Source organism: Schistocerca americana, chromosome 7, assembly GCF_021461395.2.
Source record: "Schistocerca americana isolate TAMUIC-IGC-003095 chromosome 7, iqSchAmer2.1, whole genome shotgun sequence".
NCBI classification, from domain to species: domain Eukaryota; kingdom Metazoa; phylum Arthropoda; class Insecta; order Orthoptera; family Acrididae; genus Schistocerca; species Schistocerca americana.
The window spans coordinates 195,458,902-195,530,990 of record NC_060125.1 but is presented as its reverse complement, the minus strand read 5'-3'; the positions used below and the strand labels follow the sequence as shown (position 1 = coordinate 195,530,990).

Here is a 72,089-nt window from a genome sequence, read left to right as displayed (position 1 = left end):
TCATATCTCCTATTTCATCTTCATCTACAATGTCTTCCATTTCTATAATCCTGCCCTCAAGTACATCGCCCTTGTATATGCCCTCTATATACTCCTTCCACCTTTCTGCTTTCCTTTCTTTGCTTAGAACTGGGTTTCCATCTGAGCCTGTCGATCTCATTTTTGAGACGGTTGTATTTTTGCCTACTTCATCTACTACATTTTTATATCTTCTTCTTTCATCAATTAAATTCAATATCTCTTCTGTTACCCAAGGATTTCTATTAGCCCTCGTCTTTTTACCTACTTGATCCTCTGCTACCTTCACTATTTCGTAACTCAAAGTTACCCATTCTTCTTCTACTGTATTCCTTTCCCCCATTCTTGTCAATCGTTCCCTAATGCTCTCCCTGAAGCTCTCTATAACCTCTGGTTCTTTCAGTCTCACTATAGCTATCCATATTGCAGAGTACACGTCGCGCAGGTTCAATGCAACTGAATGCATGAATTACCTTGACGGACGCATATTTTGTTCTCCCACTGCTCCATATGCATGTGGAACAGCAGAAGGGATCAAACCATTAGTGGTATGGCAGAGGGGGTATGGCCTCACTCTGAACTGTTGCCAGATTTATTTAAGATGGTATATTCAAAATGGCGGCCATAGATGTGGCAATGTCGCAGTGACGTAATGGCAGGAAGTTCCAATTTTGGCAGGAAAATAGGTCAACTGGGCTACCTCCACTAACCTAACCCCCTCACCCGTCCCCACCCTCTCCTCTCTCCATCTGTAAATTGGCAGGAAAAGGACTCAGTCTGTGCTGGGCTCCTGGACAGGATGGAGATAAGCCTTTATTTTGCAAGCATTGTTTGTTTAAACAACTTGAGTTGTCCTAGGCAGTATCTCTATCCACTGTGTTCACCATGAGGTCCGGAGTCCAACTGACCTATTCCAAACACCGTCACCAGAGGGCATTGTCGTCCTTTCTCCTCTCCCCTCCTATGATGCAATCCAAGATGGCGGTCTGGGGAATAATGGTTGGAAATGGCCTCAGTCTGTGTCTAGCTTCTGGACTGGGAGAATGGACATAATTGTTTACTGTATTAAATGGATGAGATATCTGTGCTGGAGGAGGAGGAGTATATTAGCATCTGAGGACTGTGTCGATAGCAATGATATTTGGTGAAGAGAAATATGTTTATAAAATAATGAAGATGCTTCTAAGTTGCACTTTGCAACTCATACTGGAAATTGCTTGTGCTGTAACCCTAGATCACTCGATAAAAGTCCATTGAGTCAGTCTACTGAAGCACAAGAGGCAAGATGTGCACCCCAGAATCTCCACACCCCGCTGGAAGAGATGTAACATGCCAGCTTACAGTATGTCCAGGGAGTGCCTTGGCTTACAGTATGGGCACCGTGGTCTAGGGAGAGCGTCTTTGATTCATAATCAAAACGTCTTCGGCCCCGGGTTCGATCCACGCCACTGCCTAAATTTTGATAATTAATCAGCATTGGTGGCCGAAGACTTCCGGCATAAGAAGTCAGCCTCATTCTGCCAACGGCCTTCTCAAAGAGGGCGGAGGAGCGGATAGAGGTTCAGGGCACTCTCTTGTCCTAGGGGAGGGAAATTGCCCCTAAAGGCGGAAGAATCAGCAATGATCAACGACATGAGGATGCAGAAGGCAATGGAAACCACTGCATTAAAGACACGTAACGTGTATCCACAGGACATGTGGCCTGTAATTGAAGAAGTGTCATGATGATCTCTCCATTGGCAAAAGATTCCGGAATAGTCCCCCATTCGGAACTCCGGGAGGGGACTGCCAAGGGGGAGGTTACCATGAGAAAAAGATTGAATAATCAACGAAAGAACAACGTTCTACGAGTCGGGGCGTGGAATGTCAGAAGCTTGAACGTGGTAGGGAAACTTGAAAATCTGAAAAGGGAAATGCAAAGGCTCAATCTAGATATAGTAGGAGTCAGTGAAGTGAAGTGGAAGGAAGACAAGGATTTCTGGTCAGATGAGTATCGGGTAATATCAACAGCAGCAGAAAATGGTATAACAGGTGTACGATTCGTTATGAATAGGAAGGTAGGGCAGAGGGTGTGTTACTATGAACAGTTCAGTGACTGAGTTGTTCTAATCAGAATCGACAGCAGACCAACACCGACAACGATAGTTCAGGTATACATGCCGACGTCGCAAGCTGAAGATGAACAGATAGAGAAAGTGTATGAGGGTATTGAAAGGGTAATGCAGTATGTAAACGGGACGAAAATCTAATAGTCATGGGCGACTGGAATGCAGTTGTAGGGGAAGGAGTAGAAGAAAAGGTTACAGGAGAATATGGGCTCGGGACAAGGAATGAAAGAGGAGAAAGACTAATTGAGTTCTGTAACAAGTTTCAGCTAGTAATAGCGAATACCCTGTTCAAGAATCACAAGAGGAGGAGGTATACTTGGAAAAGGCCAGGAGATACGGGAAGATTTCAATTAGATTACATCATGGTCAGACAGAGATTCCGAAATCAGATACTGGATTGTAAGGCGTACCCAGGAGCAGATATAGACTCAGATCACAATATAGTTGTGATGAAGAGTAGGCTGAAGTTCAAGACATTAGTCAGGAAGAATCAATACGCAAAGAAGTGGGATACGGAAGTACTAAGGAATGACGAGATACGTTTGAAGTTCTCTAACGCTATAGATACAACAATAAGGAATAGCGCAGTAGGCAGTACAGTTGAAGAGGAAAGGACATCTCTAAAAAGGGCCATCACAGAAGTTGGGAAGGAAAACATAGGTACAAAGAAGGTAGCTGCGAAGAAACCATGGGTAACAGAAGAAGTACTTCAGTTGATCAATGAAAGGAGGAAGTACAAACATGTTCCGGGAAAATCAGGAATACAGAAATACAAGTCGCTGAGGAATGAAATAAATAGGAAGTGCGGGGAAGCTAAGACGAAATGGCTGCAGGAAAAATGTGAAGACACCGAAAAAGATATGATTGTCGGAAGAACAGACTCAGCATACAGGAAAGTCAAAACAACCTTTGGTGACATTAAAAGCAACGGTGGCAACATTAAGAGTGAAACGGGAATTCCACTGTTAAATGCAGAGGAGAGAGCAGATAGGTGGAAAGAATACATTGAAAGCCTCTATGAGGGTGAAGATTTGTCTGATGTGATAGAAGAAGAAACAGGAGTCGATTTAGAAGAGATAGGGGATCCAGTATTAGAATCGGAATTTAAAAGAGCTTTGGAGGACTTACGGTCAAATAAGGCAGAAGGGATAGATAATACTCCATCAGAATTTCTAAAATCATTGGGGGAAGTGGCAACAAAACGACTATTCACGTTGGTGTGTAGAATATATGAGTCTGGCGACATACCATCTGACATTCGGAAAAGCATCATCCACACAATTCCGAAGACGGCAAGAGCTGACAAGTGCGAGAATTATCGCACAATCAGCTTAACAGCTCATGCATCGAAGCTGCTTACAAGAATAATATACAGAAGAATGGAAAAGAAAATTGAGAATGCGCTAGGTGACGATCAGTTTGGCTTTAGGAAAAGTAAAGTGACGAGAGAGGCAATTCTGACGTTACGGCTAATAATGGAAGCAAGGCTAAAGAAAAATCAAGACACTTTCATAGGATTTGTCGACCTGGAAAAAGCGTTCGACAATATAAAATGGTGCAAGCTATTCGAGATTCTGAAAAAAATAGGGGTAAGCTATAGGGAGAGACGGGTCATATACAATATGTACAACAACCAAGAGGGAATAATAAGAGTGGACGATCAAGAACGAAGTGCTCGTATTAAGAAGGGTGTAAGACAAGGCTGTAGCCTTTCGCCCCAACTCTTCAATCTGAACATCGAGGAAGCAATGATGGAAATAAAAGAAAGGTTCAGGAGTGAAATTAAAATACAAGGTGAAAGGACATCAATGATACGATTCGCTGATGACATTGCTGTCCTGAGTGAAAGTGAAGAAGAATTAAATGATCTGCTGAACGGAATGAACAGTCTAGTGAATACACAGTATGGTTGAGAGTAAATCGGAGAAAGATGCAGGTAATGAGAAGTAGTAGAAATGAGAACAGCGAGAAACTTAACATCAGGATTGATGGTCACGAAGTCAATGAAGTTAAGGAATTCTGCTACCTAGGCAGTAAAATAACCAATGACAGACGGAGCAAGGAGGACATCAAAAGCAGACTCGCTATGGCAAAAAAGGTATTTCTGGCCAAGAGAAGTCTACTAATATCAAATACCGGCCTTAATTTGAGGAAGAAATTTCTGAGGATGTACGTCCGGAGTACAGCATTGTATAGTAGTGAAACATGGACTGTGGGAAAACCGGAACAGAAGAGAATCGAAGCATTTGAGATGTGGTGCTATAGACGAATGTTGAAAATTAGGTGGACTGATAAGGTAAGGAATGAGGAGGTTCTACACAGAATCGGAGAGGAAAGGAATATGTGGAAAACACTGATAAGGAGAAGGGACAGGATGATAGGACATCTGCTAAGACATGAGGGAATGACTTCCATGGTACTAGAGGGAGCTGTAGAGGGCAAAAACTGTAGAGGAAGACAGAGATTGGAATACGTCAAGCAAATAATTGAGGACGTAGGTTGCAAGTGCTGCTCTGAGATGAAGAGGTTAGCACAGGAAAGGAATTCGTGGCAGGCAGCATCAAACCAGTCAGTAGACTGATGACCGAAAAAAAAAATGGGCACATGGTAGCTGCTAAGCACTTTTGCGCATAGGAAATACCCGCGGCCTTCCTCCTTCCCACCTCTGCCGCATGGATACCCTTTGACGTTGAACACTAACTGCTTCTGCTGCTATTACATCTAGTGTTGAGGAATATTGTCACATACATAACTTGAAGATATCACACGAACTAAATGTACCACTGCACAAAGAGAGAGAGAGCTTTGCAGATGATGCGAGAGTATTAAAACAAACACGCGTTTTGTTCCGAGGAATACCGCCCCTGCCATACTTGAACACGGACTCTAAAAGAAAAAGATCGCGACACACTTTTGAAACCATCCCAGAGACACTTTGAGCACTTTTTTGCTTTCGTGGGCAATACCCTTGTTCCTGAGCACGAGCTGCTTCAGGAGTTACTAAATCCAATTGAATATGTTTCTAAGCGCACTTTCAAAAAGATCTATGTACAGTAGTTTGCTTCAGTTTTGCGATGTATACTGCCATACTTGAACATAGACTCTAAAATGATCGCTACAGCCAATGAGACACTTCACATGCTTTTGTGGGAAACTGATCCTGGAACCAATATCAGCTGCAACATCTGATTTAATACACCAAGACAATGATATTTGAAAGTCAAAATAAATATCTCTGTAACTCTATACAGGACACTCATCATTTTTTGAGTTTGAGCTGCTTGTTTGAAGGCAGCGCCAGATAGAGTGGAATATTTCTGAGTCCTACAGCTGCTGTAGTGTCCATCACTTTTCAGGAACGGTGCATGGCTTTTCTTGTATATTTGCTGCTACTGTAGTCATGGACGTTATTTTCCTCACTTCTTGATGCACTTTCTAAGCACAGACGGGAAAATCAGAACAATTCGAAGCACTGTCCTACAAACGAGAAAAACGGCTGGAATTTTCGGTGACTTTTCGCAGAAGCAGTTAGTGTTCAACGTCAAAGGGTATCCATGCGGCAGAGGTGGGAAGGAGGAAGGCCGCGGGTATTTCCGATGCGCAAAAGTGCTTAGCAGCTACCATGTGCCCATTTTGTTTTTGTTTTTTTTTGTCATCAGTCTACTGACTGGTTTGATGCGGCCAGCCACGAATTCCTTTCCTGTGCTAACCTCTTCATCTGCTGGTGTGGAGATGCTCTAAGGCCACAATGGCGCATGAGGGACAGCATCACACCGGAGGTTCATGGTCTGCTTGAAAGTGTCTCTGAACACTTGAAGAAACAAGACATCACGGTACTCTCAGACGTCACAGAACTTTCCATAGATAATCTGCCTCTGTCTTGTTCAAGCCAATCCGTAGAGGCTCCTAAGTATTGGGACAAGGCGCAAAGTACCGTTATCCAAGATGGTGCCGATTATGTCATCCAAAATGGCGGCGATGACGTCATCCAATATGGTGGATTTTGTTGGGAAGTTTGAATTTTGGCGGGGAAGTTTCACACCCCCCTCCCCTCCTCCAGAAAAATGGCGCGAAGTTCGAATCCCAACATGATAGTATGCCACACCCCTTTTATTTCAACTAAGCAAAGAAAATTGTGGGAAAAAAGGACTTGTCTTTATTATTTAACCAATTTCAAGCATGTGTGTTCTCCACTGGGTCTGGACTCCAACTGGCTTAGTTCATATCAGTGCCACCAGAGGGTGCTCTCCTGACATAAGCTGATGACACAAGTACCGTCATTCAAGACGGCTGCACCTAGTGTGTTCACCGCGACCTCCATAGCCCAACTGACTTAGTTCATATTGTGCCTACCATAGGGCACTACCATGAAGCCGCATGGTGACACAAGATGTCTGCTCTCTCTTGCGCATGCGTGTTATAACCGGACACGCACCACGCCACCGGCCCGCAGGCATCCGACTGCGTACTGCTCAATCACCTACCGATGTTCACAATGATACTCCAAACGTGGAGAGGGCATGGTTTAGCTATGATACTGAAGTTGGGGAAATGTGCTGTCATGTCATTGGCCGGTGCTGAACTTAGTGTAAAATTCTTTGCTCTGTCAAGTCTGTTGCTTAATATTACAGTACATCGACGGTGTCTTTTCCATTACATCCGCGTATTGGTTACTACATAATGATTGAGTGACATCGCTTGTTTGAGTTGGGGAAGAAGTATTGTGGATGGGTGACAGCTTCCGGGGGTTGCTAGCAGCTAAACAGCGATCCCGTACGTGAGTGCAAAATTAGGAATAACTCGAAATGGAACACGGAGCCATCATCTATTCCGTCACTGTGACATATGAGTTTAAATTTAGAGGTCATGAATCACTTTCGGACGGTATATTGGAAACTCTCCTCAACGCTGTCAAACTCTTTTAGTTTCCTTATGATGTGTTTTATTTAAAAATCATCCAGTGTTATGCTATCCACCTTAAGAATATGATTTACACCGTGCCATGTCTAGTTTTCTGTGAGAGGTCTTAATGTCAGTTTAGAATCTGACACAGACCTCGAAGTCATGGCAGAAAACGAAATATTTGGCAATGTACAAAAGCGTGTTAGAAAACAGTGTTTGAATCAGTACCAGAGGGAGCGTCTCATACGATAATTCGCTTAGAGTATAGTGATGAAAGTTTAAAGTGGTCTCTGCGGTGTTTTTATATTTAGTGTGATCGTCTCCACATAGGCAGCTTCGGGTTGAGGTGTCGAGACTTGGTGAATCGTTAGGAATGCCTGGATGGCTGCACGCTACGCAATTCTGGGCAAGTATTGTCAAATGTCTTTCTTCGCGCTGGAGGCCCACCGTAGCTATACGTCATTGCACCTCTATTGGCGCCTAGGTGACTTGTAAATAGGATGAGCCTTTGTAGTTCGTAATTTTTCTATGTTGGGGTGGGTATAGAATAACGAAGATAACATGTTGCGGACCTGTAGTATTTGTATCTAGTTTGGGTATGCACCACATTGCGTGCATTTCCACCGAATGCTCAAAACACGGTCCTGTTGCAGTAACTCATCTCGATCTGTTTATACACAGGTTGCAGAAGATGTTGGATATGTCTTTCTCTGACTTAAATTGGAACTGGCACTTGTGGAAAGCTGTAGAATGGGTGCGACTGCAAGATGTGATTAAAAGGAGGTTGCAATTTTACTGTAGCAGACAGATTCGTGGAAGGTGACTCGTTTAGAGATATGACAGTGCATGAAATATGATTGACTTGTGGGTGTGAGCCTATGAAAGTATGTGTTTGAATGGACATAGTTTCTAATATATAGCATAAGACTATAGATCTGACAAGTTAGCGTATATTTTTCTTCTTAGGACCTCAATCAGCACATCATCTACTACTACTGTCTGTCAACGCCTATCACTCAGCAGATATATCGCGGAACATCTGATATGGTCTCGAGACAGAATGGGTTGCAAATACTAATGAATTATGTAGTTCCATGCGGTGTGACGGAGTCGAAAAACAGCGCATGCATACCACGTTCCTTAAGCAAATGACTTTCAAAGTTCGTTGAGTTTATCGCGAGGTTGCATCGTTCGTTCGTAGAACACACATTTCTATGATCACCGTCACAGTATTTGTCCGGAAAACACCACCTCGTTCAGAGGTAATGTCGTACCTCGATTCATAACGCGGTTATAGGTTTTAGCATGGATACTTGGGTGCACCCGTAGAACGAAGAGCGCTTGTGAGAGTAACTTGCAGTAGTTGCTGGGATCGGGATTTTTTCTTTAACAACTGCTCGATTACGTCTATGACACGGTGGTATGTCTCACAGGAAGAACGTAAGAGATATGCACACCCATCGTTGATTTTCAGTCTGTATTATTTGGTGTCGTATGCGTCCAGTTATTGAGGAGGTAATATTATCCTTAGTATTAGTGCTGGGTGTGTGATATGTCCGCCTTTGAGCATCAGGTTTATAAAGTATATCTGTTTGCGTAAAGGAAATGTCTATGTGCTGTTGTAGGGAGGGTATGGATTTGACTTGGAGTACTGTGATAGCGATGGGAAGAGTATGTCTAGTGGTAAGGAAGGAACAGGTATTTGCAGAGCCACAGCGGTCAACAGAGTGTATTTCCGATACTTCGCTTATTGCCGAATTCCATTCAGTTGAGTCCGCGATCGTAAGTTTTAATTGTAAAAATAATGACAGAAGTTACATGTGAGGGGTTTTCTAGAAGGTGTTCGTGTATGCAAAGTCTGTGCAGGTATTGATTCGCGTTCCCATGTTAATGGTAGCAGTCTTCTGAATGCAGAGGCCTGTTGGAGTGTAGGAATGTATCATAGTTAACTTTACCACCTTCTAGACTACTGAATAGCGAACTAATACTTAGTATGTGCTGGGCGGCTTTCGTGATCAAGTGTAACTTTGAGAAGATATGGTGGAGCATTATTCCCTCCCATGTAAATTGTTCAGTCGACTGCTTCTGCACATTTGGTGTCTTTATTTAGTTGCCTATTCTGTAGACGTGGGAAAGACCCAAGTTGGTTTGTAGACAATATTGATCATCTGGAATCTGTTACACCGCCGACTTCGGTATTCGAGAGTGCAAATATCAGTTTATTATATTTGTTTCTAGTTAGCCAATGGTTTCCAGCACACTGCACCTCGCTAAAGTTTGGTGTTTGTGGAGAAATAATTTACAGTCTATATCTTATGCATTATGTTGCATTAGCGATCGGGAGGCTACTGCTGTGTGCTTGATATCGAGAAGTACGGCGAAAATAGTATAATATTATGGCGAAAATGTGGTTGTTCTTTTAATCGACGAGTCTGGAGATGTCTGTAGAAATTCGGGCAAGAAAGCGTTTGTGCCACGGGGGTGGGTTTGTGGGGAGGGGGGGGGGCGAAACGAGCCTGTCTTTGTACATCAGTTCTGAGAGAGTGGCTTTGGTTTTCTGATGTAAATGGGATGATTTGGTATGGCGGGAGATATGAGTTGCATGTTTACTGTATCGAGACAGTACCTGGTGAGAAAGAAAGCACAGGTTGGGGGTCAGTGCAATTTAGCAATCTTTGCAAAATAATAACAGAAAGCCCCAGAAAGAAAATGCTCGATTGATTGTGGTGGGATATAGGAGTGGTGAGAACATTTGCGTACGTTGAGAGCAGGATGGCTATCACGTTATGGCTGGGAGCAAGACTGGATCTAGCGATATTTTGGTAAACAGGTTCTGTTAGGGCAAGAATTTTTGCGCATACAAGCTGAGACAACAAGAAAGCGAGAGTTAACTATTTCTGGGGCACTATAAAATTACGGAGAGCTGGACTTGGCTGATTTTTTTTTTTTCACAAATCCAAGTGACGTAAGAATAACGTTAAGAATGTTTTAGATGGCGATGTGTCAGTCAATCTGGGGCAGGTACAAGCAGTTGAACGCGTGTGTCAATACTTCTCTGTGCTATTCTGCCTTCAGTGGTAAAGACAAGTGGCGCCTGGAGATGCCTCGAATATGAGACTGGCGTGAACGCGCTTTGGAATGCTATGACAGTATAACGGTGACTGTATACAGGCATGCAACTTCCATCGGTGTTCGACGAAGCCAGCTCGGAGACTGTGACGGAGCACACGGGACCCGATCTGCGGCTGCCTCACTTTGTGGGGGTTGTGGCACGTGGCACTAAATGAAGGTCTATGAGTGCTTTGACAGCTGTCGGCTGCGTTGAACGTACGTGCGATCTCGTCACCATCGGTGTCTAGCAGATGGGAATTTCTCAGGTGTTATGTATGAATTTGGGTGCCGCCGCCTAATGCTTGCGGAAGCTGAGCAGGGGCCTGTGCGTGGTTTGACATCTGACTGATGCGCCACTTATCGCTACCTCCTGTGCACTCTACTGGACAGTGGGCGGTGGACTATGCTTGTGCGCATTGATTGCATTATTTTACGAGTGGCTCTGTAGGCCGTGCTATGTGCTATTTGGACAGTTTACGAGTACTGAGCGTATCTACACATCAGTATGAAGAATTATTTAGGAGCAGTTTGCTATTGGGGTCTGGAGCTCGTGGTTAACCAACTAGGTGGCGTCATCTTAGATTATGGTACTTGCGCCATCACCTGACGTCACTACAGCGTCCTCTAGTGGCACTGATATGAACTAAGTCAGTTGGGCTATGGACTCAGTGGCGAATACACTTGGTGTTGGTGCTCGCTCTAATTGTTTTAATAAAGACTGGTGCATGATTTCGACAGCTGACGATTAGCAAGCAGAGTGTTTTAGATGGATTATTATTTTGACAATTTAGGAGTTGTTTGGCTATCTAGACGTAAATGTATTGTATTATTTATGAGTGGTTCGCATGTCTGTAGGTTGTGCAATGTGTTATTTTTGACAGTTTACAATCAGCAAGAGTGTGTGTAGCGCCTTATACATGAGTTATGTAGGAGTAGTTGCAGGTCTGTATGCTGTGGGGCATGTCAGAGCGTGTGTTCTGTGATACATATGCTCCGTCGCTGAATAAACTGCTCTCAGATAAATAAAGTACACTGCTTCCTCTATCCATCAGCCTAGTGCGGGCTGAGCCCTTTTAGTTGGTTGTTTGGGGGAAGAGACCAAACAGCGAGGTTATCAGCCTCACAGGAGTAGGGAAGGATGGGGAAGGAAGTCGGCCGTGCCCTTTCAAAGGACCCATCCCGGCATTTGCCTGGAGCGATTTAGGGAAATCACGGAAAACCTAAATCAGGATGGCCGGACGCGGGATTGAACCGTCATCCTTCCGAATGCGAGTCCAGTGTGCTAACCACTGCGCCACCTCGCTCGGTCTGTGTCCTTTTACCAGCAACCCCTAGGAAGAGGTTGCACCCTGGAGGCTTGGGTTAGTGGCGGTCAGCTTTGTTTGCAACAGTTTTCTTAGGTTGGTAGTGAAAGCCCAAGTGACCTTTCTTTACTGCCAGAATTCAAACTCGGCGCCGGTTCCTAGGACCTTGAAAAGTAGTTGAGAGTAGGTAGTTGAAAGTATAGTGAACACCTTTTCCTACCTATTGTTGTTGTTGTTGTTGTTGTGGTCTTCAGTCGTGAGACTGGTTTGATGCAGCTCTCCATGCTACTCTATCCTGTGCAACCTTCTTCATCTCCCAGTACCTACTGCAACCTACATCCTTCTGAATCTGCTTGGTGTATTCATCTCTTGGTCTCCCTCTACGATTCTTACCCTCCACGCTGCCCTCCAATACTAAATTGGTGATTCCTTGATGCCTCAGAACATGTCCTACCAACCGATCCCTTCTTCTAGTCAAGTTGTGCCACAAACTTCTCTTCTCCCCAATCCTATTCAACACCTCCTCATTAGTTATGTGATCTATCCATCTAATCTTCAGCATTCTTCTGTAGCACCACATTTCGAAAGCTTCTATTCTCTTCTTGTCTAAACTATTTATCGTCCATGTTTCACTTACATACACGGCTACACTCCATACAAATACTGTCAGAAACGACTTCCTGACACTTAAATCTATACTCGATGTTAACAAATTTCTCTTCTTCAGAAACGCTTTCCTGGCCATTGCCAGTCTATGTTTTATATCCTCTCTACTTCGACCATCATCAGTTATTTTGCTCCCCAAACAGCAAAACTCCTTTACTACTTTAAGTGTCTCATTTCCTAATCTAATACCCTCAGCATCACCTCACTTAATTCGACTACATTTTATTATCCTCGTTTTGCTTTTGTTGATGTTCATCTTATACCCTCCTTTCAAGACACTATCCATTCCGTTCAACTGCTCTTCCAAGTCGTTTGCTGTGTCTGACAGAATTACAATGTCATCGGCGAACCTCAAAGTTTTTATTTCTTCTCCATGGATTTTAATACCTACCCCGAATTTTTCTTTTGTTTCCTTCACTGCTTGCTCAATATACAGATTGAATAACATCGGGGAGAGGCTACAATCCTGTCTCACTCCCTCCCCAACCACTGCTTCCCTTTCATGACCCTCAACTCTTATAACTGCCATTTGATTTCCATACAAATTGTAAATAGCCTTTCGCTCCCTATATTTTACCCCTGCCACCTTCAGAATTTGAAAGAGAATATTCCAGTCAACATTGTCAAAAGCTTTCTCTAAGTCTACAAATTCTAGAAACGTGGGTTTGCCTTTCCTTAACCTAGCTTCTAAGATAAGTCGTAGGGTCAGTATTGCCTCACGTGTTCCAATATTTCTATGGAATCCAAACTGATCTTCCCTGAGGTCGGCTTCTACTAGTTTTTCCATTCGTCTGTAAAGAATTCGCGTTAGTATTTTGCATCCGTGACTCATTAAACTGACAGTTCAGTAATTTTCACATCTGTCAACACCTGCTTTCATTGGGATTGGAACTATTATATTCTTCTTGAAGTCTGAGGGTATTTCGCCTGTCTCATACATCTTGCTTACCAGATGGTAGAGTTTTGTGAGGACTGGCTCTCCCAAGGCCGTCAGTAGTTCTAATGGAATGTTGTCTTCTCCCGGGGCCTTGTTTCGACTCAGGTCTTTCAGTGCTCTGTCAAACTCTTCACGCGGTATCATATCTCCCATTTCATCTTCATCTACGTCCTCTTCCATTTCCATAACATTGTCCTCAAGTACATCGCCCTTGTATAGACCCTCTATATACTCCTTCCACCTTTCTGCTTTCCCTTCTTTGCTTAGAACTGGGTTTCCATTTGAGCTCTTAATATACATACAAGTGGTTCTCTTTTCTCCAAAGGTCTCTCCTACCTATATGAAGACGAATCACTTGACTAATGCAGTAGCCAATAGGAGTGCAACATTCTAGGGGTGGGGGCGCTAGGTCATGAATGAACACCGCGCTGATAGTGGGAAAATGTGGAACTTCTCATTTGATCATTGAATATTGAAATTGTAAATTGAATTATTGAATATGATTGAAATCGAAATGGCATTAAGTACTTAGGTAATGGATAGGTTAGATGGGCGATGTGGGTGTTACTTTAGTTAGCATATTTACAAAAGACTATGTCCGGTGCGTGTGTCGAGGTTGTGGCCGTGGGTGTGATGTAGGCGGTCGGATGCCCGCGGACCAGTGGTGTGGCGCATGTGCGGTTATAGCACGCGTGCGGGAGAGAGAGGAGACGATCTTGTTTCGTCATGTGACTTCATGGTAGCGCCCTCTGGTGGCCATGGTATGAACTAAGTCAAATGGGCTATGGAGCTTGCAGTGAACACAGTGGGTGCAGTCATCTTGAATACCGGTACTTGCATCATGATCTGACATCAGGAGTGTGCCCTCTGGTTGCACTGATATGAACTAAGCCAGTTGGAGTCCAGACCCAGTGGAGAAAACACATGCTTGAAATTGGTTAAATAATAAAGACAAGTCCTTTTTTCCTGCGATTTTCTTTGCTTAGTAGAGATAACTGGAGTGTGTTGCATTATCATGTTGGAATTTGAACTTTGCGCCATTTTTCTGGGGGAGGGGGGCGTGAAACTTCCCCGCCAAAATTCAAGCTTCCCGACAAATTCCGTCATCTTGGATGACGTAATCGCCGCCATCTTGGACAATGGTAGATAGTGCCAGAATACGCCTTGTCTCAATACTCTCCTACACCCTCCACAAAGGATTTCTTGTGAATGGAGCATTCTGATTGTTTCTTACTGAATTTACCCACCAAACTGCTGCTGCTGCAGGTGTGGGAGCACTGTCTGCCATTTTCTGCAGATGAGACTTTCAGTGGAAAAACTCTTTTGTACAGATCATAAAGAAAAATCACACAGCAGTCATAGGCCACTGACAATTAAACCCCGCAAAAGTTGTCTACAGACCATGAAATATGGAAAGACGCTTCCTCAATCACACTACTCTGCAACTGTCGAGGATAGCTTGAATATTTCAGCAGGAAACCGATCTTTGACCAGGCTGTGTCACCCCATATCGATGAGGTAAACACACAGTTCATATACTGCACTGTACAAAATCATCACTTCTGCAACAATAACGAGAACTCAACTCAATTCCTAGTAAACTTTCTGATATACAGCAACAATTACAGGGCAACAGTGCGCCTCGTAATTTTGTCCCAGAACAGCAGGAAAATTCGTTTGCATACCAGCAACAACAGCCCTCATTCTTATCTTCACAGGCTCCATTTGCACGAGATTACCCTGTACAAAGTAGTACCTTGCCAGGCAATTTCCTTTGCCCCATGATGCTCTTTCTTTTCCACACCAGGACAATGTAGATTATAAACACTTCCTGTCAATTAAGAAATTTAAAGCGTTTTGGAATAACCCAAATGATTTACATCCTCTTGCTTGGATTCAGCAATTCACATTCGCTTTTCCTCCAAACTTGCCAGTGGCACATCAATTAGAACTTGTCTGCAGTTTCTTGGAGGGTGAACCTGCAATGCGAATGAGATACATTGCACGGCAATGTTTGTCTTTACAGTTATTCCAACAACAGTTTCTTGATGCTTACTGGAATCCCGCCTCACAGTGTGCTGTGAAAGACTAGTTGCTGAATATGACACCTTTTTATAACTCACAATATTTTGACCACATGGTTCAACAGAATCAACATTTAACTGGACCTTACAGCCCTTCTGATCTCATTCAGCTTTGTATTTCAAAATTACCTAGATCATTGAGAGTTCCGTTGCTGACAGGGAGTCGCACAGAAAACTTGAACACTTTTCGTGATGTTTTACAGCTTCTTGAACTGGATGAAACACACAATCCATGATCTAGTCAACACTCTTTCCCGAAAACACAAAAGAATAGTGACAACCGTTTCTGTAATAACAGCAGGCAGTTTCCGAATAATATACTTCAATATGGAAATGCAAGATGCTTTCTTCCACAACCCCAATATCAGCAGAATGTTGTGAATGTCTACACATCCAGGAATCAAAATTATCATCCCGGCGGTACGGTAACAACCAGAGAAACTGGGAGACTCAGCGGAATAATTCCAACACTTCTTTTGTACAAAGAAACCACATGTGGTACCAGAACCGCCATCAACCATATGGAACCAATGATGACAAACCTTTGATCGCCCACCCACTCATCAGGACAGTCAACAAAATTTTTCAAATCGTAATGATAATTATCCAAGTCATAATCAGAGACAAACAAATGACAGTCGACAGAATTATGGCAATGACAGACGAGTACCATTTCATCAACCTGATTCCCATTGCCACCTCAGACATGATTTCAAGAATTCATCAGGTAGAACAGTACAGTTAGTAGAAGTTCGTCCACCAAATCCCTGAAACAATGGAGAGCATCAGCATGAAACAGAACACCAACAATAGCAATTAATTGCTCTGCCTACCGCATGCTCGCTGCAGTGTGAGCGGTGCCATGATTCTTCTGAAAATTTTACATCACATGTCATCCGTTGTGACGATGTACGAGAGGACGTTCTGCTGGAAAAAATTGAACTACAACCAATTGTTCATCATCCCCTCATTAATATTTCAATAGGCACACACAAATTCTCTGCAGTACTTGATTCGGGTTCTCCCATTTTTGTTATTAATGCAGCCGCTTTTCAAAAATTCACCGCTGTTGCTACCATTCCAACACTTCCACCTTAGCATGCTGAGGTCAGAGGTGCTGTTCCTGGCAAAAGTGTAGATATTAAACAGCAATGTTATCTGCAATTTCAAGTCAATACACATTTTTTATATGCAACATTCTTAATAGTTCCGCTTCTCATTACAGACGTCATTCTGGGGATCGATTTTTTGAACAAATACAAAGTAATTCTAAATTTTGAAGATTATTGGATTCATCTCTGTGATGATGGAGTTTGTTTCTTTTTGGACTTTGACAAACATTTGTTGAAAGCAGAACAAACCTTAACAAAATTAATTTCATTCAGTCTCAGCTCCCATCGGATGTAACACTGACGTCAATTCTGTTCCTTCACCAAACATTGACAAAGACGATACAACACCAGACATTAGTGACATTATTCAGGATAAAATCAAGGAAGTTGATTCAGCTTCAGTTCAAGAATAGGAATATTTATATGTCATTTTACCTGAGTTTTCCCATGTTTTTGACGCAGCTCCAGGCACAATCTCAGATTTTTATATAAACTTCAAGTAAAACCCCATACCCCTTTTGCTATTCCACCTTACCTGATACCATTAGTTCAGTGTGACAAAGTCAAACAGGAAACCCAATCTATGTTAGCTCACAATATTATTGAACCTGCTACCAGTCAATACAATTCCCCAATACATGCTGTGCCTAAACAGGATGGTTTAATTCGTCTTGTTTCGGATTCAAGACAGATCAATATGATCATTGTACCAGAGACAGATAGGCCATAGTTCCATTTGCGCACTTGGCGATGTACTCATCAGACTCACAAAATTTCCCCCATTTTTGTCTCCAAATCCCGCACAGAGGTTAATGAAGGGATTGGTGAAATTATTTAAGATCTTTTGTCATGCAAAACATAATGATTGGGACAAATACCTTCACATGATTCGGGATGTAATAAATTCATTACTAAATACTTCCACACAGTTGTCTCCACATCTCGTTTTAAAGAATCAACATTCGCTTGACAAGATTAAAGAGATCATATGTTTCCTGCAGTCTTGCTGCCTACAGCATCACGAGATTATTCAAATTGCATTACAAAGTTTTAAGTGAGCTGCTGACCTACGACTGCACCAATTGAAGTCACCAAAGAGGAATATTTCTTTTCAAGTAGGAGACAATGTTCTGGTCCGCTCCCACAGGCTATCCAATAAAGCCTGCCATGTATGTCAAAAATTCTTTCTGTTATATAATGGTCCATATCGAGTAGTCTGTACAACACATCCTAATGCCCTTGAAATCCAAACCATACATACAAAAAAATCATGTGGTGTACATCATATCACAAACTCCAAACACTTCATTGAATAGACAGTACTGTTTCCTTTGGGAACATTTTGGGTTTCACTACTTCGGTTTATTACAGTAAATCCCAGCTATGTATGTCCAGCTATTTTATTTATATTATTTCTCCCTGTCCCAGGCATTGTTTGCAGACGTGTAGCGCCTCTGCAGCAGTAGCTTGGAACCCAATTATGGCCTGTGTCGCACAAATTCCTGTCACAGCTGGCGGTAGGCCACTGATTGTTTCTCTAACAGTGGATACAACACGCACCACTGGCGGGACAGACCTTTTTCATGTCGTTAGGCCTGTGCCATATGAATTCTACTCACAGGTGGCAGTCAGCCATCCAGGTATATTTCCACTCGTAGCCCCAACAAGCACATGAGCAGAACAGAATTTTTTTCACATCGTTAGGCCTGTGTCAAGCGCATTTCTTTTCCAGTGTGCAAGCGTTCAGAATATTTCCCTGTGTAAAAGCTCCAACTAACACCACGTGTGTTCTGTTCTTGCGTTATGATAAAGACATGAGTTCGGAGACATCTTTTTCTGGAGGCAGCTTAGTAGTGTTACCTGTTTTCTTTCCTGCACCTTATAGGTTTCTCACTTATTGTAATAACCTGGGATTATTTCAGTACATTACTGATGAATTACATTTCTGTGAAACTCTTTTCATACTGGCGTTTGAATTTGACATTACAGTTGAGAATTTCGGTCATCAAATTGATGTTGATACTTTCTACATGATACCTTTGCTCCTGTTTTTTTTCTTGGTTGATCACCTCTGTTACTTTGCGATGCCTACATTGAACTATATTTATATTATATAATGAGACTAACTGTAACAAGATTTTGTCGTAATGAAGGCCACTTTGTACGTTGATGTTAAGCTAGTCGTACCAATTTTCCTGAAGTTTACTTAAGGTTTTCGTGCTAAAGGAGGTAATATGAGTATTGACAATGTATATAAGAAAATGAGATGTGGTTCATGCTACAAAAATGTTGGAAATGGCAGTTTTTGTATAGACTTAAATTTTTAATTATATATATATATATATATATATATATATATATATATATATATATATAGAGAGAGAGAGAGAGAGAGAGAGAGAGAGGGGGGGGGGGGGGAGGGAGAGAGAGAGAGAGAGATCAACATTGTGTTTAAATCTAACAGCCTGAACCATAATCCACATCCTTTGCTTGTACTGATTATGAAAATGAGTAGTAAAGTAAAATTACACACCAAATGAAAGAATGTAAAGAAAATGAGGCCTCTATGCAATATATATGTGGTGTTCATGATTTGAATCGATTCTGGTATAACTTAAGTTATCAGAGTGAAGTTATTTCAAATAACTAATTTTATGCCATTGCCCAACTGGCATTATTCAAATCAAGATATAATTTCGTTAGGTAAACATCAGGGGCAAATTTAATTTTTCAGTACCATCTTAATGCCGTTGCACAAACAGCATTATTCTCTTAAACTTGATTGCTGAGTGAAATACATATTTCATTATTGGCAAAAATGGAGGAGTGCACGAAACAAATTTGCAGACGCAGTCAGATGCAGGTTTGTTGAATAATTATTTTGGAACAATTTTATCTTTGATACTTTTACTAATTAAAAAGGAAACAATTTTGGGTTAGATACTTTCATTTTCCATCCCAATGAACCATGGACCTTGCCGTTGGTGGGGAGGCTTGTGTGCCTCATGTATACAGATAGCTGTAGCGTCGGTACAACCACAATGGAGGGTTAACTGTTGAGAGGCCAGACAAATGTGTGGTTCGTGAAGAGGGGCAGCAATGATCTGGCCTTGTAACACTAACCAAAACGGCCTTGCTATGCTGGTACTGTGAACAGCTGAAAGCAAGGGGAAACTACAGCCGTAATTTTTCATGAGGGCATGCAGCTTTGATGGAGTAGCATGGAGAGCTGCATCAAACCAGTCTCTGGACTGAAGACCTTAACAACAACAACAACAACAACAACAACAACTTCCACTTTTAAAGATAATTTTGAACATGATACTTTCAGTAGAACAGTTAGAAAATGCAACAGATCTACTAAAGAGACAACTTGCACTATGTTTCTCCGCCCTCTTCTGGAGTACTGCTGTCAGGAGTGGGATCCACAACAGGTAGAATAGATCAAAAAAGTTTAAAGAAGGCCAGTCGTTTTGTATTTTCACGAAATAGGAGAGACTGCCACAGATATGATAGGCGAATTGGGGTGTCAATCATCAAAACAAAGGCATTTTTCGTTGTGGTAGGATTTTCTCATGAAATTTCAGTCGCCAACTTTCTCCTCATAGTGTGAAAAATACTTTGTTGGCGCCCACCTACATAGGGAGGAATGTTCATCACAGTAAAATATGAGAAATTAGAGCTCTTAAGAAAAGGTAAACGCGTTTGTGTTTCCTGAGCGCTGTTCGAGAGGAGAACAGTAGAGATATAGCTTGAAGGTGATCCTGTGAACACTCTGCCAGGCACTTAACTGCCAATTGCAGAGTCATCATGTAGATGAGGATGGTTTACAAGCAGTCGAGGTGGTTTATGTCCCGCATTTATAACTTCTTCAAATGTGAATCTGAAAGCGATACTTCTTTTTTTGACATTTCGAAAACTCAACAACGAACTACAGAGGCATATGTCGGCATGAGAACTGTACAGAGAACACTAAACAAAAGTGTTGAAGCTGTAGAAACCTCAGGATAATTTGATTTCGTGTCCCCTGAAAATCATCTAAATTGTAATAAACCTGTAACACAAATAGATGGTTTTGAAAACGATATTTTAAAGCACTCCGTCTTTGAAATGTGTATAAGAAGGGAATACCCAACATTACAAAAACTTGTTACACTTATGCCTGAGCAAATTGGCTTCAAAGGTATGGCTTCGTCAATGTAAAGAATTTTAAAATACATTGGTTTTCAACATGTTAAGAAGAGAGTTTTTAATTAAAAGAAGTGACATAGAAGCTGCACGAAGCACGTCCGTTATAAAGATACAAGAGGAGGAGGTAGGTCTACAGTGTATTACCTTGATGAAACTTGGGTGAATCAGAATCATTCCATGAATACCTGTTTGAGAGTGAGTGATGGTACTGGCGGTTTTATAGATCCCTTAGGGAAAAGGTTCTCGGATACTTATTCAACATGCTGGCTCTTCTTCTGATTTGGTTCCTAAGAGTAAACTTGTATTTAGGTGTAAGAAAATCAGTAGTGACCACCATTCAGAAATGAACGTTGTCACTTTCAAGAAGTGATTCACTGAACAATTATTGCCATACCTAGCTTCGAAGTCAGTCACTGTAATTACCGTGCCACTTATCATTCAGCTGTTACAGAGAAATGACCAATTACAACCACCAGGAAAGGGGATATTGTGCTCTGGCTGAAAAATAAAAGTATTCCCAGACAATGTAAGCCAGACTCGTGCTGAACTCCTGCTGCTCGTTAATTTATAAAAGTAGATGACAGAATGTACAAATTTGAATTCTTGCATGTGGATGTGGCCACACAGTTTTGCGTTTACCCACATATTACTGTCAGTATATCCAATATAATTAATTTGCGCACAGGCTACAAGCTATGTGGGGAAAAAACAAAACACTCAAGATAACAGAGAATGAAAGGCCTGTGCATAAAGTAATAGACAACATCCCTTCAGGGTGGGCACATTGTGTGTGTCACGCTGAAAAGTTTCAAAAATAAGACTTTCACAGAGAAGTGAAGATGAATAAAGGCATTGAACGCTTCATACTAAATTTACAATCAGATGGTTCGGACATGGACTCAGATAGAAGATTATATTACGAGAAGAAGTAAAGTAATGATCTTTCTTAGTTTTATACACTCATGGTTTAAAAACGTTTTTGTCAATATATCAATTTCATATACTGTACATGAGAACTTCGTAGCTTTTATCTATTAGGAATATGTAGTCGGTAAAATATTCAGCCTATAATGTTCAACACATTGCCCATGGAGAAGTTAAGCTTTTCCCAGCTTGCGATATTACTTGCGAGAACGCGACTGGATAAATTCGTCAAAAACTGCAGTATACCGACAAATAAACCCTTGTCATTTTCACAGCACGAATTGGGAAATGCCTTAAAATGGAAAGGATGGTTACCTGTTGAGATATCGGTGGTTTTAGACGTTATTGGTCAGCATTCCGTCGATTGGTTCAAAGAAGATGGTTAATTGTTAGCTTGTTCAGTGGATCATAAATGCGTTCTCCCCCTGTAATGTCAAAAGAATTAGTTTAAACTCATAATGCCTGTTGACACCGGAAAATATGATAACATACTGACAATTTTTACTATAGTCTTTAGCACTAATGTTTGCAACCGGTAATTCTTTTTTACATAGAGTGATTTACATGGAACAGCAGTGAAACACACCCACATACATACATTATACACATTTAAAAAAAAGTGTATGGAGTAGAAGCAGTTGTCAAACGAATGTAATGATTTTTGCTTGAGTTTGAATTTTATTTTGATATGTATTAAGTTTTTACTTATAATACAGTCCAAATCGCAATAAATGGCAATTGTTCTAACTGTTTTCAATTATCTTGTCATTAGACAATCGTCGTTTTGAGAAAAATTGGTCTTGACATCTTCAAAAAGCTATATCAGCTGCTCTCGCCTTCCCACGTCACACAGACAATCGCTGTGGAGTATTGGACACAACCTCAAGATTTACAAGTGAAATTTCTCTCATGTAGGCGAATGATCGAAATCGGATTTAAAATGTATAATTTTCCTCATAGATTTGAATACGATGAACCAAAGGCAAATGAACATGATTGTTGTCCACAATAACACAGTTTGGCTATATGGATAAACGTGTAATTGTTTAAATATTCTCGCATCATGTGAAAAGTTCTTTCTTTCTCTCTCTCTCTCTCTCTGTCCCTCTCTCTCTCTCTCTTTGTGCAGTGGTACATTTATTACTGTGATACCTTCAAGTTTTGTACGTGACAATATTCTGGAACACCAGATGAAGCAGTTTGTGTTCAACGACAAAGGGGATCCATACACCAGGGATGGCAAGGAGGAATGCCACAGGTAAAGGCCGCAGGTATTTCCAGCATGACAGGAAGTGCTTAGTGGCTACTGCATGACCATGCCATAAGCCGGGAAGGAGGAAGGCTGCAGGTAAAGGCCACAGGTATTTCCAATGCGACAGGAAGTGCTTAGTGGGTACTGCATAAGTATGCCATAAGCCAGTGCACTCCTTGGCTGTGCCATATGCAGGTGCATTATCTGTCTTCCAGCGGGCCGTGGAGACTATTATGGGATGCACATCTTGCCTCTTGTGCTTCAGAAGACAAACTGTCTGGACTTTTATCGAATGATCTATAGCTACAGCATACGCATTTATCAGCATGAGTTGTGAACCATAACTTAGCCCCATCTTCATTATTTCATGAAGCATATTCGTCTTTACCAAATATCTTTGCTATTAACATAGTCCTCATATTCAGACCGCCATCTTGGAATACATCATGGGAGGGGAAAGGGGGAGGGATGGTAGCACCCTCTGGCGATGGTGTTGTGAACTAGGTCAGTTGGACTCCAGACCTCAATGTGAACACACTGGATGGAGCTACTGTCTGTGACAACTCAAACTGTTTAAATAAACAATGCATGAAAATAGAGACTTTTGTCCCTCCTATCTGGCAGCCCAGTACTGACTGAGTCCTTTTCCCGTCAATTTCCGAACTGGGGAGGGGATGGGAGGGGAGGGGGGAGGACAGGGGTGTGGAGGGGGTTAGGTTAATGAAGATAGCCCAATTGATCGATTTTACCTCCAAAACTTGAACCTCCTGCCACGACATCACTGCGACGTTGCGACATCTATGGCCGCCATCTTGAATAAATTTGGCAACAATGTAGAGTGGAGCCATACCCCCTTTCCCTACTACTACCATTCCTGTCTGTCTCTCTCTTTCTTTCAATGTGTATATCGAGAAAATCAAGAGATGCACATTTATCCTCCTTATGGTGGGCTGTTTCCTTCATTTGACCGATATTGCTACATGAGAAACAAGTCACCGGACCACAGTACATCATGTATTTAACACCAACCCAAAGTCAGGAACGCTAACTCTGTGTTTCAACAAATACTTGACAGTTTAATCGAAGAGCACAGATAGTATCTCCATAGGGATCGATACTGCAGAACATAAGTTGCACAGGTTCTTCACAACTGAACGCTTATAGTTACCTGACAGGCACACTTTCGTTGTCCAGTTGCTACATATGCAGGTAGAATAACAAAAGGGCTTGCCTAACAGCGAGAAGCCAAGACGTTGATTATTGGCACTGGCTTTGTGACGTCACAACCCAGCTCAGACCTGTCAGGCTATTTATAACAGTGCACAGTTCTGACATACTGTCCAAGACTTGAGATACTGGCACAGGTTCTATGACGTCAGAACCCACGTTCTGGAATACTGGCACTGTACAGGGAAATGTGCTATAATAGTTCAAATGACAACATAATCGAAGAGCAGTTAATATTAGGTCCTGTACACAGAGTATCTAGACAGCTCTCCATATTGTAGCACACAAGTCACACAGGTTCACAACCACTGAACAAATAAAGTTACCTGTCAGAAGAACGTATGCGTTCTCCCATTGTTCCATACGCAAGTGGAATAGAAAAACGGACTGATTAGCAGTGATATAAGACATTCTCCACAATGTGTTGTATGCAGGTTTACTACCTATCAAGAAAATATTGGAGCAAGACAGCATCAAAGTCTTTAACACCACATACAATACACATCAGAAACCGCACATCTCACCTCTCATTTCTGATGAATTGTAAGAGTGTTTGTACAGAAAAATGTACTACAATAGATCAACTGATGCGTGAGTCAGTTGGTGTACCACCATATTAACATTTGCAGTAGTAGATTCAATCGACTGAAACAGTAGGTCCTAACATGAATCCATATTGCAGTAGGTTCCCAACCGATTGCCAGCTGTACCATAGCGACCGATACACTCTTTTGGTGGGTAGCAGTGTAGCTTTTTAACTAACGCAGATTTTCGCTGTCGACACTCCTTTGTGTAATTGGAAATTGTTATGGATGCAGTTGTTATTGCAATCTTCAGTCCGAAGACTAATTTGATGCAGCTCTCCATGCTACTCTATCCTGTGCGAGCCTCTTCATTTTCGGATAAATACTGCAACCTACAACTTCCTGAATCTGTTTACTATAGTCATCTGTTGGTCTCCCTCTACGATATTTACCCCCCCCCCCCCCCCACACACACACACACTTCCCTTCAGTACTACAGTAGTGATCCATTGATGTCTCAAAATGTATCATATCGGTTGATCCCTTCTTTTGGTCAAGCTGTGTCACAAATTTCTTTTCTCCCCAGTTCTATTCAATATTTCCTCATTAATTACATGATCAACCCATCTAATCTTCATCATTCTTCTGTAGCACCACACTTCGAAAGCCTCCACTCTCTTTTTGTCTAAGCTGTTTATCGTCCATGTTTCACTTCCTTACATGGCAACAATCCAGGCAAATGCCTTCTCAAAAGACTTCCTAACACGGAAATCGATGTTCGACTTTAACAAATTTCTCTGTTTCAGAAATGCGTGTCTCGCCATTGCCTGTCTACATTTTATATCCTCTCTACTTTGGTCATCATCAGTTATTTGGTGCACAAACAGCAAAACACATCTACTACCTTTAGTACCTCGTTTCCTAATATGACTACCTTAGCACCACCTGATTTAATTCAACCACTTTCCATTACGCTTGTTTTGCTTTTGTTTATGGTCATGTTACATTCTCCTTTCAAGATACTGTCCATGCCGTTCAGCTGCTCTTCCAAGACCTTCGCTGTCTGTAACAGAATTACAATGTTATCGGAAAACCTAGAAGTTTTTTTTTCTTTTCCCTAAATTTTAATTTATACTCCAGATTTTTCTCTGGATTCTTTACTGCTTGCACAGTGTACAGACTGAATAACACTGGGGACAGGCTACAATCCTCTCTCACTCCCTTCTCATCTACTACTTCCCTTTCACGTCCGTTGATTCTTATAACTGCCGTCTGGTGTCCATACAATTTGTAAATAGCCTTTCGCTTCCTGTATTTTACACCTGCTACCCTCAGTATTTCAAATAGAGTGTTCCAGTCAACATTGTCAAAAGCTTTCTCTGAGTTTGTCTTTCCTTAACATATCTTATTAGAGAAGTCGTAGAGACAGTATTGCCTCACGTGTTCCTACGAACCTCCAGAATCCGAAACGATCTTCCCTCAGATTGGCTTCTACTAATTTTTTTTTCATTCTCCCGCAGATAATTCGTGTTAATATTTGGTAACCATGACTTAAAAAGCTGATACTTCGGTAATTTTCGCACCTGTAACAACTGCTTTCTTTGGAATTGTAATTATAACATTCTTCTGTGTTTTTCGCGGTCTTCTTTTATTTCCCCCTCGTTCAACAGCTCCCTGATGTAGATGGTGTAGTGCCTGATACAAATGAGGAGGAGCAGCAGCAGGAGAAATCAAACCAGCATGCAGTCACGCCATTGACGCAGCTCCCAACACGTTAGAGTGGTAACCAATAACATTTGAGGAGCAGCAGAAGCAGAAATCCAGTCAGCATGGAGAACTGTTTCCAGACCCTGAGTTTCCACTATATCCCTCAAATAACCTCCACCAAAAGGTCAGTACGCAAATAAGCTGCCTGATGCAGAGCCAGATGCACCAGAGGAGGACATGGAATTCCTTGGAGACTTCGAGCTCCCAATGTACGCAACGCCTGCATCACTAATCAACCCTCAGGTAAGTCATTACAGAGTGCTCTTGTTCAGCACTAGTTATTAACTGACTCCCAACAGATCTAAGTATGTTAATGTTGGTTTTGCACCTGACATGGAATTCTAAGCTACACTGGAGATAGAGACTGTGCAGCTGGCTTCAATGGCGCAGTTCAGTGTCATGGACTGGAATCAACTGTGCAACAACCTACACGGACCTGTTGCATCAAAGTGTCTTATATAGGTAATTCCCACTATAATGACAGTATAATTCAGTCACAGGCAAGAGGACTCCATATGGTAAATTTAATCAGTAATATTTCGTGTCTGCCTTGTAATGTTATAGAACTAAGTATTTTGATAAATAATACCCGAAACTGTCGCGTAATGTACTCACATGAAACGAAAGGTCTAAGACTTAGATTTTCTGCCACAGTTTCTGACAGTGACAATTCGGGGTATCATACTCCTGCGGTGGTGGGAAGAGTCTGCAACACAGTCTACTGTCAAAAAGGCGGATTTCCGACAGGGAGTAGTAAGATGTTTGAAATCACAAGAAAAATAAGCATGGGCTATAGGAAAAGTTTTGAACGAAACAACGTGAAAAGGAACCTATTGAAATATAAGTTCAAGAGCGGAATGGTTGGATTCACAGAGGGTAAGATAAAGTCACGGTTCGACCAGCCCATAAGTGATCATATACGTCAAAGAAGAAGTGAGAGGCACTGCGATATTCTAGACAGCTGTTCCATCAGAACGTCAATTTTACCATCAGCCAACTCCAATTGACATGGTGTGATCGTTGCGATGCTGGTTATGTTACTGTCGGTAAACAGCCACAGTACATTTCACACACAATTTGTTTTGTGGCGAATTTTATAAACATAATACGGGGATCTGTTTTTTTCAGCTTCAGTAGCTATGCAGAAGTGTCTGCCAGCTGGAGGACGAATGTGTACCTTTTGACGTTCAATTTCCACCCACAATATATGTATTTGTAGGTTACAGATTACTGGTGCTTCTCACTAGGTGTCCCAGCATTTCTCTCTGATTTCCTACCGAGTAGACTTGGCTGTTGCAACTCTTCTGTGCTTCTCAATAGTAACCATTGGGACATTCCCTACTGAACAGACTTGGCTGGTGCAACCATCCAGTGCTTCTCAACCCATTGCTGTTACTCTGTACCTGTCACTTGGATTAGAGTACAAGTGTATTCAAGTTTCACATCATTTTAACTCTGGGTCCTCATACCATGTGCAGTGCGTGAGCCCTGTGGTCCTGTTTTCCAATGTCGGCAGTGGCATGTGGTGACACAGCTCTCACTGGTCCTGGGTGAATTCCTTGATCATGTACTTTGTAATCGCAGAACAGGGACTTCTCCCCGGTTTTTACTTATTCCCTTGTTTAAACAAAGATGAGCTGTTACTGTTCTACTCACTGCAGTTGTTTTAAACATAGCACACGCGGAGTTAAACTTAGGAATACGACTGTGGATGCAGCTCTATCCTCCATTTTGCTTGAGGTACTTGGAACTGTCACAGACGCAACTACAGGGCTAGTTAGAGGAATTGGACTTATGAGGAGCAGTATACCTGTATTTTTAAGTAATTGTACACCTCTGACTGAGAGACTTCCGCTCCAAGTGTGATTTTAAAGATGTAAAGTGGAAAGAAGCAGTGACAATACATCACTGGGTGAATAGATATAGGGAAAACATGTCTCAGGTCTGGGCCTACAAGTAAATCCTCTGTCTTAGACGTTGTAGTGCCAGTATACAGGAAAGTGAATTCTAAGTATCTCAAGTCTGGACCATTACCCAGAATTCCATACTGTTACAAATAGCATGACAGGTTTGAGCAGGACTGTGACATCACAGAACCAGGGTCAGTATTCCAGCCATGGGCCAGTATTCCAGATCGACCATCTTCGATTCTGACATCATAGTCAGGCTCGTCCAGTATTCATTCAGAGTCTTGGACTTCCTCCCACAGAATTTCAGGTCAGCCATCTTGCACCACCATCTTGTATTCGGACATAATAGCTACACTGTGCCAGAATTCTGAGTCTTTGGGTGTGATGTCATTCTAAGACTGCACAAGAATTCCATATTCGCCATCTTGTATTCTGACATTATAGCCGGCCGCTGATGGCCGAGCGGTACTAGGCACTTCAGTCTGGAACCGCGCGACCGCTACGGTCGCAGGTTCGAATCCTGCCTCGGGCATGGATGTGTGTGATGTCCTTAGATTAGTTCGGTTTAGGTAGATCTAAGTTCTAGGGGACTGATGACCTGAGATGTTAAGTCCCATAGTGCTCAGAACCATTTGAACCATTTTGACATTATAGGAAGACTGCACCAATATTCCAAGTCTCAGATTCCCTGCCCTAGCTTTCCAAGTCAACCAGCATGACAATGCAGTATTTTCCCGCCAAAATTTTGAATTTCCCGCCAAAATTTGAATTCTTGCTGTTTTATACATGGGGCAGTTGGCCTTTGTCAGAGGTTGGGGGATGGGAAGAACGCATGACTTACTGATGAAGTCAACGTCAGACTCCACTTTTGACATCAGACATGGGTTGTGGCATCAGACGCGGGTTGGGTGATGTCATCCAGGAGACATCAGGTGAATGATTTGATCTCCTTAATATACACGTGGTCCACACATACTGTGTAGTTTTAGTGGTTCTCAGCCCAACGTCCGCTGCAATACACGCAACAGTGCCGAGGGTCCATGGTTCATAAAGCCTTTGTACCATGACATCAGTCTTCTGAAAGGTGACACGCTATGGTGCATACAGAGATAAAATACATAGAAGAATACATAAACGCACATCATAACAGCTACTGTACCGTGGGATTGATCAATGGAACTCGCAACTAACTAACTAACTAAACAACAGAACAGAATTTGGATTCGTTTCTTAACAAAAGAAAACAACATAAGATCAGAATGTACAATTACTCTTTTTTCATCAAATTTTTGTCGACTGGAAAGACTTGGACATTGCTCTTTGCACAAGAATAATGTAAATTCAGACTAAGCTGAAGCTTTGTTCTTTGTTTGGACTGCAAAGGTCAAAAGTTGTTAGATTCGCACAAATATCAATATGTCCATAATTTTCTTTACATGGATGCATATTAGTGTATACATTTGAATGTTCAATATGGTGCGCCACACAGATGCCTGGATCAATTACACCTTACAACTGGCTCCCCCACAGCTTAGTTTTGACTTAACCGTGGATGCAGCACACTGTGTTACTATTTGATTTGAAGTTTTCTGAGTAACGATTGGTGTTGGTAACGCGTTTTGAGTTCATAACCAGTAGAATCCACTGACATCCTTTCGGTAGCACACCATCTCGGAAAAGACAGCTTCAATTTTTTCACAAGGTATGTGCACATCCTCGTATCTGCCACAAATGCTGTTAACGTGTCCTAATGTTCGTTTAGCAGCCGTCATGGATTGGGATTATGGACAATGCACTAACTCTCTTCCCCAACACACAATTGGTCACTGTTTATCACATACACACCACTAGTTTGCTTTGCGCTATAACAGAAGTCTAGGTACTATTGTACATAATTTCTTATTTACTAAGGGCTTTCATATTATCAGTAAATACTTCCGGGCTAAGTTGCCGTGGTCGATCTGTAGAACTTCTTCTCCCTGACGTTTCGTTCTCAACTACGGAGAGCATCTTCCGAGGTGAGTCAACGACTGGCTGCTAGGAGCTGGGGCCGCCGCTTATATGGATATCGTAGGGGGCGCCACCACACGTCACGTGGCGTCGATGTGCAGCTATCTCTGGCTATCGTCTGTTCTCTCGATTGCAGGCAATCGATTGTCACGTGATTGATGCAACGTCGACCGCCATATCTTATCCAATTTTAATCCTTCTTCTTTACGATTAAAATTGTATTGATGTTTGTGGATTTCAATTGCCTCTCTATACATACGTGTATAATAGTGCGACGTCCTCGCTAGCACGCTTGTTTCACCAAATTTTATTTCGTGATCTCCATCCTTAAAAACATGTTCCACAACTGCCGATTTGTCGATATGTCCCAAGCGACAGTTTCTTTTGTGCTCCGTCAACCGTGTATTGATGCTTCTTTTTTACTATGTAAACCCTGCCACAACTACACGGAATTTTATATACCCCTGGGGTGGCTAGGGGGTGACGAGCATCTTTTGTTGATCTTAGGCATTCACTAATTTTCTTAGTAGGTCTAAAAATGGTCTCTACCTGAAACTTGGCTAGTACTTTCCCAATGCGATCCGTGATATTATGGATGAATGGAAGAAATACTTTTCCAGCTGATGGTTGTTGCTGTCTCCTATTTTTAGGCATTTTTCTATGTGGGTGAAGTGCTCGGTTAATCTCGTTTTTCGTATAACCATTTTTCGCAAAGGCCATTCGTAAACGATTTAGTTCTTCTTGTAAGTAGCCTGGCTCACAAATATTATTGGGCCTATCCACTAGTGTTTTTATGACCCCCTCTTTTGCCTAGGGTGGTGGTTTGAGTTCTTATGGAGGTAGCGATCAGTATGTGTACCTTTCCTGTAGACCTTATGGCCTAAGGTCCCATCCGCCCGTTTGATAACTGATACATCCAAGAAGTTAAGTTGTCCATTCTTCTCCTTCTCCATAGTACCAGGAAATCATTCAAGTCTTCTTCCTCATGATTCCATATTACAAAGGTATCATCCACATACCGATACCACTTCGAGGGGCTTTTTTTGGCCGACTGCAGTGCTTGATGTTCAAAATATTCCATGAATAAATTCGCAATTGTGGGACTTAGGGGGCTTCCCCATCGATCTGTTCATAAAATTCACCATTGTACTGAAAATAGGTCGAGGATAGACAGTGTTGGAACAAGGCTACTATATCAGTAGGGAACATATCGGCTATATGGGAGAGAGCTTCATCAACTGGAACCATCGTGAACAAAGACACTATATCAAAACTGACAAGGATGTCATTAGGACCGACAGTAATTTCCCTCAATTTTTCAATGAGGTGTAGAGAGTTTTTAATATGACTCTCAGTTTTGCCTATGTAAGGTTGTAACAAAGAGGCAAGGTGTCTGGCTAGTTCTTGGGTAGGAGCTCCAATTGCGCTGACTATTGGTCTCAGAGGAACATCACGCTTATGTATCTTTGGTAATCCATATAATCTCGGAGGATAAGCCTCCGTTTTACAAAGATACTTTTTAACTTCTGCGGGAATGGAAGACTGTTTTATCAGACGATTGGTGGCATTCAGCACATTCGTTGTGGGATCCTTTTTCAACTTCTTGTATGTGCTGGGTTCCAGGAGATCACTGATCTTCTTGTGATACTCCTCAGTATTCATTAAAGCAGTAGAATTTCCCTTGCCAGCGGCAACTATAATAACATTCTTGTCTGCATTGATCTCCCGCAATGCCTTCCTTTCCCCTTGAGACAGATTGCTGCTGGGTGGCTTAGCTTTGCGTAATATCCCGGAGGTTTCCATTCTAATTTCATCAGCAGAATATGATGGTAACTGACGAATTCCTGCCTCTATATTAGCAATAATGTCCTCCATAGGAATCTTGGATGGAGTTATTGCAAAATTCCCTCCTTTAGACAGAACAGAAAGTTCTTCCTTAGACAAAGTTGTACGTCATTTTCTTGCAAAATTCTCTCCATTTGTATCTAGTGAAGTAAGATGCATTGTCCGTTAGCTATGATTTGGGTTATCCTACTGTGAGAATGTAATCATTTGAAAAACTTTTGATTATTACTGCAACCGTAACGGATTTCGTAGCATATAGCTTTACAAACTTGGAAAAAATGTCATATAATGCAACAACGCATTTGGTATCTCCACTGGCTGTCGAATATGGACCAACAGTATCAACAGGTACTATTTCAAGTGGTTTGTTAGGCAGACAAAAATGCAATTCCGTTTTACTAGTTTTGATTATAGATTTTGCTTTCTGACAGTTGACACAACTGCTTAGTAATCGATGTACTTTTATCGCCTGCATTTTCTGCTGTTCACGCTTTGGCGATCATTTGCTTCGAAACCACAGTAAAGACATCTACTATGAACATTTAGAGACATCTCTAACACCTTTAGTTGCCAAAACATTCTTGCACCTGATGCCTTTGGTGAGTGACTTCCAGCCATGTTATTCAAATAATCCACAGCTCCAACAATCTTTTTGCCTTGAGTGTTCCACCGGAACCAACTTATCATTTCTTTTAGCTTTATGTTGACTGAAAACAGGCGCCGGTTATTGCCATTTACATGGACTAGAGTGAAAATTCTTTCAAAATCATTGGGATTATTTTGATATATAGGATTATTTTTACTATTTCTTCCTTTTCAAATGCTGTAAAAATCTTTCTCGCGACCATGAAAAATAATTCCTACACAACAACCTATAACAACATTTGTCAGCGAGTTGTCGTTGAAGAGAGATTGATAACCCACCATTCTTTTTGTGGCTCAACCGAGTCACGGAAAAGAGCGACAGCAAAATTCACATCTCATCTCTTTTTCATAGATGGCTGGATACTCGAGCAAAGCCATTCATTGAATATGCTGTTACACAGTCAGGGATATTATTACTTCCTGTGCACTTAATTTCTTTGTAACCATGCACAGAAGACTGAATGGCAGCGACATCAAAAATTCTGTCTGAAATAAGAAAATTTTACCTTCTTTTTTCTTTGCCAGAACTCTTCTGCTGTTACCCCATCATTATTTTCAAACTGCTTCCATCCTCTCTTCCCTTTGGACCCTCCTGCAACTTTTTCCACTGAAAGGACACCGTTGATTTTAAACTCTCTGAAGACAGATCGTACTTGCGCCTCCATGATATGTAAGAACCGTCCGGCTTTCTGTTTGCTGAAGTGATGGAGTGATCCCATTTCGATCTGTTCGAGCTAGTTCTTCACAGCTGCATTCCTGTTCCTCTTGATGTTTACTCCCCCGGGCAGCATATCCATGCCAATTCTAGACCATAACGGCACAAATGACATATGTCTCCTTTATATATGTGTAACAAAATCTTCATCATGGAAAGGATTTTTGGCGGCATCAATTTCAGGCAGTATTTGTTCTGTCATTTCTTCTACCTTCGTTTTGAAAAGATAGTAAAATCAATTCCGGTCTTATAACACTGATGCTCGCATATGATCTTAAGACTAGCTTTTGGAAGTGTCTGTGGAGTATAGTGAATGTTCACTCATATGAAAATTATTTAGCATTTCCCACAATTCCTGCACGCGTGACGTCATTGCGGTGTTCGTTAAGATAGAGACGAAATGCTGAAAAATGTAGAGCTGTTCTTGTTACTGCTTTGCAGAAACCATTGCAGCCATATCAACCATAATAAACTTGTTGTGGCACTTCGGAACTCCTCGTTCTTGAGATGAGCAGATATAATCTTCATGAAATGAGCGCAGCAAACCTGGAGTGCAGCTCAACACAGATCCTTAGCAGAGCACTCCATTGATCGATGACCTCGCAGTTTGGTCTCCCCCCCCCCCCTCCTCCCCCACTCCCTCTTTTAAACCAACCAACCAACCGGATACAGTGTCAGGGTAAAGGATGTTAAAGTATACTTTTAAGTCACATCACAAAATTTCTCTAATACAGCGTATATCCTAGCCCAATTTCAGCCAGTATGATCCTTGATAAGGCTGGACATTTAACGCCTCCTTTAACACAGCATTATTTAAAAGATCCAGTGAAAGACGCAAATGAACTGTCGTCATGCGTAGCACATACCATTTCGAGCACAGGTATCACTCTTCTGTAAATATTTATCACTCGAGCACTGTAATAAATTCTGCTTTCTTTTCTCCTCGCTGCCCGCGAACGACGCATCCTGTTGCGTCAAAGTAAAAAAGTTGTTTGCCTTATTATTGTTAACAAAATAACCTGTTAGGAGCAAAACATGAAGAGCTGACGCAGCACCAATACGCACAGAATGGACTTGTCTTCTGCATTTCGACTGAGGTACCGTAGTACCACATCCAGATAATCGTTCTTATCCGAATGGCAATATAAAAAGCTTCCGATCTGGCTTTCTGCAAGACACATAATGTCCATACATCTTGCATATTACCAAATATTGCAAAATTTTCGTCGCAGAGTTAATTTAATGTAAGATATAACTGTCTTGGAGCGCCATCCTTTCCCTCTCGGCACCCCTGAGAGCACAGAATTGTTTATCCAGATTTGTGTGATTTCCCATTCCATAAGTCACATAAATACGAACGATTCCACTGTAGAGAACGCAGACGAACTTGAAAATAGTACAGTTGCTACATTTGCACTTCAGTAGCAAAAACATAATTTAAATACGGTTTATGTTGTACCTTCCGTTTGTGTAGTACTTTGAAACGTGCGACACACAAGCTAACTTCATCTCAGGAAGATTTAGTCTAAGAACTTCTCTTTATCAATGTTGTGCGTACTTTGAAGATCACAGTTAACACATTCTAAATCAACTATGACTGACTTTTTATTCCGAATAGTCACTTTCACGCAAGACATTGCATTTAGTTCTTGTCGGTGACCTTTCGCCATTTGTTGTGTTCAAACCGCATCTTTCTGGCACAATTTATGTAGTCGACGCACAGTTAACCTAGTATCAGAACGCCTCGCAATACTAGCTACTTCTTCAGAGAAACAGAGAGTTCAAAAAATGGTTCAAATGGCTCTGAGCACTATGGGACTTAACTTCTAAGGTCAACAGTACCCTAGAACTTAGAACTACTTAAACCTAACTAACCTAAGGACATCACACACAGCCATGCCCGAGGCAGGATTCGAACCTGCGACCGTAGCGGTCGCGCGGTTCCAGACTGTAGCGCCTAGAACCGCACAAATGCGGAGTAGTCAAAATCCGAAAATCCGTTGAAAGGCATTACGATGTGACTGCACAGTTGAACACCAAGAACCTACACTAGAAAAATGTCAAACTGGAAAGCAAACAAACAGCACATACAGCAGCGGTGCACAAGCAAATGCCCTCGGTGTATGGTGAGGTCGCTGATCGCTTCCTGGTATAGAAAAGTTCCGCTCTGGGAATTGACGCCCTCCGTCAGGAAAATACTCTTGACCTGATTGGGTGCACTGCCGAGGACGTCGAAAGGATAGCAGCCCTAGCAAAAAAAAAACTGCATAGGCGGTTACTGAGCTTCGAAGTTAGCAGCCGAGGACAACAAGCGCGTAATTTCCACCATATTCACGTGCTTATTTCTCGTAATCGAACTGTTATTCTGGCTTCATGTTTCTTTACTGAACTAAAGAAGGAGTGTACTCTGGGTGCTGCAAGTGACATTGCGACGGTGAATATTTGTTTAGGTAACTGACCTCTGAAGAAGTGGTATAATGCGACGACCATTATGTACTGAGTTATTGACCTCCAAAGTTCGCACCGGGAGCATCAAGTGCGTTTCGTTTTTTCTGCCATATTCAGGTGCACTTATCTCGTAATCGGACCGTTAATCTGGGTTTATGTTTTGTTATTAACACTCGAATGCTATCCTGAAAAATTTTACTAAATTGCTGCAGCTGTATCTATGAGCTACAGGACACACATTGAGTCAGGAGGAAAGGTAAATGCTCTGATATGCAATAGTATTAGTGATGAACAAAAAACTTCACGCCGACATATGCCATATTGCGAATGGTTTACGAGATAGAACACGTTTAATATCACTTTTGTACGTTTTTCTTTAATAACTCGAAAACTGCACACTCCAACGAAAACGTGTCTCAGTACACAACTAAACTAAATTAAATTTGCTACAAAAAAGGTCCGATTTATATTTTGTTTATAGCTAACAGTTTACGCGCAGAGATCGTGAGAATATTGAAAATGTCGTGCGATGCGCGTGCGCTGTAACTTCGATACTTTTTATACGCCAGTTTGAGGCAGTTTTCCGACTTGATAGACGACAAGCGTCCTGTATCAAATTGTTCGTCTTAGCTTCCTCTATATTACTGAGGTACGTTGTAAACAACGACAACGAATAACACAGAAAATAAATAGAAATGCACATTAAAATTGTTCTATCCCTGAAAGCACTCGGAATAGGCCAAATATCCACATCACGTTTTCTCTTCTGAATCACTAATGCTATCACTCGTCCAAACACGTACCTTTCCTTCTTACTCACCTTGTTTATCCACACTTTTTACGTTAGTAGTTTAGGGTAATGTGGTAAAGACACGTCCAAATCCTTTTGTCCTTTTAATAGCCACAAACCTAAAAAGTAGCTAGGAAAATTTCTTAAAAGAAAGAAAATATAAGTACGTACATTTTCATTTTAATAAGCATACTGTAATTCTAAAGTTTAAATGCAAACATAGTGAATACTAATGAAGTGTAAAGAACAAAAATAGCCACAGTCTTCTTCATTATGATCATCTCCTACATCATACCCATCAATACCATAAAAGGCACAATGTTGCGAGCATAAAAACTGTCTACTTGCCTTGCAGGTGTACTTTGTTAGTCTTGTTTTCATGGCCTGGTAGGGCTGCCATCGCTTCGTATTTGCACTATGAGTGGTCACAGAATTGGCAGGAGTAATGACAATTTGTAGATTTTCAGATGAGATTTCACGAAGTCTCCTAGAAATTGACTCATGTATACGACGCATAAGTGATAAGGGAACAATTGTCACAAATGGGGGAAAGAAATACAGTAGAAGAAGAATGGGTAGCTCTGAGGGATGAAGTAGTGAAGGCAGCAGAGGATCAAGTAGGTAAAAAGACGAGGGCTAATAGAAATTCTTGGGTAACAGAAGAAATATTGAATTTAATTGATGAAAGGAGAAAGTGTAAAAATGCAGTTAATGAAGCAGGCAAAAAGGAATACAAACGTCTCAAAAATGAGATCGACAGGAAGTGCAAAATGGCTAAGCAGGGATGGCTAGAGGACAAACGTAAGGATATAGAGGCTTATCTCACTAGGTGTAAGATAGATACTGCCTACAGGAAAATTAAAGAGACCTTTGGAGAAAAGGGAACCACTTGTATGAATATCAAGAGCTCAGACAGAAACCCAGTTCTAAGCAAAGAAGGGAAAGCAGAAAGGTGGAAGGAGTATATAGAGGGTCTATACAAGGGCGACGTACTTGAGGACAATATTCTGGAAATGGAAGAGAATGTAGATGAAGACGAAATGGGAGATACAATACTGCATGAAGAGTTTGACAGAGCACTGAAAGACCTGAGTCGAAACAAGGCCCTGGGAGTAAACAACATTCCTTTAGAACTACTGACGGCCTTGGGAGAGCCAGTCCTGACAAAACTCTACCATCTGGTAAGCAAGATGTATGAGACAGGCGAAATACCCTCAGACTTCAAAGAAGAATATGATAGTTCCAATCCCAATGGATTGGACTTACGACTTACGACTTATCTTAGAAGAAAGATTAAGGAAAGGCAAACCTACGTTTCTAGCATTTGTAGATTTAGAGAAAGCTTTTGACAATGTTGACTGGAATACTCTCTTTCAAATTCTAAAGGTGGCTGGGGTAAAACACAGGGAGCGAAAGACTATTAACAATTTGTATAGAAACCAGATGGCAGTTATAAGAGTCGAGCGACGTGAAAGGGAAGCAGCGGTTGGGAAGGGAGTGAGACAGGGTTGTAGCCTCTCCCCAATGTTATTCAATCTGTATATTGAGCAAGCAGTAAAGGAAACAAAAGAAAAATTCGGAGTAGGTATTAAAATCCATGGAGAAGAAATAAAAACTTTGAGGTATTGTAATTCTGTCAGAGACAGCAGAGGACTTGTAAGAGCAGTTGAGTGGAATGGACAGTGTCTTGAAAGGAGGATATAAGATGAACATCAATAAAAACAAAACGAGGATAATGGAATGTAGTAGAATTAAGTCGGGTGATGCTGAGGGAATTAGATTAGGAAATGAGACACTTAAAGAAATAAAGGAGTTTTGCTATTTGGGGAGCAAAATAACTGATGATGGTCGAAGTAGAGAGGATATAAAATGTAGACTGGCAATGGCAAGAAAAGCGTTTCTGAAGAAGAGAAATTTGTTAACATCGAGTATAGATTTAAGTGCCAAGAAGTCGTTTCTGAAAGTATTTGTATGGAGTGTAGCCATGTGTGGAAGTGAAACGTGGACGATAAATAGTTTGGACAAGAAGAGAATAGAAGCTTTCGAAATGTGGTGCTACAGAAGAATGCTGAAGATTAGATGGATAGATCACATAACTAATGTGGAGGTATTGAATAGAATTGGGGAGGAGTTTGTGGCACAACCTGACAAGAAGAAGGGACCGGTTGGTAGGGCATGTTCTGAGGCATCAAGGGATCACAAACTTAGCATTGGAGGGCAGTGTGGAGGGTAAAAATCATAGAGGGAGACCAAGAGATGAATACACTAAGCAGATTCAGAAGGACGTAGGTTGCAGTAAGTACTGGGAGATGAAGAAGCTTGCACAGGATAGAGTAGCATGGAGAGCTGCATCAAACCAGTCTCAGGACCGAAGACCACAACAACAACAAGTGATTATCAGTAAGTTCTCTTCTGAATCTTTTCCGTTTTCTATTTGAATAACGTGAGGGCTGAGTCCAGCAATATTTAGGACCGAAAAGTATACCACTATCAGCCACCTTCTATTAACCATTTCATAATGATTGATCCCTGAATATGAGCTCATATTCTGGACACATAACATGACGAATATCAATGTGTTATTTCTTGCCGGAATCGTGGGAATGTCTACTTTTATTTGATGAATGAATATTACATTTTAGTTGAAAAGGGGGCGGCATACACGGTAATATTTAAGAGAAAGCTTGCTGTCTCGGCCATTTTTTGGCAAGTGTCAAAAATTGAGTGGTCAACGAAGTCTGATCCCAATTAGGAGAAAAATTTTCCTTGCACAGTTTAAAGGTGCAACCACACTCAACTTCCAGACGAACTGTCGTTGCCTTCCAACTAGTCGTTTTGTTCTAATAATGGTGGATGGAGATTGCTGCAGTTCGCCTAATGGTCATATATATCAATAAGACGAAAAGTGTAAATGCAAGCTGTGTTGTTGCTTTCACAGCTGTTATGCTTTTATGCACGAAAATCTATAGAAAACTAAAATATCACGTGTGTAATTTATTTGCTTTTGCAATTCTATGGTCCACGTGCTAGCGTGTGTTACGTTGCCAGACCTCTGTACAGGATTTCCACTTCATTGTTACAGTGTTTACATCGCCGCTTTCCGTCAGATAGTAAAACAATCGTGCTCCCATTCGTTGTTGTGTAATCGTGTGAGACAGTGATCGTAACATACAGTAATTAATTGCCTTGCACTTATGTAAAACCGTACATCGTTTATGGAACTGTAGAGAGTCTATGGCGATCAGTGCGCTTGCATACTTCGAGGCCAGAAAAGAACAGGGTGCGAGCAGTTTCGTATCACAGCCAGTAGAGAACTTTTGAATGCTTCGGTATTAGTGAAAGTACAGTGAAGCGAATTTCGAGAGTATATAGAGAAACTTCATTTCTTGTATCACCAAAAAAGAGTTATGGCAGGCGACAGAAGTTAGTATTGGACCAATTTTCACATGGAGTCATAAGAGGAAAAATCCAGGACCTCTGTGTGGAAAAGCAGTTTCCAATAGTGGCAGCCTCGGTGGAAAAGTTGAAGACGGAAATGGAAGATTTTCTTTATACGAGTGAAACAACCTTTTAACGTGCTATTAGAAAATTGGGCTTTAGATACAAAAAATTTAACGAAACACCTGTGCTGCTGGAATAGTAGCAGGAGAAAGAGACGACTTCTTGCGGCGATGGATGTACTATTTATTACACTGATGAGAGTAAGTGTGGTGCAAATCATTCTAGAAAGTTTGGTTAGTAGGAACAAAATGTGCCTTATGCATCGGAGGAATGGCTGGCAAGCAGGAATTCAAACACCCTACGGTTCTAGAAAAAGAAAATTATAACTTGCCACATTGGGAACGAAGAGGGATTCGCGCAAAACGCTGGTTTATGTTTTTTGGGCAAAGAGGAGGTGTACATTATCATTTTGAAATTAATGCCAGACGCTACGAAGAGTGGTTTAGGGGAGAGTTCTCGAAAAATTAACAAACAGGTCCTCTATTGTTTTAGACCAGGCTCCATATCACACGATGATAAATCCCGTATCACGAAACCCATTACGAAATGGAGAAAGGATTCTGTTACTGAATGTATGGAAAACAATAATCTAGAGCTTCCATCTAATGCCACTTTATGAGGAATTTACTAAGGCTGGCCTACTGGAACACACACGACCGCACTTCAGGGCGCAGGAGTACCTTTTGGGGTGCATATTGCGATCAGTAGACAAGGAAATTAATGTTCTGTGGTTACCTGTAGCGCACTGCGAATTGAACGCCATTGAACTTATTTGGGCATTTGTCAAGAATAAGGTAGTAAAGGAGAACAATAAATGATGATTTACAGTTGAGTCGCTCCGCTCTGGAAAGTATTCCCCAAAGCGTCTTGAGGAATTCAGTGAGCCCCATATCTTGACATAGCAATAGAACCGTTGCTGGTCGAATCAGACGACTGCAATAGCAGCAGTGAGACCTCAGCCAGGAGAGAAAGCAATTAAGATAGGTTTTATTTTAGTCATAATTCTTTACTGCAAAATTTATTCGAGCTAAAGAACTTTTCCATTTACAACTGAAATGTGCAACAAAATCTTCCTTTATTGTGAACTGCTTGCATATCGTGCACTTATTTGCAGTTTCCTATATTATTTCACTTTACTCGTAACAAAAAGCGAACATCGCAATCCTGCACTGCAATGCGACAACGAAGCTGCTTTTCTTCGCTGATGAAAAGACGCTTATGGCGCATTACAACAGTGGTTGCACGCTAGTGTGACAACTACGCTCCACCACAGCCTCGCATATATCGCAGCTACCACATAATTGCTTTACAAACTCGTAGCTAACAAACACGAGGAGTATTCATTAGTAAAGACATTTGTTGAAACCAACAAAAGTTGAAGCTTAAGACCAATACCTTCTCCGTCATAATAGCTTCGACGGTTAGCTCAATCGCAGCGGCTTGCTGAAACGAGTAAGCAGAAAATAACGAAAATCCGCCTGTAAATAGAACAAGGTTGTATCTTTAAACTGTGGACGGGGAATTTTTCTTCTAGTTTTTTTTACGGTCTGCTTTTTATGCGTCCTTAAAGCTGACATTCGCCGAAAAAGGCTAGAAAAAGCAGTTTCTCTTAAAATATACTCCTGGAAATTGAAATAAGAACACCGTGAATTCATTGTCCCAGGAAGGGGAAACTTCATTGACACATTCCTGGGGTCAGATACATCACATGATCACACTCACAGAACCACAGGCACATAGACACAGGCAACAGAGCATGCACAATGTCGGCACTAGTACAGTGCATATCCACCTTTCGCAGCAATGCAGGCTGCTATTCTCCCATGGAGACGATCGTAGAGATGCTGGATGTAGTCCTGTGGAACGGCTTGCCATCCCATTTCCACCTGGCGCCTCAGTTGGACCAGCGTTCGTGCTGGACGTGCAGACCGCGTGAGACGACGCTTCATCCAGTCCCAAACATGCTCAATGGGGGACAGATCCGGAGATCTTGCTGGCCAGGGTAGTTGACTTCCACCTTCTAGAGCACGTTGGGTGGCACGGGATACATGCGGACGTGCATTGTCCTGTTGGAACAGCAAATTCCCTTGCCGGTCTAGGAATGGTAGAACGATAGGTTCGATGACGGTTTGGGTGTACCGTGCACTATTCAGTGTCCCCTCGACGATCACCAGTGGTGTACGGCCAGTGTATGAGATCGCTCCCCACACCATGATGCCGGGTGTTGGCCCTGTGTGCCTCGGTCGTATGCAGTCCTGATTGTGGCGCTCACCTGCACGGCGCCAAACACGCATACGACCATCATTGGCACCAAGGCAGAAGCGACTCTCATCGCTGAAGACGACACGTCTCCATTCGTCCCTCCATTCACGCCTGTCGCGACACCACTGGAGGCGGGCTGCACGATGTTGGGGCGTGAGCGGAAGACGGCCTAACGGTGTGCGGGACCGTAGCCCAGCTTCATGGAGACGGTTGCGAATGGTCCTCGCCGATACCCCAGGAGCAACAGTGTCCCTAATTTGCTGGGAAGTGGCGGTGCGGTCCCCTACGGCACTGAGTAGGATCTTACGGTCTTGGCGTGCATCCGTGCGTCGCTGCGGTCCGGTCCCAGGTCGACGGGCACGTGCACCTTCTGCCGACCACTGGCGACAACATCGATGTACTGTGGAGACCTCACGCCCCACGTGTTGAGCAATTCGGCGGTACGTCCACCCGGCCTCCCGCATGCCCACTATACGCCCTCGCTCAAAGTCCGTCAACTGCACATACGGTTCACGTCCACGCTGTCGCGGCATGCTACCAGTGTTAAAGACTGCGATGGAGCTCCGTATGCCACGGCAAACTGGCTGACAATGACGGCGGCGGTGCACAAATGCTGCGCAGCTAGCGCCATTCGACGGCCAACACCGCGGTTCCTGGTGTGTCCGCTGTGCCGTGCGTGTGATCATTGCTTGTACAGCCCTCTCGCAGTGTCCGGAGCAAGTATGGTGGGTCTGACACACCGGTGTCAATGTGTTCTTTTTTCCATTTCCAGGAGTGTATTACGGCGGATGTCGGCCCATTTCCCACTAAGATGTAATATTCACACACTAAATAAAAGTAGACATTTCCACGATTCCGGCAAGATATAACATATCGATGTTCGTAATACAATGTGAAAAAAATTTGAACTCAAAGTCAGGGGTCAGTCATGAAATGGACAGTAGCACCTTTGTCTATTACACTACTCCATCTTATGTTCACAGCAGTAAGTTACCATTTCAGGCTTTTTCTTGTCACTAGTATCGTTATCAGTTGAATCTTCTTTGTATAAACCTGAGATGAACAGTACAATTCCCTCTCTACTGAAACTAGCGTTACTTCTTTACGCGATCGAAATGGGTGTACAAGTTCTCTCTGTTTTTGACCTCTCATCTCTTTAGGGATCTGCCATTTGTTCTGTTGTAGCGTTCCCACGTAAGACAAGCGATGTTTTTCTCAGAAGCTTTGAAGAAGAGTGACATCAGTAAACCGATTATCAGCCGTCGAATTACGTGCAATATTAGTTGTGGGAATAACCACTTGCGCTCTGTGCATTTTTTACTGGATTGGAATGGCTCCTCTGATTGTTTACCGGGATATATTTCCAGGTATATGTTATAGAACATTTTATAACCTAAAAATGCAAATATTTTGATGCCATGTCTTGATGTTTTTGATGGAATATAGTGAGGGAAAGGGCATCTAACCTCTTTGAGCTCTAGCTTTTCGTCAGTTGTGACATCATATTCTACACAGCTATATACCAACTTTCCAAAGAAATCACGAATAGCTTCTAAACGAGCTACTGCTCTCCTTTCAAGTCTACTTCCCCTATCATCAAATCTCACTGTTTGCGATAAGAACCTAAACCTAAAGATGGACATCATCAAACAGGAGACTTTTATGGCTTCGAATAAAGGGGAAGTATGCTTTCAATGTACTGATTTGAATATCTAACAATCATGTCTACCATGTCATCGTCAATGACACAGTTCAACGTAGCTACAATTTTATCAGCATTTCGGGCGCTGCTTGGTTAGATCGAGTTTGGCGATTTTTCTCTGTGGACAATAAGGAGCTATTTTTCAAGCGATATTTCTGTTACCTTCTTCGTTTTTTCTTCTTCTTTTCTCGAAGAGAGCTTACATCTGTGCAGCTCGGTTCTGTTTCCGAGTCTTCCTATTACTCTTCACTGTTTCCTGATGCATCGCTGTCACAGTCTTCCTCTTCTAAATAGTTTGAAGATGCTCTAAGCCCCATCCATCCTCATCCATACCACCCAACAATATTTGGCGGATTCTTGCTACATCCTCTGTGTTATTCAAGTAGAAAAACTGTTTCTGCAATTCCAATCTAATTTTGTACCTAACGGAAGAAACTAGTAATTAGCTCGTGTTTTCGTAAAATAATTAGCGTATCGGTAAGAAATTGTAGACTGATCAAAAATACTTACAAATTTGCTGTGGTCGTCTCTGAGAGATACGCAGTTTTCTGATCACGACGACAATCAGTTAACAATGACTCGCACTATATTCTTCTTTCACGCCACTGAGTTAGGAAGATGGGGGTGGGGGGTGAAGTAGAGTACAGCCCCCCCCCCCCCCCCCAACCTCCCACCCCATCAACCATACTTGCTATTAGCCAAAGAAGTCTGTGTTTAGCTCACAGATATGAGGATAGCATTCGAATACTAAACTAAAGAAGGGATGTACTATGCATCAGAGGCAGGTGTTGTGCAAGAGAACAAGCGCCCATGAACAGCCTAAATTTTGACACCTTGTGGAATTACACTACTGGCCATTAAAATTGCTACACCACAAGGATGACGTGCTTCAGACGCGAAATTTAACCGACAGGAAGAAGATGCTGTGATCAGCTTTTCAGAGAATTCACACAAGGTTGGCGCCGTTGGCACCTACAACGTGCTGACATGACGAAAGTTTCCAATCGATTTCTCACACACAATCAGCAGTCGACGGCGTTTCCTGGTGAAACGTTGTTTTGATGCCTCTTGTAAGGAGGAGAAATGGGTACCATCACGTTTCCGACTTTGATAGAGGTCGGATTGTAGCCTATCGCGATTCCGGTTTATCGTATTGCGACATTGCTGCTCGCGTTGGTCAAGATCCAATGACTGTTAGCAGAATATGGAATCGGTGGGTTCAGGAGGGTAATACGGAACGCCGAGCTTCATCCCAACGGCCTCATATCACTAGTAGTCGAGATGACAGGCATCTCATCCGCATGGCTGTAACGGATCGTGCAGCCACGTCTCGATCCCTGAGTTAACAGATGGGGACGTTTGCAAGACAACAACCATCTACACGAACAGTTCGACGACATTTGCAGCAGCATGGACTATCAGCTCGGAGACCATGACTGCGGCTACCCTTGACGCCTGCGATGGTGTACTCAACGACGAACCTGGGTGCATGAATGGCAAAATGTCATTTTTTCGGATGAATCCAGGTTCTGATTACAGCATCATGATGGTCGCATCCGTGTTTGGCGACATCGCGGTGAACGCACATTGGAAGCGTGTATTCGTCATCGCCATACTGGCGTATCACCCGGCGTGATGGTATGAGGGGCCATTGGTTATATGTCTCGGTCACCTCTTGTTCACATTGACGGCACTTTGAACAGTGGACGTTACATTTCAGATGTCTTACGACCCGTGGCTCTACCCTTCATTCGATCCCTGCGAAACCCTACAGTTCAGTAGGATAATGCACGACCACATGTTGCAGATCCTGTACGGGCCTTTCTGTATACAGAAAATGTTCGACTGCTGCCCTGGCCAGCACATTCTCCAGATCTCTCACCAATTGAAAACGTCTGGTAAATGGTGGCCGAGCAACTGTCTCGTCTCAATACGCCAGTCACTACTCTTGCTGAACTGTGGTATCGTGTTGAAGCTGTATGGGCAGCTGTACCTGTACACGCCATCCAAGTTCTGTTTGACTCAATGCCCAGGCCTATCAAGGCCGTTATTACAGCTAGAGGTGGTTGTTCTGAGTACTGATTTCTCAGGATTTATGCACCCAAATTACGTGAAAATGTAATCACATGTCAGCTCTAGTATAATATATTTGTCCAATGAATACCCGTTTATCATCTGCATTTCTCCTTGGTGTAGCAATTTTAATGGCCAGTAGTGTATTTAACAAAAACACTTTTCTTAGTCAAATTTTGGTCAAAATTGGTCAAAACATGGTTTTTGGCCCGCCATAATAGATTAGCCATTTTGAATTTTGAAAATCTAACTTCAGACTTGTGTTCACCCAGCATCAAAAATATTAAATAACATGTACATTTTATGCACCTTGAACTAGTTATACATAAAAAAGTTTTCCCAAAACTTTAAACATGTTTTTCTTGAGAAACGATTTTTCAGAACTACATGCAGCATAAAATAAAAAGGATTCAACCTGTTAACTTCTAATTTTGTCCTCCAAAAAGTACTCAGTTTTCTAGGGAGCTTATACCTATAATATATATGAACTCTGTTAATATTGACTAAGCTATAAAGAGCGAAACAAAGACCCAAAAATCGAACTCAAAATTCGAGTTAGCACCATATCGTTAAATTTAAGGTTATTTTATTGTGGTTAGTTAAAAGTTCCCATAAATTTAATGTAGTATTTTTTATTCCAGATAACTTCTGAGGGCATACACTGCACACAGTCTGGGTACTTCAAACTCGCAGGCCCTTGATCAAACCATAGTTATGGGCGCATTTTTTTTGTATTGAAAATCTAAAATAAACTTCAAAGTATGATCAGTCATAATCCCCACACAGATCCATTTATGTCTTTTCATTGTCTTAAAAAAATCCAAACTTTGCATATTTATTGCTCATTTGAATAAGGACTTGGCCTCAAGGTCCAAATACATATGGATCTGATAAACGACGTGCACGGTTCATGGCGTGCACAACTAGCCCTTTCTACTCAACAACAAGTTTACGTCAATGCCACCAAGTGGTAAAACGCATCATCGTCGTTTGTGAGACTGTCCTACAATGAACGTCTGCGAGTAAGTGTATGTTTTAACTCACATTGTCTCCCATTATTATGTTCTTATGTCTCGTTTTTATAGCCTTTTATGTGTATCATTTCAACTTTTTGTTTGTACTGTCACTCAGCTGATGAGCGGCGGTTTCTGCCACTGCCAGCCCTCCCCTGCCCATAAGGGGCAGAGGAATGAAATCACAATAAAGGAAAATAAAGAAAAAAATTGTGACTATAACATTTTTTCATGCTTTTGAGACATGTTGATCTAATGGTATACATTCTGCTATGCATGCTGCAAGTGGCATATTGCGACAACCGATATTTATTTATTTATTGATCTTCGAAATTAGCGCTCCGGCGCCAAACGCGTATTTTCTGCCATGTTCAGATGCCTATATCTCGTAATCGGACCATTGATTTGGCTTCATATTTCGTCATAGAACTAGAGAAGGAGTATATTTTGGGTGATACAAATGATATATTGCGACAGCAGAACTTTATTTAGTTATAGATTTTTGAAGTTAGAGGATGAGGAAGACATCGATATTAGTATACAATGATGAGTACATCCTAAGCGACTCGTTAATATATATATATATATATATATATATATATATATATATATATATATATATATATATATATATTTCACACAACGCTGAAGAGTGGGTGCTCTACGGACGCCGTATTTCGTTTGTGGCCTTATATTTCTCCAGTTAGAGGTCTCCAAATATAATATATACTGGACCTAGAGTTTGGATGTAGATCTTGCTGTGAGTTTGATAAATTTCGTTGGAAATAGTGTTTCACTTCCTTTTTCCTTTCATTTTTTTTAACTATGGGACTTAACTGCTGTGGTCATCAGTCCCCTAGAATTTAGAACTATTTAAACCTAACTAACCTAAGGACATCACACACATCCATGCCCGAGGCAGGATTCGAACCTGCGACCGTAGCGGTCGCGCGGTTCCAGACTGTAGCGCCTAGAACCACTCGGTCACTCCGGCCGGGAGTGTTTCACTCTCAGCCATGATTGATCGCTATGTAATGACGATTCTGTTTTTTTTATTATTATTAATAGAGTATCATGCCGTAAAGCGCTGTGTAATTTACTCTTAAGCTGTAATGTGTTTCAACCGTTGGCAGTGGTCCGTTTAGCCCGTGTCTGTTCTACTGCTCCTTGGTAGAAAATGAAGCTGTTTCAGGACAGTGATACTAATCCTATTCGCAACACATTTCTCAGACAGTATCCAAATATGTCGCTGAACATGCCTACAAAAATATATCATTGTGCGACACACAGTTCAGGAGATATGACTGATGTGTGAGAAAAACTGCTGCATCATGCATGGTGTTTTAATTTATTACTTCTTTGCTACTAAATCTGTTTAAACCACATTTCGCAGACTTTAGCCATGTATACCATTGGATGTACCTTCAAAATTATACCATTGTGCAATCACAGTTTAACATAACACTCGCAGTACTTTGTCTCATTTTTGTTACCCACAGCAATATCAGTGCCCCAAGCAGCCAGCAAGTGACGCTTCTGAATACAATATCGGGCGAGTGTGAATACAGAGAGAGGAGATGGAAGAGATGGATAGAGAAGAGGTGACAGACAAGATGGATGGAGAAAGGGAGAATGAGGAGATGGACTAATAGAAGAACAGAAGATTGGAATAAATACATATATAGGCAGTGAACTGTTCAGTTTCACTAATCATATGCCTATTCTGTGAAATTAAAATGTCAGGTTTTGTTGAATTGTGTGTTAGAAACTCTGAAACCTGAGTCTTACTGTGATTTATCATTAGTTTATTTTGTACAAGCTTATGTCATGAACTGCACTAGCTGAAATCGAGCCAATGTTGCACACAACATCCTTTACTGCCGAGCTAGTGTCATTAGCAAACAGAAATATTTTGGAGTTACCCGTAATGCTAGAGGGCATACCATTTATACAGGGTGGTCCATTGATTCGTGACCGGGCCAAATATCTCACGAAATAAGTGTCAAAAGAAAAAACTACGAAGAACAAAACTTGTGTAGCTTGAAAGGGGAAACCAGATGGCGCTATAGTTGGCCTGCTAGATGACGCTGCCATAGGTCAAACGGATATCAACTGCGTTTTTTTAAATAGGAACCCCCATTTTTTATGACATATTCGTGTAGTACGTAAAGAAATATGAATATTTTAGTTGGACCAATTTTTTCACTTTGTGATAGATGGTGCTGTAATAGTCACAAACATATTGCTCACAATTTTAGACAAACACTTGGTAACAGGTAGATTTGTTAAATTAAAATACAGAACGTAGGTACGTTTGAACATTTTATTTCGGTTGTTCCAATGTGATACATGTACCTTTGTGAACATATCATTTCTGAGAACGCATGCTGTTACAGCGTGATTACCTGTAAATGCCATATTAATGCAATAAATGCTCAAAATGATATCCATCAACCTCAATGCATTTGGCAATACGTGGAACGACGTTCCTCTCAACAGCTAGTAGTTCGCTTCCATAATGTTCGCACATGCATTGACAATGCGCTGACGCATGTTGTCAGGCGTTGTCTGTGGATCATGATAGCAAATATCCTTCAACTTTCCCAGAGAAAGAAATCCGGGGACATCAGATCCAGTGAATGTGTGGGCCATGGTATGGTGCTTCGATGACCAATCCACCTGTCATGAAATATGCTATCCAATACCGCTTCAACCGCACACGCGCTTTGTGCTGGACATTCATAATTTTGGAAGTACATCGCCATTCTGTCATGCAGGGTAACATCTTGCAGTAACATCGGTAGAACATTATGTAGGAGATCAGCATACATTGCACCATTTAGATTGCCATCGATAAAATGGGGGCCGATTATCTTTCCTCCCATAGTGGCGCACCATACATTAACCCGCAAAGGTCGCTGATGTTCCACTTGTTGCAGCCATCATGGATTTTCCGTTGTCCAATAGTGCATATTATGCCGGTTTACGTTACTGCTGTTGGTGAATGACACTTTGTCGCTAAATAGAACGCTTGCAAAAAATCTGTCATCGTCCCGTAATTTGTCTTGTGCCCAGTGTCAGAACTGTACACGATGTTCAGACTCGTCGCCATGCAATTTCTGGTGTATAGAAATATCGTACAGGTGCAATCGATGTTGATGTAGCATTCTCAACACCGACGTTTTTGAGATTCACGATTCTCGCGCAATTTGTCTGCTACTGATGTGCGGATTAGCCGTCACAGCAGCTAAAACACCTACTTGGGCATCATCATTTGTTGCAGGTCGTGGTTGACGTTTGACATGTGGCTGAACACTTCCTGTTTCCTTAAATAACATAACTATCCGGCGAACAGTCCGGACTCTTGGATGATGTCATCCAGGATACTGAGCAGCATACATAGCACATGCCCATTGAGCATATTGATCACAATAGCCATACATCAACACGATATCGACCTTTTCCGCAATTGGTAAACGGTCCATTTTAACATGGGTAATGTATCACGAAGGAAATACCATACGCACTGGCGGAATGTTATGTGATATCACATACTTATACGTTTGTGACTATTACAGTCCCATCCATCACAAAGCGAAAAAAGTTGTCCAACTAAAACATTCATATTTCTTAACGTACTACACGAATATGTAATAAAAATGGGGGTTCCTATTTAAAAAAACGCATATCCGTTTGACCCAGGGCAGTGCCATCTAGCAGGCCAACCTTAGCACCATCTGGTTTCCCCCTTCAAGCTAGACGAGTTACATTCTTTGTAGTTTTTTCGTTTGATGCTTATTTCGTGAGATATTTGACCCCAGTCACTATCAATGGACCACACTGCATAAATAAGGAACAGGGGTGGCCCCAACACTGATCCCTGGGGCACCCCCCACTTGACCGTACCTCACTCAGAAACCCACATCATAGCCATTCTCAACACTGTGAATAACGACCTTTTGCTGTTTGTTGCCAAAGCAAGAGGTGAACCAATTGTGAGCTACTCCAAGTATTCCATAATGGCCCAACTTCCGGAGCAATATTTTGTGATCAACACAATTAAACACCTTAGTTAAATAAAAAAATATGCCTAGCATTCGAAACCTTTTGTTCAACCCTTCCAGTACCTCACAGAGAAAAGAGAATATGGCATTTTCAGTTGTTAAACGACTTCTAAAGCCGAGCTGTACATTTCATAGGAAATCATGATATAAAATGATCAATTATCCTTACATACATGGACTTTTTCAATAACTTTAGCAAAACACTGATGGCATAGAAATAGGTCTAAAATTGTCTGCATTATCCCTTTCTATCTTTTTATAAAGTGACTTTGCTACTGAGTACTTTAATCATTCGGGAAACTGACCATTTCTAAAGGAAAATTTACAAATATGGCTAAATACAAGGCTAACATGTGCAGCACAGTACTTTAATATTCTGCTAGACACTCCATCATATCCATGAGAGTCCTTAGTCTTCAGTGATTTAATTGCTGACTCAATCTCCCTCTTGTCTGTATCACAGAGGAGTATTTCAGACATCAATCTCGGAAAGGCATTTCCCTTATTTAATTCACCAGCGATGCTCAGAAAATGATTGTTAAATACTATACATATATCTGATTTATCAGTAACAGAAATATTTTTACTACAAACTGTCTTTATATCTCGACCTTGTGCTGCTGACCAGACACTTCCTTCACAACTGACCATACGGTTTTAATTTTATCCTGTGAATTAGGTATTCTATTTGCATACCACATACTCTTTGCCTTCTTAAAAACATTTTTAAGCACCTTATAGTACTGTTTGTAATGGGCTACTGCAGCTTGATTGTGACTACTTCTAACATTTTGATATAATTCCCGCTTTGTTTTACAAGATATCCTTAGCCTGCTAGTCAGCCACCTGGGCTGTCTTCTACTGCTAGTACCCCATTTAGAATGTTCTAATGGAAAGCAATGTTCAAAGAGCATGAGAAATGTGTAAAGGAAAGCATTATATTTGTTATCTATGTTATCGGCACTATCAACATCCTGCCACTCTTGTTCCTTGATGAGGTTTAAAAAACTCTCTATTGCTGTTGGATTAACTTTCCTACATAGTTTGTAATTATATGTGACATTTGTTTGAGTACAAAAGCCTTTTAGTATTAAAATATGTGCATCATGGTCTGAAAGGCCATTCACCCTTTTACTAATAGTATTCCCATCTAGTAATGAACAATGAATAAAAATATTGTCTATGGCTGTGCTAGTGTTCCCCTGCACCCTGGTTGGAAAAAACACAGTCTGCATCAGATCATATGAAATTAGGAGATCTACCAACATCCTTTTTCTCGCACCATCATATACAAAATTTATATTGAAGTCACCACTTGTAACTAATTTCTGGTCTTTGTATAAAGTGAACCCTCTCTAACCTCTCTAACTTGAGCAGAAATGCTCTGAAGTCAGATTTAGGGGACCTGTAAACAACACTTAGTAGTTTAGTTTCACTTAATTCAACTGCCCCTGCACAACATTCAAATATCTGTTCAGCGCATTGCCGTGATATATCAATGGACTCAAATGAAATACCGTTTTTACATACATGGCCACTCCCCCACCCTGCAAGGAACTCCTTGAAAAACAGCCAGCTAATCTTTATCTTGGTGAAGGAAGCCTCTGAATTGTCAAATTATTTAATTGGTGCTCTGATATACCAATAATTTCAGAGTCAACATCTATAAGCAGTTCACTAATTTGTGGAGGAAGTATGAGGCATGGGTGATATTGTCGGGGTGGTGACGGTTAAGAGGGTGGCTTTCAACTTGGGTGGCAGTGGATTCCCAGTAGGCATCCCAGTTGGCATGATGATAGGGGGCACAGGGTTGGGAGCCAGAGGCAGGAGGTGGGCAGAGGTGATGGTCAGAAGGACAGGAAGGTGGTCACAACCTGTGAGGTCAAGAATGCCTATGGTGATATGCCCAAGGAGGTTGGCAGAGGCAATAAAATCATCAGGAGTTGTGTTGCTTTCAGCACAGGTGTGCTTAAAAAGAGGAACAAGGTCACCTTGGATTGTGGGGAGGAACTGATGCCACTACTGAAGGGCAGCAGGGGAGCGGCTGTGGATGTTGATGTTGGCGGCAATCACATAGGTGGAGAAGGTGCTGTCAACGTGGGAGATGAAGTCATATGGAATAGGTGCAGTGGAGCAGATATAGATGATGGCACAGGTGATGGTGAGGGAGGGGAAAAAGACGCTGAGGATGAGGTGTTCGATGGGGTCATTGAGAAGAGATTGTGGGCGGATGGGGATGTGCTTAAGGTGGCTGATGGTGACTCCATTTTGCGATTGGGGAACAGGATCATCTGTGAAGTTTAGGATATAAGGAGAGGCGTGGACAGTATGGCGGGGCCAGAGAAAGTTTTCATTCAGGATGAAGGTGTCAACTTGGCATTGCAAAAGGGTGTTCATGAAGAGGTATTTGATGGTGCAGAAGGAGCAAAAGTTGTGGAAGAGGTTGTGACACTCATACCGCGCCATGACTGGGAGGGGGGGGGGGGGGGCTGAAGGAAGAGGAGAGAAGAGGCTTAAACTAGGGTGTCAAGGTGGGCGAAGGTGAAGTGGGCTTAGTTATTGGAGTAGGTGGCAAAGGTGTTGAGTTAGAAGATGGAGCAGGTGGTGAGGGAGATCTGTTGGAGGGTGAGGGGCATTGGAAAGGGTGGATATTTTGGAGGACTATGGTCAAGAAACAGTTGATGTCGTAAGTCGTGGGGGGGGGGGGCACATGGAGGGAATTGTTGTTGGGATGGATGGGCGGGGAGGGGGGGAGGTGTCAATGGTACGGATGGGGACAGTAAGTTAAGGGGTGGCAGGAGGGGGTTTAGCTTTACATTTGTAGGAGTAGGTGGGATGTGCTTCATAGTAGATGTTACAGGAAGGAGGGGCGGCAAAGTTGGGACAGTTTTTGAGAAAGTGGGAGGCCTTGCAATGAGGACAGGTGGTCATTATATATTAAACAGCACTGGCAGCGATAGGCCTGGGGAGGGAATTTGGAGGATTCAGCTGGGTGGCAGCAGTTAAAAATCAGGGCACCTTGGGCTGGGTGAGGAGGTGATCAGTGGAGGGGATGGACTCTGAAAAGACCCGCTTAGGGAAATTAGGACTGGTGACATTGCGGATATGGCAACCAGAGCGGATTTCAAGGCCAGGGTGAGAGTTGAGTACACTTAGCACCTCATCCTCTGTGATCACCGGGCTGAGCTTGGTGATCAAGCTGGTGTAGGGCGAAGGGGGGGGGGGGGCAATGGGGAGGCTGGGGTTGGTGAGCAGAGGAAGAGGAGGGAAAGGGTGTGAGGGACATGTGGGGGCCAAACATGATACGTGGGAGTTTACAGTATGTGTGTGAAATTTTATGGGACTTAACTGCTAAGGTCATCAGTCTGGGAGTTTACAGATAAGGTCCGTATGAAAGGAGGGGAGTGGGATTTGATAAGGACTGAGTCCCTGCAGTGAATCAATTGGGAGATGGGAGCCCCTGGGACATACTTTTGTATCTCTGTTGTGAGGGTGCGGGCATCTGGGAACTTGGGGTCTGGGGTCAAAAGGACAAAGGTGTGGAGGGTGGGGGCATGGGTATGGGTGACAAGAGGAGGGGTGGTATACATGGAGACGATGGCAGGAGGGGGCAGTGATTTTTTGTTGGATGCAGTGTGGCATTTGTGCGCTTCTGTGATTTTTTTGTGAGGGTAGTCTGGGAGGAGGGGAGAGGGATGGGGAGGAAACAGAGGTGGCAGGTGGCAGATCCTTCAGGCATGGCGGAGGTGCCAAGAGGTGCTGAGGGTTCTGTAGTGGCAATCGTGGCCCGACGTGATTTGATTCGGTCATGGCAGAAGATGAGGTGACTGGGAGGGTGAGAGGGGGGAAGCCCACCAGCTGAGCTGTTGCAACGCAGGCAGCAGCAGATGCATACATAAGGGCAGGAGCAGGAGTGGAAGAGGGAACTGTTGCTGGTGTGGAGGCTGGGAAAGGGTGTATAGGTGGGGGCAGACAGCTGAAGAGGAGATGGGGGAAATGGATGAGGGGGGGAGGGGAGGCAAGGTGTAAGGGGGGAGGCCAGAGGTGGCACTCCAAGACGTGATAGTTGAAGCTGGGAGGTGTAGATTACAGTGGTGGTGGGAGGGCTCATGGTAAAGTGTGGGCCTAATGGCAACAGGCGTCGCCAAGGCATGAAGATGAAACGAAAATGGAGCCAAGGAATGAGGACAGACAGGATGTGGAAAGGGGACGATGACAGTGACAGCAGCTGGTGGCAGGCGGTGGGTGGTGGGAGGCAAATCTGGTCCATGGGGGTAGCCATGGCAACAGTATTCTTCCACTTGAAAGATGAGGGGTTCCAATCCCTGACATTTTTTTTTCGTCATCCAGGGTGGGCTGGCAGCAGCATGGGTGCTGCTCTTTAGCCAAGAGACAATGCATAACAGGGAGACATTTAAAACAACGTAAAGGAGAAAAGATGGTGAAACAGACTTATAAAAAAGGGGAGATCATAATGGGAAATAGTAAACAAAAGGGGGTGACTGTAAAAATGGAGATAAACATCTAAAAAGTGTACATAAAAAAATAAAAAAATTAAAAAGCCACACACTGTTACAATTAAAAGAACACAATGTGAAGTACAGCCAGAGCATAGAAGTTGTGATGGGCAGTGTAGCACATAACAGTCATGGACAGCAACACTATGTACAAGTCCAGCACACAATTAAAATCACAGCACTTGTTGTCGCTGTTGAACAGCACCAAACACAGCACTGACGAGAAACAAACTGGGAGGATCTGCCAGGGGTATGGAGACGAGGGAGAAGGGAAGGAAGGGGGAGATGGGCATTGCTAGGGGGGGGGGGGAGAAGAGAAGCGGAGACAGGTGGGGTGCATGCCAAAGGGAGCTGGGGAGGGAAGGACAGGAGAAGGAAACAACAAAGGAGGGGGTGCAGAGACTCAGGGGCGGGGGGAAGGAGAAAAACCGTTCTGGGGGAAGGAAGGGAAATGAAAAGGGGGGTGCCTGGGGAGGGGGGGGGGGGGGGGCGGGCATCAAGGACAGGCTACAGTTGGTGGGAAGTGTATATGTCACAGTGAAGTTCACAGTCTGGGAGGGGAAGGTGCAAGAAATTCCCCTGATGAAGAAGATGGAGGGTGTGGAGATGGAGAGGGGGAGGGTTACAGTGATAGAGGCATGACAACGGGCAGGGAGTGGAGAGGGAGGAGGACACCAGAGGGTGGGGAGGGATCAAGCCTATGGACAGTGTAAAGGATGTGGATATGTTGGAGTAAAAGGGGAGGTGTTGGAAGGGGATGAGATCATACAGGAGTTGAGTGGGTGACGGAAGGCGGATATGGAAAGCAAGGCAGAGCGCGTGGCATTATAGGATTTGGAGGGCCTTAAAAAATGTGTCTGTGGGTGGGAGGGGGCACGGGGGGAGGGAAGCATAGATCAAGGCAACACGGGCATAACAGATGATAGGATGGATGAGGGATTTGTAGGTTTGGAGGATGGTGGAAGGATGCAATCCCCTTGCCCGGCCAGACAGGAGTTTCAAGAGGTGGAGGCGGGAATGGGCTTTATGCTGGATGGTCAGGAGATGGGGGTCCAGGTGAGGTGATGGTCGAGGGTGAGGACAAGGTATCTCAGAGCAGGGGTGAGCTGGATGGGAAGACCATAAATGGTTATGTAGATATCATGGAGATGGAAAGAGCGGGTGGTATGGCCTATGATGATTGCCTAGGTCTTGGAGAGGTTGATACGAAGGGACCACTGGTTGTGACAAGTGGTGAACTGGTCAAGGTGGGTTTGGAGGTGAATTGGGATTGTTGAAGGGTAGGATAGAAAGCCAGGAAGGCAGTGTCATCAGCATATTGGAGGAGGTGTACAGATGGGGACGGCTTGGGCATATCAGCAGTGTACAGGAGATAGAGGATAGGGGTGAGGATGGAGGTTCGGTGTACGCCGGTGGTGGGATAAAAGATACGGGAGTTGGTATTGTGGATGGTGACCTAGGAACGATGGTGTGAGAGGAAGGATGGTGTGAGAGGAAGGAAGTGACCAGATGGACAAAATTGATAGGCAGGGCATAGGTAGGGAGTTTAAAGAGGAGACAGGGATGCCAGACATGGTCTAAGCACTTTGGAGGTTGAGGGAAACAAAAATGGTGAAGCAGCGGGAGTTAAGGTGGGCGAGGTTAAGAAGTTGATCTTCAGCAGAGAAGAAAGGCCAGAAGCCACACTGCGTGATGGAGAGGAGGTGGTGTAGATTAAGGTGGTGATGGATATGGTGGGAGAGGCTGGATTCCAAGACTTTACTGAAGATGGAGGTGAGACAGATGGGATGATAGGAAGAGGTGATGGAAAGGGGTTTGTTGGGTTTGAGGAACAAGAGGACATGGGAAGTCTTCCACAGGTAAAATAGTTTCTGCCATATGTCGTGACGCTACTGCATTTGTAGAATACGTTGTTAGTTGACGCTACTGCATTTGTAGAATACGTTCTTGGTTGGTGTATATTTGTTAAAGTGCGTGACCTTGATTCGGACTTAGTCTCTGGTGCTGTATGCTTCTCACTGTGCGTGACCTTGATTCGGACTTAGAAATTTTCAGCGTGCCGTATATTTACTTGACCCGTGTTGCAGAAAAACTCACTTCTGGTACATGTTATTCTTATGGAGATTTAGCGCTCTGAGATTGCTCCAGAGCTAATAATTACATCCGGTTCTTATCAGTAGTGATAAGGACTTCTGCTCGTGCTGGTCGCTCCTTGGAGTCACTGTGCGCCCAGCAGGCGGGACTGCAACACAACACGGGTCCTAGTGTTACGAGACCCGTGTTGCACAAAAATTCGTTTTCGGTAGTTTATTGGTTTGTTTCTTGTGGGTTGCAGGGGTTATGTCCCCTGGGGAGGTGGGCGGGTTGTCTATTTGTTGTCTTATTTTTTGTTTCATTTTGTATTAGAGTTCTTTTTTATAAAATATTCTTATCTTTAAAGTTTGATTGTGGTGGTTATTGTTTGCGCCAGACCGCTCGTGAAATTTTTTTTTTTTTTAATGAATTAACAGAACTTAATGTCATGTTCATTCTTAGGTTGAGATCTTATAACCTCAATAGAATAAAAGCCTCAATGTCCTGCTCAGACACACAGCCGAAGGCCATCCTATGAAATGGCCTCACGGTAAGTGAGGTCTCCTTGTCAGGAGACACAATGGTTATAAGACTGATCTACAGGACTTTCTCTATGATATGTTAGTTTATATGCTTGTACGTTGTTAATAACAGCAATTCAGGATATCGGTTTTATTGTATTTGTTATTAAAATGTGTTTGAGGTGGCACAGAGATTAGTACTCCTTACATTTGTAACAGAATGGCAAGTCACACCAACTATCCATCTTGATGACATTTGGTTACATCTATCAACTATTCGGTAAGTAAGAGAAACCACATACCTGTCATGATGATTAAATAAAGAGAAAATAGTACAAAAGATAGAAACGTTTAAATCAAATCAATTGTAATAGTTGAAGCATACAGTATTGCCTCCCTGTGTTTTGTAAATATTTTTAAAAAAGATTTTAAGAAGTTTTACCTATCTGAGGTTACATATGTGTTTTAAAGAATAACGAAATGATTGGCTCCTGAGGAGTGAAACTGGAAATTCTTACATCTACCATGTTTGCTGTTAAATGTGGCAGTAAGTCAGACAGCAATGAAAATAATATTTTTTTATATTTTGTTTTGTGTTATTCCTATGCAAATTTGAAGTTTTGCACTAGAGACCATAGCTGCTTTTCTTTGAGTGTTATACATTCCGTAGCTCATATAGAGGGCACCATATGGCCAACTGATGTGTTCACCACAAAACGTATCTTCGCTATACAGTAGTCTTGAATGAACTGTGGTAGAAGCCTGAACAACAGGGGACTGATGTGTTAGGACATGCATTGATACTATGAAATAGTGGTATGTAATCTAATCGGTAAGACATATAGGTTATGCCATGAATTGTAACTTTTTATTCTATCACCTGACTATGTACTTCTTGTATTTTTTTTTTTTTTTTTTTTTTTTTTTTTTTTTGCATTGATAATGATTAGCCACTAGCCAAAATCTAAATGTGCCTAACAGAACCTGAAAGGTAAGGACGACTGATTACTGTGCTCTATCATTTGAAAGTCTTCAGAGGATATGGCATTCAGAGGCTTACCTGCTCTATAAAGCAGGATAGGTGGAAATCCATGTCATCTCTGCCAAAAGAGCACAGTGCTTGTTTACGCTTAACTGTTTCAGAGCACACTATTCATCATACATTATTGAACATTAGACTCCACAGCAACAACCCTTATGTGTTCACATGTTGGCCCAATTATATTATCAGTTGCAATTGCAGTGGCCATGGGATCATCAAGATTTGACCGTGGATCAGTGGAAACAAGTCGCCTCATCAGATGAATCACAATTTTGCTACACCAGGGTGAGGAATGTTTCCAAAAATGCCATCAGCTACATGAACAGTGGTTGGAAGTGTGCACCATGCCAAGGATGCAGGCTGGTGAGAGCAGTATTATGTTATGGCAGACATTTTGCTGCAATCACGTGGGACCTGTGGTAGTAATCAAAGACACATTGACAACTGTGGACCACCTGTACCTCTTCATTCTGATGTCTTCCCCACCAGTGATGTCATCTTTCAGCAGGATAATTTTTCATGTCTCAAAGCCAGAACCACGCTACAGTGTTTTGAGGAACATGGTAGTGTACTCAAGTTAATATCTTTGCCACAAAGTTTGCATTATCTTAATCCAATGAAACCCATATGGGTCACTATGAGGTACCATTACCACATACACAAATCAGTGGCCCACTGATTAAGGAGATTACATGACTTGTGCATTGACATCTGGTGCAACATACCTCCACAAACCTATTAACAAATTGTCATATCCTGATACACGGAATCAGTGACATTTGCATTCCAAAGATGGACCAACAAGTTATTAAGCAGGTTGTCATAATGTTCTGGCTCAACAGTGTATTCTGTAATATGCATGGCTTTGTCCAACCTACAGTATATTGTTTCATTAACAGTTGTTTCAACTGTAGTTATATTTTCTCTGCAACTCTGTCTTTCAGATAAATTTATGCTAAAAAAGACCTATGGAACATACTGAAAATCATTAGAGGAGAATAGATATTCCTTTGATAAAACTAGATGCTTCTGACAATTAACTGAGCAAGTAGCCACTTACCAGAAGCATTCAGATTCAAACCCTTACATGTATGATGGAACTGAGTGTGTGGCAATAGATCTACCACTCCCATGCATGAATGGCTCACTCCACTGAGCATTTACACATTCTACAGAATGCTGCATCAATGGCTTATCATACCACTTAAAGAGTGACACGATCTTTACACAAGTGGAGGAGCATTCTCAGATAATTACCTGACAATTATCTCCCAAAGAGTTTTGGCAAATTCTGACATTCCTCTACTGTGACTACTCATCATTGAGACCTTCTTGATCTTCTTAAAACTTTCATTACAAAACAGCTTAGCTTACACCATAAGCTCTGTACTGACAGACTGGTTCTGGTCTTCTCAGGTAGTCTGTGTGCTTTCATCCAGTCTCCAGGGAATTGAAGCTATTGGAGGTAGCTGGACTAAAGCTATGAGACTTGCAGCATTTCCTATATCTGTTCACTGCATTCACTGAGTAGGAAGGATTCACTGTAATCCACTCTCTTGGTCTAAATCTAAGTCACAAATGAAGTTGAAAGAGTTTGTCACCTGTAAAGCAACAGAAAGTAACCAATATTTTTTTAAAAAGAAAGACATATATAAATACACATGGTATGTGTGAGGCTGTAGGATCTCTTATTGATTACATAATAGTAAATGAAAAACTCATCTCAAGGGTGTTAGGCACACAAGTACGTATTGAGAGAAATGTGAGTATGGGCTACTGCCTTGTTAAATCAATATTTCTCTCAGAAGATTGGTTAAATCACTACATGAGATTATGGTTTAATGCAGACGCAGAAGAGAATGCAGAGAATGGGACAGATCTAATAGATCTGACAGAATTAAAACCAGCATTCAAGAAAAAAATTAAAAGAAAATAAATAAAAAAGCATCTGGATTAGATGGGACATTTCTAGAATTCAGAAAGCTCCATCTATATAATGTGTTGGTATCAAGTGAAATACCAAACAAATGGAGAGGCACTAAAGTTATTTCACTGTTTAAAAAAGGAGACACAAGTAGCACAATAGAAAGATGTAAGAAACAGAACAAGAGGAAAAATGAAAGAAACCCAAACAAAATTTTACAGGTGCATCTACTTCAAGAATAGAGTTTAAGGACTCTATATCAATGAAAGCTAAATAAGCTACTCCAAGAAATGTCTTCAATCAAAGATCTAATTGAAGAATGGACAAACATTAAAAATACTATAATACGTCACTAAAGAAGTACTTGGTGAAAAACCCAAAATGAATTGGAAAGAGGGGATGAATAGAAAGATTTGAAATGAACAGATAAAAGAAGCCATAGAAAAGAAAAATAAAGCGTATAGGGAGTTATTACAGAAATAGATTGAGGAAGTAAAGAAAAATATAATGAAATCAGAAGTGAAACCACAGGGAATAGCATATAAACTGGTCAGACAGCTAAGAAAAAGAGGCAGAGATATTGCAAATATAAATATCATTCTCTCAGAAATTGGTTAAATCACTACATGAGATTATGGTATAAAGCAGACGCAGAAGAGAATGCGGGGAATGGGACAGATCTAATAGATCTGACAGAATTAAAACCAGCATTCAAGAAAAAAATTAAAAGAAAATAAATAAAAAGCATCTGGATTAGATGGGACATTTCTAGAATTCAGAAAGCTCCATCTATATAATGTGTTGGTATCAAGAGAAATACCAAACAAATGGAGAGGCACTAAAGTTATTTCACTGTTTAAAAAAGGAGATGCAAGTAACACAATAGAAAGATGTAAGAAACAGAACAAGAGGAAAAATGAAAGAAACCCAAACAAAATTTTACAGGTGCATCTACTTCAAGAATAGAGTTTAAGGACTCTATATCAGTGAAAGCTAAATAAGCTACTCCAAGAAATGTCTTCAATCAAAGATCTAATTGAAGAATGGACAAACATTAAAAATACTATAATACGTCACTAAAGAAGTACTTGGTGAAAAACCCAAAATGAATTGGAAAGAGGGGATGAATAGAAAGATTTGAAATGAACAGATAAAAGAAGCCATAGAAAAGAAAAATAAAGCGTATAGGGAGTTATTACAGAAATAGATTGAGGAAGTAAAGAAAAATATAATGAAATCAGAAGTGAAACCATAGGGAATAGCATATAAACTGATCAGACGGCTAAGAAAAAGAGGCAGAGATATTGCAAATATAAATATCATTCTCTCAGAAGATTGGTTAAATCACTACATGAGATTATGGTATAAAGCAGACGCAGAAGAGAATGCGGAGAATGGGACAGATCTAATAGATCTGACAGAATTAAAACCAGCATTCAAGAAAAAAATTAAAAGAAAATAAATAAAAAAGCATCTGGATTAGATGGGACATTTCTAGAATTCAGAAAGCTCCATCTATATAATGTGTTGGTATCAAGTGAAATACCAAACAAATGGAGAGGCACTAAAGTTATTTCACTGTTTAAAAAAGGAGACGCAAGTAACACAACTAATTACATGGGAATCAGTCTTCTGAATGCTTCTTATAAACTCTGCAGCAAAATGATTAATGAAAAAGTCTTTGAAACATCTCTGATTAAATTTTATTACAACAGAAGGCAGGCTTCTGTAAAGGAACATCTTGTGCCAATGATGTTTTCACTCTGAAACAGATTGTGCAAACAGGATAAGACCTCAATTTGGAGACACATCAAGCATTTATTGACTTTGGAAAGGCATTTGACTGCATCCACAGAAAAAAGCTCTCATCAATAATGGAGAAGAGAGGTTTCCCCAGACACCTGGTAAAAGTACACCAAGGTTTATGAAAGTACACCAAAAATAAGAATAGAGAGTGGAAAAGATCTGACACCAAGAATGGAGAGTAAGGCACCAACACTGTTAACATCTATATTGACGACCTGGTCATGGAATGGATGATCGACAGAATACCCCAAGGTATAAAAATTGGACCATGCAAATTTCTAAATACACAGCTTTTTGCCAACAACCAGGTAATAATATAGAATAGTGAAGACAAATTACAAATAATGGTACATAGATTAAACAAAATAAGCCTACATTACAATCTAAAGATGTCAACAACAAAAGCAAAAAAATGGCGTTTTTAGGAAAGCACCCATAAGGACTAAGGTAGTCTTAAATATCCTAATAATAAACACATGCCTCATCTCCAGTGTCTAGGATGTGACAATTTTTGAAAAAGAGAAAGACATAAATAAGAAATTGAACACCAATCAACATGTATGTGACATGATAAAATGAACATTGAAGGGTAAAACTAGCACATAAACCCAAACACAATTTTATAGAATCATGGGCACTACTCACAGTTCTACATGGAGCAGGAAGTTGGACATTAAGATCAGAACACCTAAGATGACCTGAAACATCAGGAATGGAGTTCCTCAGATCAGTGGAAGGCTGCAGAAGAGAAGACGGCATAAGAAACGAAGAAACAAGGAAAAAGGTAGGGGTGCAGCTATTAACTAAAACAGTAATCCAACAAAAGCAGGATTGGAAAGAGCATGTATTGCATTTGTCATCTCAGAGAATACACGAACAAGCAATGGAATACAGTCCTCTTCTAAGAAGGAATGTCAGAAGGCTGGGGAAGAGATGTGCAGCCAGAACAAGACATAAGACCTAATCCTAGATTGACAGAAGAAGAATTACAGACAGAAATTGTACTAACTATTCCTGCGCTACTGCCAAACCAGTTCAAAGTTAAGAAATAAGCTGCTCTTTTTGCAATACTGTGTAGTAGTAGCGACAGTCACTGCACATCCAGAACTGATCTGTTTCATTCCACATGTGGATTACATTACAACTCCTTACAACACTGGTATTCATTGCACTGGTTGCCACTTCTGATGATTCTGTGGCAGGTGGCATACTTTTCGATTCCATAGTAAAGTTCCGATTATGTTATATGGTTAAAGATCTTTGTTCTATCAAAGATGACAGTCAAAGGATTTCAAAATCAGATTTTTGATAAAATTAGTTTGTAAATGAAGATTATTTAGTGACTCCTGTCTTACATCATTTAAATGTAGATTTTAAGGTTGAAGACATTACATACTGTAAAATTTGGTGTCTTTGAAGAGTAATTTAGTGTCTTTTTCAACATGATTTTTTCTAAATACAAGAAAATGTTTGCCTCATATATGAAGTAATTCAGGTTCAAAAATCATAAATGAGTCTTCCTGGCAAAGGGAATTTACAAATTTAACTGTATTGAAAGGCTAAGAATTTTTGTTTCTTCTTTTGATGTCATAATTAAATAAAATTTAAAGATTTGTTTTTCATGAGGTGACTATGGACACTGGCATCCTGCTGGTATCTATGCTGGTTGACAGATCAGCTGACCAGTGATATGCAGTGTTATTTTGAACTTGTTATTTATCAGGTAGGTTTAATTACACTTATTTACCTGTGTATTAAGCCATATGTAATTAGGGTACATATCAGTACCTTATGATTAATTACAATTATAGTTTTCATTTTTGTAGATATGGTGAGAGAACAAATTAGTATTCCTGGCTGTTGAACTTATGGAAACTGCCTTAAAACTAATTCATGGAAAGATGATATCACTAACCAAGTTCTCACAAATTTTTAAAATACCGAAAGGGACTCTGTCTAACAGAAGGAAACATAGAAACACCTGACAGACAAGCAGTTCAAATTCTTATGAACAAAAACAGTTGTGTGATTCAAATGTGAATCAGGGGTTTCGCACTGGACTTGTATGACCTAATATTAATAATTAAAATTATATTTGACAGAGTGGCATGAATAGTGGCAAAGTTTGGGACCAACAGTTTTTCGGGGAAAGGCTGGACTAAATCATTACTACATAGCCACAAGGCATTGTAATCCACAAGGAAGTGTGGCAACATAAATCCAAACAGAGCATCTCTTACTAGAGAAGTTATCGATGAATATTTTGAAAATCTGAAGAGGCCAATGGATGGTGTACCATCAGAAAACATTGCAAACTTTGATGAAACTAGCTTCTCTGATGACCCACTGTGTAAACTCTTCTTATGTCACAGTCAATATCCCGAGAGGATGGTTTAAGTCTGTCTTCAACAGTCTTTCAATTCAATTTCTTCAATATCTTTGTAACACTTTACGATGGGTCAAGCAAACCTGTGTCCTATTGCACTGCTATGCTGCCCTTCCCTGTATACATTCCTGTTAGTCCTGTTTGGTATGGGTCCCACAGACTTGAGCAATATTCTAGAACCAGTCACATGAAAGATTTATAAGCAATTTCTTTTGTAGACTGATTACACTTCTCCAATATTCTAAGTAATAAACCAAAGTCTGCCAGCTGCTTTACCCACAGCTGAGCCTATGTGATTATTCCATTTCATTTCTCTACAAAGTATTTGGATCAGTTGGGCGATTCCAATAGTGACTCATTGATATTATAGTCATAGGATACCATGTTTATTTCATTTTGTGAACTGCACAATTTTAAATTTCTGAACATGTAATGCAAATTGCCAATCTTTGTACCATTTGAAATCTTACCAAAATTTGATTGAATATTTATGCAACTTCTTTCAGACAGTAATTCACTGTAGATAACTGCATCATCTGCAAAAAGTCAGAGAGTATTATTAATATTGTCATCAAGGTCATTAATATACAGCCGGCTGGAGTGGCCGTGCGGTTCTAGGCGCTACAGTTGGAACCACGTGACCGCTACGGTCACAGGTTCGAATCCTGCCTCGGGCATGGATGTGTGTGATGTCCTTAGGTTAGTTAGGTTTAAGTAGTTCTAAGTTCTAGGGGACTGATGACCACAGCAGTTAAGTCCCATAGTGCTCAGAGCCATTTGAACCATTAATATACAAGAAAAAATAGCATGGCCCCAATGCACTTCCCTGGGGAACACCCAAAGTTACTTCAACATCTGACAGTGACTCTCCATCCAAGATAACATGCTGAGTCCTTCCCGCCAAAAAGTCCCCAACCCAGTCAAAAATTTTGCTTCATACCACAACTGATTATATTTTTGAGATTAAGCATAAGTGTGGTATTGTGTCAAATGCTTTTCAGAAATCAAGAAATACCGCAATAATTGGTCAGTTAAGTAATATTCAGCTAATACTTTTGTGGACACTGAAATGACACAGTACTAGTAATTGGATAAATATACAAATATCTTCATAAAGATTTGAAATTAAAATATTTCTTTGCTGGACTAGATTTTTGAGACATATTTTTTCATTATTGGACATAACATGTTCTAAATAATAAACAGCAAAAAATGATTGCTGTGATGTCACTTCACTTTCACGTTATTCACAAGCAATTTCTTCTGGCATGAGGAGCAGTAGTGCATATAAAATTAAATTTAATCGCAGATTCTTACGGACACTGCACAAATTTGTCACCAGCTATCACAATGAACCTATTTTTAAAGCATTTATAAGTGATTCTGTTATGATAATGTGGCTGACCAACAGTCATGTTATCTAATCTTGTCTGCAAACAGCTTCTATACATGACAAATACATAGCCTGAAATTTTGACCAATGTAAGAAATGCCATCTTAAAATTTTCTAACATAGCGTAGGTGGTGGTAAAGCCCTGCATTTTTCTGTTTTTCCTATATTGTGGTTGATGAGGGCTAGTTTTTCCCACAGTTTCAAACTGAAGTCATAGGATGGATTAGTACCTATAAACCACATAAATTCCAATACACTCTGATTATTAATTACAGAGACATTTACAATTTAGCTGAAACAAAAACTGTGGGGTTTTACCCCACAAAATGGGATAAAACACAACAATATTCCCCCACTTTAGATAACCATATATAAAAATGAATGACTGCATAATAAAAACACTTGGAATAACACTTTGTAACAGTCTTGTATTGTAGCCAAATCACCTAACACAGTAACTGAAATGACTCGAAAATTTGTACATATTGCTTAAAAATACACATACAAAAATAACACTTTCTTCTCCATGAAAGGAGGATTAGCAGGGTAATCTGAAAGGGTTGTATTAAGGTGGGTAAGCTATCTAGGTACCTAGTAAATAGTGTACTTTGTTAGGTCCTCTGATTCTTGCTTGAAGTCCCAGGCTCTTCTTCTTCTTCAGATGCTTCTTCACCAAATAGTAAGACCATATCTATATCTGAGGTACTGAAATTATGATGTTGTTGTTGTTGTTGTTGTTGTTGTTGTTGTTGTGGATTTCAGTCCTGAGACTGGTTTGATGCAGCTCTCCATGCTACTCTATCCTGTTCAAGCTTCTTCATCTCCCAGTACCTACTGCAACCTACATCCTTCTGAATCTGTTTAGTGTAATCATCTCTTGGTCTCCCTCTACAGTTTTTACCCTCCATGCTGCCCTCCAATACTAAATTGGTGATCCCTTGATGCCTCAGAACATGTCCTACCAACTGATCCCTTCTTCTAGTCAAGTTGTGCCACAAACTTCTCTTCTCCCCAATCCTATTCAATGCCTCCTCATTAGTTATATGATCTACCCATCTAATCTTCAGCATTCTTTTGTAGCACCACATTTCGAAAGCTTCTATTCTCCTCTCATCTAAACTATTTATCGTCCAAGTTTCACTTCCATACTTGGCCACACTCCATACAAATACTTTCAGAAACGACTTCATGACATTTAAATCTATACTCGATGTTAACATATTTCTCTTCTTCAGAAATGCTTTCCTTGCCATTGCCGATCTACATTTGATATCCTCTCTACTTCAACCATCATCAGTTATTTTGCTCCCCAAATAGCAAAACTCCTTTACTACTTTAAGTGTCTCATTTCCTAATCTAATTCCCTCAGCATCACCCAACTTAATTTGACTACATTCCATTATCCTCGTTTTGCTTTTGTTGATGTTCATCTTATACCCTCCTTTCAAGACACTGTCCATTCCGTTCAACTGCTCTTCCAAGTCCGTTGCTGTCTCTGACAGAATTACAATGTCATCGGCGAACCTCAAAGTTTTTATTTTTTCTCCCTGGATTTTAATACCTACTCCGAATTTTTCTTTTGTTTCCTTCACTGCTAGCTCAATATACAGATTGAGTAACATCAGGGATAGGCTACAACCCTGTCTCACTCCCTTCCCAACCACTGCTTCCCTTTCATGCCCCTTGACTCTTATAACTGCCATCTGGTTTCTGTACAAATTGTAAATAACCTTTCGCTATCTGTATTTTACCCCTGCCACCTTCACAATTTGAAAGAGAGTATTCCAGTCAACATTGTCAAAAGCTTTCTCTATGTCTACAAATGCTAGAAATGTAGGTTTGCCTTTCCTTAATCTTTCTTCTAAGATAAGTCGTCAGGTCAGTATTGCCTCACGTGTTCCAATATTTCTACGGAATCCAAACTGATCTTCCCCGATGTCAGCTTCTACCAGTTTTTCCATTCGTCTATAAAGAATTTGTGTTAGTATTTTGCATCTGTGACTTATTAAACTGATAGTTCGATTATTTTCACATCTGTCAGCACCTGCTTTCTTTGGGATTGGAATTATTATATTCTTCTTGAAGTCTGAGGGTATTTCTGCTGCCTTCACTACTTCATCTCTCAAAGCTACCCATTCTTCTGCTACTGTATTTCTTTCCCCCATTCCTGTCAATTATTCCCTTATGCTCTCCCTGAAACTCTGTACAACCTCTGGTTCTTCCAGTTTATCCACGTCCCATCTCCTTACATTCCCACCTTTTGCAGTTTCTTCAGTTTTAATCTACATTTCATAACCAATAGATTGTGGTCAGAGTCCACATCTGCCCCTGGAAATGTCTTACTATTTAAAACCTGGTTCCTAAATCTCTGTCTTACCATTATATAATCTATCTGAAACCTGTCAGTATCTCCAGGCTTCTTCCATGTATACAGCCTTCTTTTATGATTCTTGAACCAAGTGTTAGCTATGATTAAGTTGTGCTCTGTGCAAATTTCTATCAGGCAGCTTCCTCTTTCATTTCTTAGCCCCAATCCATATTCACCTACTACGTTTCCTTCTCTCCCTTCTCACCCATGACTATTAAATTTTCGTCTCCCTTCACTATCTGAATAATTTCTTTTATTTCATCATACATTTCTTCAATTTCTTCATCATCTGCAGAGCTAGTTGGCATATAAACTTGTACTACTGTAGCAGGCGTGGGCTTCGTGTCTATCTTGGCCACAATAATGCATTCACTAAGCTGTTTGTAGTAGCTTACCCACACTCCTATTTTTTTATTCATCATTAAACTGACTCCTGCATTACCCCTATTTGATTTTGTATTTATAACCCTGTATTCACCTGACCAAAATTCTTGTTCCTCCTGCCAGGGAACCTCACTAATTCCTACTATATCTAACTTTAACCTATCCATTTCCCTTTTTAAATTTTCTAACCTATCAGCTCGATTAAGGGGTCTTATGTTCCACACTCCGATTCATAGAACGCCAGTTTTCTTTCTTCTGATAACGATGTTCTCCTAAGTAATCCCCGCCCGGAGATCCGAATGGGGGACTATTTTACCTCCGGAATATTTTACCCAAGAGGACGCCATCATCGTTTAGCCATACAGTAAAGCTGCATGCCCTCGGGAAAAATTATGGCTGTAGTTTCCCCTTGCTTTCAGCCGTTCACAGTACCAGCACAGCAAGGCCGTTTTGGTTAGTGTTACAAGACCAGATCAGTCAATCACCCAGACTGTTGCCCCTGCAACTACTGAAAAGGCTGCTGCCCCTCTTCAGGAACCACACTTTTGTCTGGCCTCTCAACAGATACCCCTCCATTGTGGTTGCACCTACGGTACGGCTATCTGTATCATTGAGGCATGCAAGCCTTCCCACCAACGGCAAGGTCAATGGTTCATGGGGGGCTCTTCAAATTAACATTCATTATTACTCACACTGTCATCTAAAGAAGCCAACAACCACTAAATGGTGTTCTCTCTCCCTTTCTCTCTCCTCTATGCCTCTCTCTCCCTGTTTTCCACCCTTCTCCCTTTTCTCTCCTCTCCCTGTCTTCCTCTTCATATCCAGCTCCATCTCCTCTCCCCCCCCCCCCCCCACCCTGTTTCCTTATCTCTTTTAAGCTCTACCCGCTGCACTCCTTTCATCATGTTGTGCAGCTGCTGAGCCATCTGTCCAAAAAACATGCATCCTTACCATTACCCCTTCTTGTGTCCTTCCGTAACCTGTCCCCACCTCCGTCAGACCAGGCAGCTGCATTCAATAACCAATAATCAATCTTGCTGTGGCCAGAGCTGTGTGTGTTTGGGTCTCAGTGTGGTTTTGTGTGTGTGCATGTGTGTGTGTGTGTGTGTGTGTGTGTGTGTGTGTGTGTGTGTGTGTGTGTGTAATTTTACTAGAAAAAGAGCAAGAGCTCAAAGACTAGTGTGAATACTGTTTCATGTTACACATTTTTATGGTCCACACATCAGTCCACTGCAGGTGAGAGGCTGACCTTTCCTCTTTTTTCATATTGTTCCATCCAGAAATGCCTCACTTATTTATTCATTAATTAATCTTCTTCTGTAAATATTTTTGGGAAGGAGAGCCTTCAGGAATGTGGAAAAAGTCAAGATATACTATAACGAAAGAGAAGTAATGCAAAGAACCTTAATCTACTCAATGCATTAACAGTAAGTTATTGCTGTACTGCCTAATGCTGTTTGGGCTTACATCAGCTTTGTGTGGCTTGGTAGATTAGCAGGACAGTCATTATTTCTGAAAAATCTGCCACTTCCTCAGCTACATTAAAGAGCTGCTGTTTATCTTCTATTGGCATCTTAATATTTGCATGATTACATTTGTATTTTAAAAAAGTAGTTACTTGTATCTGTAACAACTAATCATGAGTTCCAAGACTGCTTGAGTCTTAACCCAGAACAACACTAACAGTGATGTTTGGAAACTGTATGTAGTTCATTCACCTTCTTGGACCACCATTGACATTATCCATTTTTATTCACTGTCAGACAATCCTTCTTCTAGTCTACCCTGCTTATTACTATTGTTAGTGTTCTTCATATGTGTTTACCCTAACTGACTGCTATTTCAGTCTCCTCATCTACCATTACATCATCATTCCATTTCTTATAACAGTGACTGAACTAAAGAATTTCCAAAGTTCACCTTCAGTTAGTTTTTCTGGCTTTATGTTCCAGTATCATAATTCTTACATCTGCCACAGACTGCCCCTGCCAGGCAGACTACACTCAAGACACCCCTATGTACCATATAACATACACAAGCACTTGCAGGTGGAACCAAGAGGAAAACAATTCTTCAAAACAAACAGAACTTGCTAGAGACTAATGCGAACCTATTTCTGCAGAGGTCGCCTCACAGATACAGGGAAAGTTGGAGTACTCCGCCGGCCTCCGCTGGCTTTATAAGGTCAGCGCAGCAGCAGTACAGCCAACGCCATGCACTCCGCCTCGCCTTCCGCATCCGCCTTCCGTCCCCCACGCGCATCCTCTATGACCTCATCCCCTTCCCCCACCTTCTCCTTTTCCTTGAACACATCCGCACACTATATCCCCCTCACCCTCTGGTGTCTCCCTTCCTCTCCACTCCCAACCAGTTGCCGCGCCTTTACCGTTGTCCCCCTCCCTCTCTCCATCTCCACACCCTACATCTCCTTTCCCAACACAACTTTCACCGTCTACCACTCCCGGATGATGAGCTTCGCCCTGACATCTACCCTTCCTACCAACTCTAACCCCCTCTTCCTGCCTCCTCCTCAGGGCTCCCTCTCATCCCCCTCCCTCCTTCTGAGCGGA

General features: G+C 41.6%; 1 long non-coding RNA gene across 1 annotated transcript; it reads left to right on the top strand.

Moving 5' to 3' along the window:
• The first annotated feature begins 57,852 nt into the window (after nucleotides 1–57,852).
• On the top strand, nucleotides 57,853–58,482 carry LOC124621806. The gene is made up of 3 exons (XR_006980570.1): nucleotides 57,853–57,924; nucleotides 58,158–58,245; nucleotides 58,436–58,482. It is a non-coding gene; the product is annotated as an uncharacterized LOC124621806 (long non-coding RNA).
• Nucleotides 58,483–72,089: the final 13,607 nt, after the last annotated feature.